Source organism: Haliotis rufescens, unplaced genomic scaffold, assembly GCF_023055435.1.
Source record: "Haliotis rufescens isolate VD_foot unplaced genomic scaffold, xgHalRufe1.0.p SCAF_10, whole genome shotgun sequence".
Lineage (NCBI taxonomy): Eukaryota > Metazoa > Mollusca > Gastropoda > Lepetellida > Haliotidae > Haliotis > Haliotis rufescens.
Window position 1 is genome coordinate 965,602 of NW_025963780.1, and position 72,089 is coordinate 1,037,690.

The window sequence follows — 72,089 nt, forward strand, 5'->3', positions numbered from 1 at the left end:
AGATGAGACACTGGAGATCACTACCTGGATATGTTGATGAGACTCCGGAGATCACTACCTGGATATGTTGATGAGACACCAGAGGTCACTACCAGGGTATGTTGATGAGACACCGGAGATCACTACCAGATAAACTGATGAGACACCAGTGATCACTATCAGGATATGTTAATGAGACACCAGAGATCACTACCAGGATATGTAGATGAGACACTGGAGATCACTACCTGGATATGTTGATGAGACTCCGGAGATCACTACCTGGATATGTTGATGAGACACCAGAGGTCACTACCAGGGTATGTTGATGAGACACCAGAGATCACTACCAGATAAATTGATGAGACACCAGTGATCACTATCAGGATATGTTAATGAGACACCAGAGATCACTACCAGGATATGTTGATGAGACACCAGATATCACTATCAGGATATGTTGATGAGACACCAGAGATCACTATCAGGATATGTTGATTAGACACCGGAGATGACTACCTGGATATGTTGATTAGACACCGGAGATCACTTCCAGGTATATTGAAGAGACACCATCGATCATTACTAGGTATGTTGATGGGACACCAGAGATCATTACCAGTTAATTGATGAGACACCATCGATTAGTCACAGGGTATGTTGAGAAGATACCGTAGATCATTACCATGGTGGAAAGAAATTCTTGAGCGTATCTACCCGAGATGTTTCGGTTGATGGCACGGACATCTAAGCAGGTTTTTGTAGTCGAGCATAACAGATTCAACCAAGCATCACGCGAGGTCGACGTCACCCCTCAATACCTACCTGTCATAAAGAGAAACTCACTGAAATAGGTTCTTTTATGTTCACCATATCAAATGTATTCAGGTATGTTTTCATGTCTTCATATGTAGTGAAATGCCATCATGAAAAAAGCCCTATCTTTTGTGATCCATGCGCATTTTACTTGGTGCAGAAGAACTTAATTCAATTACCGTCAGTGAAGTAAGGTTGAAGTCTGTGCTTGCATCACGAGTTTTCATTTTTTTAATTTAATATATTTAAATACATGACATTGTGTGTTTTCTCAGATATCACGTTCTGATAAAAAAAACGATTGAGAGTGCATGCTTCATTGCCGTTGTTTTTTATTCAGTTTTTACTTTGTATGAATACTTTCCATAATTAATATTACTTTCTCAAGAAAGAATAACAAACAAACAACCAAGGCATTCGACTTATGGTATCATTATTTACCGGAACAGCTTCGATTAAGATGAATCCTTTTGAATATTCTGCTCACAATGCGGGTCAGCTCTTATGTAACGTGATCCTATGTGTCATGACATCATATTTTTATAGAGTGGCGCCATGTCGAAAAAAGGAAACTAGACTTGGTTTAATTTGATCTAGACTTGCCAAGGCTTTTACTATGTATACTGTGGAACGTGTATGCAGCGGATCACGTTCCACAGTCATGGCGCAGGTCTACAGCAGCTCAAGCGGTTTGCGGGTGGTCAGGCTCAACAATCGTATCGTGACGGCAACGGGTCGTCGCCAGTTGATCACATTCCTCCATGATATGGCTAGAATATTGCTCATTGTAGCGTAAAGCAACCAACAAACACAACTAAGTACCTTTGAAACCATCTTGTCTGGTGTGGAAAGTTGTAGGTCTGTAACTTGATTAGGACCATATAATGATCTTTTCTCAAAAAAACCAAAGGAGTCCGACGACACAGTGTCTTGTGTGTCATGGTCATTCTATTCAAAGATACCTTTCCTTAGTCACACACGTACATTGACCTGTATATCATGGATGTCTGAACACAAGTATAGCTCACGAACACATCTTGGGAATTATATTCCTAAGTTTACGTTTTTACGCCCTTTTATGTGCGCGGAGCCGCTGATCGTAGTTCAAGATTTGCTCCGAATATAATTCTTATTTTTTCAGCAAGTCTTTTCGTAAAGAGTTATGCATTGACCCTACTTACTGCATGTTGTTATACAAAGACTGGTCAAAAAGTTCTGAGCCTAACAATCAATAACAATAATTGAGAATGTGTTTGTAAATGTATGTTTCAACATAATCCTCTGCCTTTCAATGCACTTCTCAAATCTATAGTGAAGCTTCCAGTCAGGAAGTGTTCTGAAGTCACCCTGAAAAACCCATTCACGGCAGCTTTAAGGTCATCGTTGCCGATGTCCATAGCGCTTTCCATGAAGGTGTTCTGTCAGTTTAGGAAACTGATGGAAATCACTGGCGAGTATGGTGGGTGAGGAAGCTCTTCGAACTAACACTGTCGCACAGCAGCCTTTGCACTGAGGTGTCAAAGAGACATTGTCGTGAAGTAGTAGAACTCCAGCAGTAAACAATCCTCTCCACATTTCTTTGATAGAATCTATCAGGCGATGAAGTAAATCAGCATAGTTGGCACCGGTAATCGTGTTTAGACTTTCTAAGTCATAAATCAGTGACACTTTTTGCATCCCAGAATAAAGTGGGCAAAACTTCCTTCACTGATCTTGAAGACTTGAATTCCTAAAGTGTCGGAGAAGCGGAATGGTGCCATTTCATGGATTGACGTTTTGAGTCATAGTAGTAGAACCATGTTTCATTACCCGTTATTAATCTCTTTTTGAATTTGACGAAATACTCCTCAATTACCTCCTAATGTTCTCTGGCAATTTCAGTTCATTTTCCCTTAAGATCGGAATTTAGAAAATTTGGCACCCAACGAGCAAATATCTTATTCATCTGTAAATGTACATGAATAACAGTTTCAATGGATCCATAGCTTAGACCTGTGTCTCAAGTTCAGCAATGGTAATACATCAGACAGTATAAGTTTTTTCTATCTCCTTGATTGAATCTTCACTTATGGAAGTTGAAGGACTTCCAGACCTAGGGTTATCATCAAGACTTTTTGTCCCAGCCTTAAACATAGCTGACAAACGTTTAACAGTGGAATAGCTGGGGTACTTATCCCCATACACTGCTGACACGCGGTCATGAATTTTTTGGGGGGTACTTTTCTCTAAAGTAATAAACTTTATGACTGCTCAGTACTCGTTCTTTTCCATTCTGTGTCGATTTTGACCCCTTTCACGTTCAACTGGCGGTCCCTATTATACAGACGGCCTCAACAGACAAAATACACTTGTAGTGAACTACCTAAACAATGTACTATATTGACTAGTTCACTTTGTCATGGCCCATAGTTGAAAGTTAGTCAGGCTTGGAACTTTTTGACCAGCCCTCGTATGCAATATTCCAACTATATGACGATGGCCAGCAAATACCCAAGATTGGACAAGACAAACCAGTGTATGCTATTATAGATATAGAATACTGTAACACTCATCGGTGTAAAAACGGATAGAATGAAGGTTCATCTCACGAACGTACGAAAACAAGCGCCAAAACGTAACCAGTGAGTTCATACTTACATAAAACCACTGACCCAGTGAAGCACACCATCCCAGAGAGACTGATAACACGTAAATATGTCCTCCGACAAGGAGTACGAATTTCGTGAAGAAAACACAGACAAATACCAAGTAAGTTGCCGAAGAAACCAAATGCTTATTTTGCAATATTATTCATAAAATAGAGAGACATGTATTGTAAACACAGAGTGGCTGATCTTTCACTGGGGACTTGTTGACTTACACTTTTTTTATGAGTGGATTTATCTGTGGATATTGACCACTATATTGAAAGTTTAGTTTTTTTTGTCGAATCATCTGTTAATCTATTTAGTGGAAGTCAGGTGAAATGGTGTTGAACGTCGCGTTCAAGATTATTGCACTTACATAGCGACGTGCATGTACCTGTGTGTATATATGTGTGTGTGTGGCTACTTGTACTTGTCCGGACTAATGCCGATCATAAGTGATACCCCACAGAGATACCATGCCGCAGTTTAACATAAATACATCACTCACAGTATACTGACTCTTAGCCGACCAGTCCTTGTTTCAGCCCCTTAATACCGAGCGCCTGGCAGGGTAACAAAAAGTACTTTTTTTAAACATCCTTTGGCATGTCGCGGGTGCTCTATTCACTAAACCACGGAGGCGGTCTCAATTGAGTGTACATCTTGAATGAATGAATTGAGTAATTCATGTTATGATGATACCTTTGCAATACAACTAAAATGATTATAATAGTTATTGTAATAACTGTTTTGTTATGAGGACGAAAAGAAGAGGGGACGTTTGAGGTCACTTAGATTGAGTGACTTTATTGGGTTTAACGCTGTTCACATAGGATGCCATGACTACTTGAATACATCATCTTCTCTAAAGTTTCTCATCAAATAATTATTGATGACTCCATATGCTTTCCTGACATCGACAGAGGGCAGAATCCACCTTCATTTGCTGTTATTTATATGCAATAAATTCGATAATCATGTTGCCATGCCGAATATATTCACCTTTTTAGTTCCAAGTGGGATTTTCGTAAAAGGGGAATGCATACAAAAGACCCACAAAAGTCCCAAATAATCTTAGAAATCTGTGATCTCAGCTACATTTGCCACCAAGATGACCGATGTAAGCTGGGGTAATTCCCAACTACTACCTCAGAAAACACGATAATGTTGGTACTTGAACCAACCTGATAAAATGCCGTTCAAGAGAGAGTAACCTCGTTAACAAGAAAAAAACAACAACTCGAAGTTGCTTAATGTTGAAATATTGACATTTCTCTTCTTAAACAAACTGTGAAGCCTGTCGAACACGAAGAGCACATAAACGTCTACAAGTCAACGATACCGTTAATCTGGGCTAATACGCCCACACTTGTGTCGTTCACGTAGCTGTTATATAACACCACCTGGAGGTATTCGACACAACCTGGAGGTATTCGACACAACCCGGGGGTATTTGTGGCTCAGTTCTAACATTTGACCTTATATATTTTCTCTAAATGTAATGGCATACCCAATTTCTGATCTGACTACAGAAAAGTAAAATCGTTCATCCTTCAATTTAGTTTGTGCGATGGGATCTGGCGGTACATGATGTGCCGTGAAATAATCCACTGATGCTTGGGGCATAATGTGGATGGGGGTAAAAGCCGACATGCTCCGAGTGTCTTCGTGCACTTAAACCACCGCGGGGGCGGGGGCACGGGTGGCCCTGTCGTCTTAGGCGCCACGATTCGCTGTGCTACAGACCCTTGAAGATTCCGGGGTAGAATAGGTCCTCAGCAACCCATGCTTGCCGTAAAAGGTGACTATGCTTGTCGTAAAAGGCGACTAACGGGATCGGGTGGTCAGACTCGCTGACTTGGTTGATACATGTCATCGATCCCAATTGCGTGGATCGATGCTCATGATATCAATCACTGGATTGTCTGGTCCAGACTCGATTATTTACAGACCGCCGTCATATAGCTGGAATATTGCTGAGTGCGGCGTTAAACAACAATCCAACCAACCAACCAACGCTGTGCTACAGTTGCGTCCCTGGGGCACACCAGAAACCTATGATTGTGGTTACGAATCCCGGTTCGCTCCGATTATGTTTCTAGGTTTGTCAGCACCATACCCGAGCTCGTTGGTTTCACCGAAGTGGTAAACGTCTGAGACCTGCATCACTTCGGGCTTTCCTCCCACATTAAGCTGACACGCCGTGATATAACTGGAATACTTTTAAAAGCGGCGTTAAACCCAGCTCACTCACTCACTCACTCACTTAAACCTCCGTGGTGTAATGGTTGGACAGACTGCCCGTAGAGAGGAAGGTAATTGATTCAATCAACTGGCCGCGTCATACCACACCTCGCTAAAAATTGTATCGCAGTCGGGTAGGAATACGAAGGGCATAAATCCAAACAAATGCACCCCCACACACATGCACTCATGCACGACTTTATGTAAGTGAAATAATCGTGAACGCGACGACCCCATTTTACCGCTCCTCATTCCCAGTACAGCATTCCAACGACAGTTATGAATTTACTTTCACTTTGTGTGTGTTTAATGAAGTGTGAACCTCGGAGCTTCCTTATGTTGGAAAATATATACTTTTAGGAATCAATGGTCCACGACAGGGTACTTTAGGTGTTTAGTCTTTTGTGTACTTCAATGTTATCATTTTCAGATGCCATGGTCATGTTTCTTACCAAATCATCCTGTCTGTGAAACTCGTCAGCAACAATGTGAACTTAGTGTAGGCAAGACTATGTACCTTACCATCAGAACAAATAATTTAAGCAAGACTCTTTACTGGAAAGAAATAAAAATAAATATCGGACGCCCTAATATAAAATGACATGATATGTGTGAAGGACTCGTCAGCACATATGTGACCTTAGTGTAGGCAAGACTCTTTACTTTCCCATCTAAACAAATAATTTAAGCAAGACTCTTTACTGGAAAGAAATAAAAATAAATATCGGACGCCCTAATAAAAAATGACATGATATGTGTGAAGGACTCGTCAGCAACAATGTGAACTTAGTGTAGGCAAGACTCTTTACCTTACCATCCGAACAAATAATTTAAGCAAGACTCTTTACTGGAAAGAAATAAAAATAAATATCGGACGCCCTAATATAAAATGACATGATATGTGTGAAGGACTCGTCAGCAAAAATGTGAACTTAGTGTAGGCAAGACTCTTTACTTTCCATCCGAACAAATAATTTAAGCAAGACTCTTTACTGGAAAGAAATAAAAATAAATATCGGACGCCCTAATATAAAATGACATGATATGTGTGAAGGACTCGTCAGCAACAATGTGAACTTAGTGTAGGCAAGACTCTGTACCTTACCATCCGAACAAATAATTTAAGCAAGACTCTTTACTGGAAATAAATAAAAATAAATATCGGACGCCCTAATATAAAATGACATGATATGTGTGAAGGACTCGTCAGCAAATATGTGACCTTAGTGTAGGCAAGACTCTTTACTTTCCCATCTAAACAAATAATTTAAGCAAGACTCTTTACTGGATAGAAATAACAATAGATTTTGGCCGCCCTGATATTAAATGATATGATATGTTTAAAGGACAATGAGGGAAAATATTAGTGTAAATTCCAAGGCTCAATAACAGTATCTAACACGTATAAGATCGGGGACCATAAGAAACTCCGAAACTGGTTCTATGTTAGCTGCTGAAACATTGCACACTGAATCAAAATATTAGCTCAATAACATACTCTGTACCCCTGAAACATATGTTTCATTGCAGGACAGCGAAAAGGGCAAATTTGTTGAAACAACGCTGTCTACATCCCTGACTAACGTCAACAATAACGTCATCCATGACATCAACAATGACGTCATCAATGACGTCAACGACGACGAAGACTATAGAGAATATTATCTAGAATGCGGAGGAGTGATACGTCGGAGCAGGGTGTCCCTATGGGCTGGGATAGTAAGGAACAAAACGCTGCTGAAAGCTATACTATATGCGGTATTATTGACGGCATACCTCGTCTATTTCGGCTTCAGCATGTACCATTCCTTCGGCGACGAAGGATCAGTGAGGTTGCTGTTAGCATCAATATTCGTTCTTCTCGTCATCGTTAAGGTGAACTTCTGGACACGGATACGTGAGTGTCTCAATGTGGTCCCCTCGAAACAACGCAAGGGCCTTCAGGCGTACCCTCGCTTGGCACGAGGAATAAGATGGTAAGATTTTAACCTTCTGTACACAGGGCTTGAACAGGGGGACAAGATAGAAAGTTTCAAACCTTTTATACATAAGGCATGGCAACAGGAATATGCTTTTCACCTTTTGTACATAGAGCTTGGCGAGATGAATACGATGGTAAGCTTCTCACATTTCGTACATTGGGTGTGACAATATGACGAAAAACGTAAGCTTCTGGCATTCTGTACATAGAGTGTGGCGAGTGGAATGGTATGGTAAGCTTGTCACATTCTGTACATAGGGCTTGGCGAGAGGAATACAATGGTAAGCTTGTCACATTCTGTACATAGGGCTTGGCGAGAGAAAACGACGGCAAGCTTGTCACATTCTGTACATAGGGCTTGGCGAGAGGAATACGACGGCAAGCTTGTCACATTCTGTACATAGGGCTTGGCGAGAGGAATACAATGGTAAGCTTGTCCCATTCTGTACATAGGACTTGGCGAGAGGAATACGATGGTAAGCTTGTCACATTCTGTACATAGGGTTTGGCGAGCGGAATACAATGGTAAGCTTGTCACATTCTGTACATAGGGCTTGGCGAGAGAATACAATGGTAAGCTTGTCACATTCTGTACATAGGGTTTGGCGAGAGGAATACAATGGTAAGCTTGTCACATTCTGTACATAGAGCTTGGCGAGAGGAATACAATAGTAAGCTTCTCACATCGGAATCACGCAGATCGGAGAGTTATAGATACATCTGAACATCGTAATGTCGAACTCTAATGTAAATATATTCTCAGTTGTGTCGAACTGAATGAGCACGTCACGTCTTATTGGTGTTGCGAAGAAGTCAACATTTCATTTCTTTATGTGTCGAACACTTGGAAGAGTCGAACGCTTTCTCAGGTGCCTTCCAGTTCGATCCAAAAGTGCTCAACTATATATTATTCTTTGTTCAATACATGTTTATTGCTTTATGTTTGTTGGGCATATGTTAATTCATTGAATGCCACGAGCCTTTTGTGTATTTATGTTCGTACGAAACATAACATGTTCTGTATATTTGTCATCACTTGCTCTTTCTCTCCTTTTCTCAAGGTCACTGTATGTTGCCATGGTGATATTTGTAGTCACCTACTTGGGGATAAATGCCGCCAATTCCGGTTCACACAACCTAATTCCCCTCGGCGGTCTCACCTTCTTCATCATTGTCGGCTTCTTGATGTCCAAACATCCAGATAGAGTAAGTATTTTGCTGTCCCATCCTCGATTATCCAGGGTATTATATTCTAGCTTGATAAATACCCTTGGCCCAGTTCCACAAACGTTATTGTATCTCACATACGTAGTTAAAGGTACGGATACTTTGTACCATCGATCCGAGAATGACATCACTGTATTTATATTGGTCAGAACTCTGTAGTTGGTCAGAATCTCAGGCTAAACATTTACTGTTTTCCATTTAGAAATTACTTATATAAGCCTATTCCTTATATACAATTTTTTAAGACCTTTGATGCAAAAGTTGTCCCCATTTTCCTGTTTGTTGTTGAAATGTGGGGTATAGATATATCAACGAAATTGAAGCTGTACACACTCTTGCTTGAAAACATTTTACCAATCAGTCCGTTTACCGAAACGTACGTAGTTAGAGGGGAATGAAGTAGATACTATTTCCTTCCTCTCGCCAAGCCATATGTACATAGCCTGAAAAACGGGAACATATGGTACAAGTCAAAATAGGGAATCGCGTCGTACATCTAATGTGTCAAATTTGGAAGACCATGTTAAACCATTGCTTTTATGTAGGAAAGGTGTTAGGTACTATACTTTATCATGGGCCTATATCCCACATCGGTACTAAACATAGAAATACAAATACAAGAAAAACTTGGAATGAGATATTGTATACATCAGCATGGACGAAAAATGGCGAGAATCTGCACGAGAAATATGTATTCACATAATAAATTAAGATAGATGATGATCATCATCATCATCATCATCGTCGTCGTCGTCGTTGTCGTCATGGTCTTTACCATCATCATGGTACTTGTTGTTTCCGTGGCAGAAGCTCGGCGTTATGGGGATGAGATGAAACAAGGACTGGTCGGCTCGGAGTCAGTGTCTAAATATAACTGGAATACTGTTAAGGGCGGCGTTAAAACCCAACTCACTCACTAAACAAAACAGCATTGGTCCGGACTAGTTCAAGCACACACGCGCCCACACACAGACACAGAATAACTGTTATAATCTTGACGGCCATGTTAAGCCTGATTTAACCTCATCTCACCTCACCCGATATATATTATTGTGTTAATGTCGATTTCGAAACCATTAGTGGCAGGAAAGGGCCGTTCCACCTCATCTGCTCACAAAGGAGACACTGAATATTAAGTGAACCATACCTTCATAGTGATTTCAACATGGGAAGGTTGTAAGGGAAGATCAAATTTAAGTTTGCAATCGATAATTGGGTTGAAGTTTAAATTTAGAGACGTTGGAAAATACAAACAATGTTTATTCCCCAGTAGGCTCCAATCTCCGATGACAGGTGGCCTTTCTAATGTTCAGTACGCAATAAAAACACTGTGTTCTTAGAGTGTCACTGAAATCCTATGCACGACGTACTGTAGAGCGGATTGTAGTTAAATTATATCATGACGGATCAGCTGAGTACAGTACGTTTTTGTCAGAAAAACACTCAGATATTGGTATGTATTTATTTCGGGCTATTTTGCCGAATTCGATATCATTTGTCCAGAGAGTGATGATCCACCTCATATTGCCATAATATGACTGAATATTAAGAAAGTATGATCTCATAGGAATATCTTTTCCCGAAAACAACAGGTTGTCAAAACAATCTTTTTAATGTTCAATTCGACAGGTGACGAGTACGTTGGATTAACACCCCACCGTGAATAGTAGTATTACATCAGGGAGGGTCAGCTGAATGTGGGACATAATTAGCAGATTAACTCTGCATTTGAACGACTACACATAAACATAATTGTTTCAAACGTAATATTACAGTGAAAGTCTTAAACAACAAATTTCATTTTATTAACATGGATAGAAATGACCCTAAAACGGAACCTTGTGGTACCCCAGGCAGGGCTCATATTAGTTACACTTTACATCCATTTAACTCATAAATCACGTCTGAGGAAACCCGAGATTGTCTTCACGCATTTCATTCATTGAATCTGGGCCGTGACCAGAGAACGCTTTCTCCTATTGGCTACCCCTCGACGAATCATTGTGTACATTGCACTCGTGTGCACTCGTGTCCTCCAATGAACCTGTGGCATGTATGGTCCTGTTGTCTAAGGCGCCGCAATGCACTGTTCAGAGTCGCGCACCTTGTGCACGACAGAAACCTACGATTTTTGGTTCGAATCCCGGTTCGCCCCGATAGTGTTTCTAGGTTTGTCAGCACAATACCAGTGTTCGCGTGTTTCAAGTGAGAACTAAAAATTGAAAAATACTTAACTCGTATGAGATTCAGTAGCTATAGAGACATCAATCAAAAGCAATGCATCGTCTATCATTCATCATCATTATCTATCTGATGACCTACATACTTTAAATCTAAATAACAGACCTCAGATAATCCTCCTCACAATACAAGTTGATCAGTATCTTAATACTCATGTATAGCCCCCCGATTTAATCGATCCTCCTTATCTGCACCCTGTACAAATCGTGTACAAACCTGAACCTCGTAAAATAATTATTAAAGGTAAACGACTGGTATATATTCCTATTCATCGTTATCAGTGATCCAAATAACTTTTGTACACACAGCTCTTTATGCAGATGATATCTTAAGGGTAGCCCAGGACAGGGAGTCTGGGGCATAATTGGCTTCGCTATCCCATGATTGCCGTGAGAGCCTACGAGAGAGGAAGGAGTGCGTTTCATTAAGCCCTGAGGGGGTGCGTCGTTTGCTCTTGATATCGCATTCCTTGGTGTGTCTGGCCGCAACACGACTCTGCATAAACCGCAGTCATACAGATGGAACTGCGGTCTAAATCAGCTTTCACCCCTTATTTCGTCCCCCTGTGAGCGTTCTATTTGTTGCTAGTTGCTGCCCATCTACTAGTCGACAGGCATCATGATATGGCATATACCTTCCCTCGTAGATCGTTCTGATTTTATGTATATCTGTTGTGTTCAACCTCCCTAATCACGTTCGTTCGGAATGCTAATTAATTTTTTTGGTGCCTTCCCTCCAGCATCTATCGCTCTGAATGATGTTTTTTGTGCTTTATCTGCCCCCTCTATCGCCATCTAAGGAATGTACAAATGTTGATGATATGTGTGAAGTGTTGTATGAAAGATTGAATAATTTTGTAACCCTAATGACAAATGGTTTGATTCACAAGAAAGTAGTGCAGGATACGTAATAGGTTACGAAAGAAATCAAAAAGGAGAGTTTAGGAGACAGATATTATAGCCTACAAAAATACAACGCAATAAAGTCAACAACATGTAAAGTCATGCGAAAGAAAAGTTCTATTCTAACATAGATGATAGAACTATATATAGTAAATAAACAATCATATTAGAAATTATTAAGATAGGTTGTCAAAAACTCTGGAACATCTTCCAACATTCCCCCGTTAAGGAAACAAGATGTCTGTCCCACTATATTTTCAGATTTAGAAAAATCAGAGAAATTAAATGAATATTTCCAATCCATATCTACCCTAACTGAAGAATTAACATATTTCAAGCAACGCACTAAGAGTATGTTTGATAAATTATTTGTCTCAGAAAACGAAATATTTGACGGTATAAAATGTCTTCAAATTAATATGCTTTGTTTGTTGTTTAACGCCGCACTCTGCAATATTCCAGCTATATGACAGCGGTCCGTAAATAATCGAACATGGACCAGACAATCCTGTGATTGATATCGTGAGCATAGATCCACGCAATTGAGATACGATGACACGCATCAACCGAGTCAGCGAGCCTGACCACCCGATCCCGTTAGTCGCCTCTTACTCAAATTAATAAGACATCTGGTTCAGACAAATTAAGTTATAACCTATTAAAGAAAACAGTAAACAGCATCAGTATTGTTTTATGTTTGTTGTTCAATCATTCATTGGCTTTAAATGCATATCAATCAGAATGGAAAAGAGCGCATGTTATGCCTTTGTATAAGAAAGGTGATCATACAGTTGTGACAAATTACAGACCAATTTCACCCATTAGTTGTATTGGTAAAGTGTTTGAGAGAATTGTATTTCAGCCTCTTTATAACTATAACTATTTGCATGACAATAAATTGTGATATCAATACCAGTCAGGCATTCCACTGTCCACCAATTAATTGAAATGTATAATTAAATTTGTATATCTTTAGACAATAGAGAAAAATATTGCCGTTAAGGAAACAAGATGTCTGTCCCACTATTTTTTCAGATTTAGAAAAATCAGAGAGATTAAATGAATATTTCCAATCTATAACTACCCTAACTGAAGAATTAACATATTTCAAGCAACGCACTAAGAGTATGTTTGATAAATTAACTGTCTCAGAAAACGAAATATTTGACGGTATAAAATGTCTACAAATTAATATGGTTTGTTTGTTGTTTAACGCCACACTCTGCAATATTCCAGCTATATGACAGCGGTCCGTAAATAATCGAGCATGGACCAGACAATCCTGTGATTGATATCGTGAGCATAGATCCACGCGATTGAGATACGATGACACACATCAAACAAGTCATCGAGCCTGACCACCCGATCCCGTTAGTCGCCTCTTACTCAAATTAATGACATCTGGTTCAGACAAATTAAGTCATAACCTATTAAAGAAAACAGTAAACAGCATCAGTATTGTTTTATGTTTGTTGTTCAATCATTCATTGGCTTTAAATGCATGTCAATCAGAATGGAAAAGAGCGCATGTTATGCCTTTGTATAAGAAAGGTGATCATACAGTTGTGACAAATTACAGACCAGTTTCACCCTTTAGTTGTATTGGTAAAGTGTTTGAGAGAATTGTATTTCAGCCTCTTTATAACTATAACTATTTGCATGACAATAAATTGTTATATTAATACCAGTCAGGCATTCCACTGTCCACCAATTAATTGAATTGTATAATTAAATTTGTATATCTTTAGACAATAGAGAAAAATATTGCATTTTTTGGGGTGATGTGTCAAAAGCATTTGATTGTGTCTGGCATAGAGGGCTTATGTACAAATTAGAAATGTATTCAATTTGTATAAAAGGGAAGTTACACGAATGGCTGTCTAGTTACATAAGAAATCGTACTCAATAAGAGTTTGCAAGCGAAGCGCTATCCAAGCCAAGGATTTTGAAGGCTGGCGTTCCACAGGGGTCGGTGTTAGGTCCCTTTTTATTTATTGTATTTGTTAACGACATTGATGATGAATTAGATTGCACAACAAGACTCTTTGCTGACGATACAGCACTCGGCTTTTCTTCACCACATAATCAACTAGTTGAATCAACTTTAAATTCAAATCTAAGCAATGTTTAGTTTGATTTAAATTTGATGTTAAACGGAAATGAAGGTTTGTCCATTATCGAAAATCAACTTATCTTTAAGGCAGTGCAAATGTGTATAAGTCATAAAAAGAATTTTGGGTAACACCTTAATGTAAATATACTAGTCTCACTTTTTCACATTTCTTTTATATCTATACACTTCTTTTCTGTTTTACTTGAATATGATTTACTGTACATGCTCTTGTAAATACCATGGAGAGGGTGTCCTAAGTTGGATAACTTGTTCCCAATCCATTTCAACCTGAATGAAATATGTTTAAACTAATCTATCGCCTTACGCTTGAAAAGAAACGAACGAATTTTATGGCCCATAGCGTCCGCCTATGTCACTGAACTGACAAACACGTATGGAATATGTGAATCCAATTTGTTGAATCCACTTACAATATTATTCAGTGGAAATCTTTTCATAACGCTATACATAAAGAACGCGCCAACTGACACCAAATTGCCCCAGGGAACTCGAGGAGACCCGATTCATCCATTTCATGACCATGTTAATGTTAGAAAGGAAACTTTTGAATTGAAAACTTTCAAATATTTTATGAAGGCTATAATTTATATAGCTCTTAGGCTCTTCGCCATTACCCGTACAAGTATAGGTTACAAGTGACCTATTGCGACAAGACAAAAATAGGTTACTGAGGACTTATTTCTCTCCGGACAAATATAGGTTACTGGGGACCTATTGCTATCAGGACGGGTATAGGTTACTGGGGACCTATTGTTTTCCGGACAATTATAGGTTACTTGGGACCTATTGTTTTCCGGACAAGTATAGGTTACTGGGGACCTATTGCTATCCGAACAAGTATAGGTTACTTGGGACCTATTGCTATCCGGACAAGTATAGGTTCCTGGGGACGGATTGCTATCCGGACAAGTATAGGTTCCTGGGGACGTTTTGCTATCTGGGCAAGTATAGGCTACTGGGCACCTATCGCTATCCGGACAAATATAGGCTACTGGGGACCTATTTCTATCCGGACAAGTATAGGTTCCTGGGGACTTATTGCTATCAGGACAAGTATAGGTTACTGGGGACCTATTGCTATCCAGACAAGTATTGGTTACTAGGGACCTATTGCTATCCGGACAAGTATAGGTTACTGGGGACCTATTGCTATCAAGACAAGTATAGGTTACTGAGAACCTATTGCTATCCAGACAAGCATAGGTTCCAGGGGACCTATTGCTATGAAGACAAGTATAGGTTACTGAGGACCTATTGCTACCCGGCAAGTATAGGTTACTGAGGACCTATTGCTATCCAGACAAGCATAGGTTCCAGGGGACCTATTGCTATGCAGACAAGTATAGGTTACTGAGGACCTATTGCTATCCGGACAAGCATAGGTTCCAGGGGACTTATTGCTATGCAGACAAGTATAGGTTACTTGGGACCTATTGCTATCCGGACAATTATAGGTTACTGGGGACATATTGCTATCCGGACAAGTATAGGTTACTGGGGACCTATTGCTATCCAGACAAGTATAGGTTACTGAGAACCTATTGCTATCCAGACAAGCATAGGTTCCAGGGGACCTATTGCTATGAAGACAAGTATAGGTTACTGAGGACCTATTGCTACCCGGACAAGTATAGGTTACTGAGGACCTATTGCTATCCAGACAAGCATAGGTTCCAGGGGACCTATTGCTATGCAGACAAGTATAGGTTACTGAGGACCTATTGCTATCCGGACAAGCATAGGTTCCAGGGGACTTATTGCTATGCAGACAAGTATAGGTTACTTGGGACCTATTGCTATCCGGACAATTATAGGTTACTGGGGACATATTGCTATCCGGACAAGTATAGGTTACTGGGGACCTATTGCTTTCCGGGCAAGTATAGGTTACTTGGGACCTATTGCTATCCGGATAATTACAGATTACAGCTAGGGAACCTATTGATATTCGGACTGGGGACCTATATGTTACTGGGGACCTATTGTAGACCAGATAGCTACATGTTACTGGGCACCTACTCTAGCCATGGTGATCCTCCTGTGACTATATATAGTCATATTCAGCAGTAATGTCACTGTGACCATATATAGACGTGCCCATCAGAAGTGTCCCAAAGACTATAAACAGGATACGAAAGTACATACAAGAATATTAGCCGTATTTTCGTATCGTTAATATGAAATATTAGAACATAATATTGTATTATGCGTGTGTATACAACACCCGAGTGAACCGCCCAATGTATTCTATAGTACATTGACACATTGGAACACATCTATTACAATTAAGTAAGGATAAGATATATGGATGAACAACTTCTTTATTACAAAAAGGAGTGACGCTTCGGTGCAAGTTCTGACAACTATATCAAGCACCTACACCGAACGTCGCTCCTGATCGTAATAAAGAAGGCATTCATCCATATATCTTATCCTTACTAAGTGCTCCAAACTCTAAATACCTTTGAAAGAAGTTACTCTATCAAAATTGATGGGAACGTTAAGCTACAGTTCTTCGGGCATGTAGGCAGCGCATGAGTGTGTGAGTGAGTGAGTTGGGTTTAACGCCGCTTTTAACAGTATTCCAGTTATATCACGGCGTGTCAGCTTGATGTGGGAGGAAAGCCCGAAGTGATGCAGGTCTCAGACGTTTAACACTTCGGTGAAACCCACGAGCTCGGGTATGGTGCTGACAAACCTAGAAACATAATCGGGGCGAACCGGGATTCGAAACCACAATCATACGTTTCTGGCGTGCCCAAGGGACGCAACTCTGCACAGCGAATCGCGGCGCCTTAGACGACTGGGCCACCCGTGCCCCCTGGCAGCGCATGAACGTATGAAGCTTTTCAAAGTAAGATTCTGTAAGGTAATCTTATTTGCATATTTATCGAATCGTGATGCACGTTCTTCTTGTTAGTTTATTGCATTGATGGCACTAATATTATTTATATGATATAAATGACTATGTATCCAAAACCACCCCCCCCCCCCCCCCTCTAATTCAAAATAATATAAATAAATGGGGCTAAAAAACAAAGGTAGCTCGACTATCTTGAATATTGTTAACAGCAACGTGAAACATGTTTACTATATTATGCTAAAGGAGAAACAGTGGCCATGTGGTATAAGCTTCTGCAATTCGTTTTGCGCGGGTTCAAATCTCAAAGACGACCTGATTATCATCGTTTGTCTCTCTGCATTCAGTTGTCGTAAGTATTAAATGGCAAAGGTCTAATATCTGCATCATCTTGAGACTTCCTCCCACATCAACGTCATACGCTTGATAAAAAGGATCAACCATTTGATATTGTGGGGCATGGGGTTAGGGGGCTTGTATGAAGATCAGATATTTTGTTTAAATAAATCTATGAAACTGAATATCCTTTCAAGGAAAGCGCCTTGCAACGATGTATATTATCAATCAATATCAAATGGTCGGTCTCTAAATGAAATGTTGCTTAATTTTCACTCATTCACGCTTCGTTCGTGTATTTGCTCTTCAGGTAAACTGGCATGCTGTATTCTGGGGTATTGGAACGCAGTTCCTCTGTGCTCTCTTGATCCTAAGAACCACCGCAGGCTACAACCTATTCTTTTGGCTTGGAGAAAGAGTTGAAGAATTTCTGAAACATACGGACAAGGGGTCTGTGTTTGTGTTTGGTCAATCCTACAGAGACCATAAGTTTGTGTTTGCCGTGAGTATCAACAGCTCATCTACGCTTAATGTTAGTGTTCTTGAATAAATTATTTTAAAATCATTATTTTGTCCAAATTAAGTTCACTTTTTGAAGCATTCTGTCACTAAACATTATTTCGTCTACTTTATTTGCTTCAATTCCTGTAATGTTCAACCTGAGACAATTATTTCAAGACAGTTATTTCCGGTTTTCCGAGGCAGATTATGCTGGGGTTTTAAACTATCAGATATAAAGCCACATTAAAAAATTGTTTCCTCGAAATTGTAAAAGTAATATCCAACAACAATAATATTAAAAAGGTCAAGAACAGTTATGCCAATTAACCATGTTACTTTATACATAAAAACAGTGTTTTCAAAATAGTGACCGCAATTGCATAAAAAAACAGTGTTTTCAAAATAGTGACCGCCATTGCTTTAATGAAGTGTATCTTATTCAGGTTATGCCGCTGGTGATCACAATGAGCGCCACAGTGAATGTGTTGTACCACTACGGGATTCTCCAGGCGTTTGTAGCCAACTTTGGATGGTTCCTGACCTTCTGTCTTGGCACAAGTCCTATAGCATCCGTGAACGCTGCACTTAACATGTTCCTTGGTCCCGTGAGTTGCGATCACCTTTGTGTACTACTAAATAACAGTTAAGGCTCATCATTGCATGACAGATTAACTATAGTAACATGAAAGAATCGGGTGATCCTGAACTGTTGTTTGGTACTGTAGTTAATAATATTATGAATTACAATCAAATGTAAACTGTGGAAGATGTGTATCTAATACGTTCAACCATCGGTAATTAAAATAAGTTTTGGGAATAAGATGATGATTACTTTTTTCTACGAAAGCCTAATTTTGCCACGTCATTAGCATTCATTATTTTATTAAATCGAAATTTCTCGTTATTTACATTATTTTCTTGAAACTTAGAGTACTTTCTCGTTACACCGATTTTTTTCTCGATATTTCGAAAATATTCTCGCTGCTTCCAGTTTTTTTCTGGCTGCTTCGATCATTTTCTCGTACTTTCGATTCTTTTATCGTTATTCAAAATGTATTTCAAAAACTCGAATATTCGAGTTTTTGAAAAAAAAACTTGATATGACGAGAAAATAATCGAAGCAAGGACAAACACTTCGTAATTTCGAGAAGATAATTGAGCTATTGAGAAAATAATACAAATTGTTGATGCAGGGCTGAGACTTGTCCAACTTTGAAAACCTTAAACTGTGAAACCTAAAAACGTTATCACGTCGAACCGGGATTCGAACCCATGATCATAGGTTTCTGGCACACCTAAGGGACGCAACTCTGCACAGCGAAATGAAAGTGTTTTTCACGGTTTCCCAGTGACATTCTGTAACTCCTTGTTTTGCAGGCAGAGGCTCCCATATCTGTGAAGCCGTACCTCAACCTCGTTACACCGTCCGAGATGCACGCCATCATGGCGGCGGGGTTTGCTAGTATATCTGGAAGTGTGTTTGGGATGCTTACAAGCTTTGGGGTAAGTGAGTGAGTGAGTGAGTGAGTTCGGTTTAACGCCGCTTTTAACAGTATTCCAGTTATATCGCGGCGTGTCAGCTTAATGTGGGAGGAAAGCTCGAAGTGATGCAGGTCTAAGACGTTTACCACTTCGGTGAAACCCACGAGCACGGGTATGGTGCTGACAAACCTAGAAACATAATCGGGGCGAACCGGGATTCGAACCCACAATCATAGGTTTCTGGCGTGCCCAAGGGACGCAACTCTGCACAGCGAATCGCGGCGCCTTAGACGACTGGGCCACCCGTGCCCCCCTTTGGGGTAGGTATAACTGGTGTCCATGTAGCCTCAGACAGTTTAAAACAACATGTCCGTAATAGTGAGTGTTCGGAATGCAGCGTATGGAGTGGGTTATCTCTTTACTTTCAATGATGATGGAAACGGTGTCCATATTATAGAGGTTTCGGAAAAGTCGATGACCTGTTTTGCATATACATGTAGGTCTCAAGAAATAGTTTGCATTAACATTCATTTAGCCGACGGCAGACAGTTTTTTGAATGCAATATTTATTGACATATTGGATATAAGATAAGGCATAGGGCATATCTCAACCTCGCCACTATTTAATATTTTTGTATGTCATTACATACTAATATTGACAGTAGAGGTTGACCTCGCCTAGGTGAACACTACCAAGCTGACTGTCGTTCATTTCCCGATGAACGTCAGAATGTCACGTGACTACGTTGTCAATCGCTTCGCGCATCATGGAATTTGCTCACGTGAGGCACTGTTTTTTATCAGCTGATGAACGTCAACGAATACAACTTCAATCCTTAAGTACATCTGATTCCCATGTACTGCAGTACATTTTTGTGGTAAAATTAAGACAGCTTCTCGGTGTATTTTCGGAAATCACAACTACAACAACAATAATGATATTAACACTATGTCGGTGAGGTGAAATGGGGTTTAACGTCGCTTCCAAGATTATTGCACTTATATAGCGACGTACATGCACGTGTATGTGTGTGTGTGTGTGTGTGTGTGTGGCTGCTTGTTCCAGTCCGGACTGATGCCGATTTATAGTGCTAGCTCACTGAGATTCCATGCCGCAGTTTAACATAAATACCCTACTCAGACACATGATACGGACTCCGAGCCGACCAGTCCTCGCTTTAGCCCTTTAATGCCGAGCACCAGACAGGGTAACAACAAGTACCATCTTTTAACGTCTTTTGGTATGACGCGGCCGGGGATCGCACCCCGGACCTTCCGCTCTCCGGGCGGACGCTCTACCATTAGACCACGGAGGTGGTCTTAACACTATGTAGAGGGCGTCATGCACAAAATTCTTAGGAATAGGTCCGTATACAGCCTCAGACAACCCAGGGCAACAAACCTGATCTTGTCATTTTTGATAAAGCCAATTTTCTAAATTTTCTGTCCCTTTTGATACTTATGTGATTGACAAGATTCAGGAAAAACATTGAAAATTTGCAGACTTTGGAAATGTCACGCTTGCATACCAAGTACCAAGTTGTCCGATTGCCCATTTTTCTCAGTGCCTCAGGCAATCAATCTGTTGACTGACATTGGGAGAGTACCCAGGTTTGCTGCCAGGAATACAGCCCTTCTGACAATCTGGGTAATGCAGAAAGTGTTGGGGAGTCGTCACATTCTCCGAAACATTCTGGGTGGGTTCGACTTGGCATTGCTTCCTCGGAGAAGCCCCATTCGCTGTCGGGGCTGCGTGTAGAGGGGGCAAGGGCCCTGAGCTGATGAAGAGCCTAACCAGCCTGACTGTGCCAGGATCACCCAAACCCTCTTTGCTGCATTTATACATTTTATTCTGTAAATATATATAAAACCCCGGCAATAGTCAATGAGGATTAACTGGATAAACTAGACTCTAAATCACCTTGATCAATGTCCAACATGGACACTATTACGTTGAGTATGAGGATACACATATAAAGTGTAGCATCAGAATGCGGACAATCAGGACATGTGTTCCAATGGAAGGTTTCTGAAGATCGAGGTACTGCTGTAGTCAGGATTGACCTGCGAGAATGACCTTGGCTCCCTTCCTTGTCGAACTGGAAACGGTTACCTACATACAAACATATGAAATAGCCAATGCACAGGTTTCTCTTTTTGTTAACATATGAAATTTGCATGCCATATCCCACAAATAATCATTCGCGTTTACAACTACGTCAAGGTCATTCTTGACCACTCGTATCTTTCCCGGACAGAGATTCTCCTTTGGTCATTTTATCAACTCGGTTCCGTCTTCGCGAAAACTTGCATAGCGAAAAACATGTCAACTTGTCCTACACATTCCTGTATGTACATGAGTATTTTCTAAATTCAACACCATTTGTATTTCAGTAGGGTCAAACAACTACAGTAGGGTCAAACAACTACAGTAGGGTCAAACAACTACAGTAGCGTCAAACAACTACAGTAGCGTCAAACAACTACAGTAGGGTCAAACAACTACAGTAGCGTCAAACAACTACAGTAGCGTCAAACAACTACAGTAGCGTCAAACAACTACAGTAGGGTCAAACAACTACAGTAGGGTCAAACAACTACAGTAGAGTCAAACAACTACAGTAGGGTCAAACAACTACAGTAGGGTCAAACAACTACAGTAGGGTCAAACAACTACAGTAGCGTCAAACAACTACATAATGTATGTCATAAAACAAAATGCGGAGGGATTAATTGAAGAACGTACTGCTAGTCATACGTGCATGGACTTGTGTTGTCGCAAGTGACATTGATCGATAAAAAACCTTCTTGTAGGTTACGGACGAGGCCTCGCAATCTGGAACATGTATAATTTATTTGCGATTTATAGAAAACCCATGGCGTTTACAAAAGCTTAATATCCAAAGAATTGTTCACTAATGAATGTCAGCAAATGGCCTTACGTTGTTCCATGGTGTCCATGTTGTTCTGTGTCTCCAGGCTCCGGCAAATCACCTTCTTGCTGCCTCCATCATGTCTGCTCCTGCTGCTCTGGCCATAGCCAAACTCATGGTACCTGAGACGCGCTGGACCAAGATTAAGCCCAAGGATGCCTACACTATCAAGACAAGGTAGATGAATCCCCTGCTTTGTGATGCGTGAGAGCAAGTTGTGATGTGTGCTGCTGCTCTGACGTCCGCATTGAGTTTTCATGCATTTCTCTAACGTCGTGTGACGGGAATATTGTTGGGTACGACGTTACGCTACACAAACAAACACACACGTACTTCTTATGAAGATTATGTGAGTGGTGGCTGTTACCGATAGAGCAAGACGTGCTTACGCGTTTCGCGAACACTTTGTGTCCTCAATGATTTTCAGCGATCCATTCGTATAATGTTCATCACTATTTCGTCTTTAAAGCACAATGGAATCTGTTTCGGCAGATACTCGAGACTGATTATTGACTGCGTTGACGTTTATATATTTTCCGAGATATACAATGTAACTTTAGACACACAGTCATCTAAGTTTTATATTTATACATAATTATGTATTTATACCAATGCCCGTAAATGATCAAGTAAATTTATCTCACCCGTACCGATAATAGGTTACTGGTCTAAACGTGCCCATGTTTGCAACCACTCTCGTACACTTTAGCGTTTTGCTAAATGGTACAACATCAATAAGCTTTTATGGTTAAACAAGCATGGCCCATATCTATTCACGCTATATCAAGAAACAATTATCATCGACAGTCCTTTCAATATTCCGTTGTGTAGGGATTACTTCATTGTTGAGATGGATCATAACACCCTGCTGGGCACGAGTGACCCAGTCGTCTGAGGCGCCGTAATCCTTCCGCGGAACTACGTCCCTTCTCGAACGAGATATCTCTGATCCTGATACGCCCTAGTTATGTTTCTAGGTTTGGAGACAATACAGTTTCCTCAAAGCACTAAATGTACCAAAAGACCTGCATCGCTTTGTACTGACCGGCTCCGTCGTCTCGTGGTAGAGCGTCTGCCCGGAGAGCGAAAGGTCTGGGGTTTCGATCCCCGGCCGCGGCACACCTAAAGATGGTACTTGTTGATACCCTGCCTGGCACTCGGCATCAAGGGGCTAAAACAAGGACTGGTCGGCTCGGAGTCCGTATACTGTGTCTTAATGGGGTACTCATGTTACGTTGGCGGCATGGTATCTCGTTGGGATAGCTCTATAAAATCGCCATTAGTCCGGACGAGTACAAGCAGCCATACATACACGCACGCACGCATGCACGCACGCACGCACGCAAGCAAGCAAGCAAGCAAGCACGCGCGCATGCACATCGCTACATAAGTGCAATAATCTTGAACGCGACGTAAAACCCCATTTCACCTCAACTCACTTACTTCGTGCTTTTTCCACCCACATCAAGTTGACACGTTGTGATATAACTGATATTCTGTTCAGAGAGACCAACTCGCTGCTAATTCTCAGTCTCTGTGGCTGACAGTACCTGTGCAATTATCAGAACAATGTATGTGAGCTACATCTTCTTGACAGTCTTGACATATTCTTGTTAGTCAGTACTATGTAATATTATAATCCAAACACGTTTGGTAGATTTGGTTGAATTCAGTTTGAATTGAAACATGCCCACACTCCCCACATAGCTGCTACATATATCCATGTCTAAGTTAATCTTGACTGCGCATTTCCTTCAGAATTAATTCATACATGCATAACATGGTATGAAACTGACAAATGGGAGTAAAACTGTTCCTGAAGATGGTTAAAATAAATAGTTGTACATCAAACTGTTGAACAAAACTGAAGGCCACAAAACTATTTTGTTGCAAGAGGGTTTGTTTTGAAAAAAATAATTAGACTTATATATAGTTTTAATAAAAAGATATTTGTTTTTTTCAGCTGTAACTGACACACATATGCACTCTCAATACAAAATCCGAGCCTAGTATACAAGTATATCTTATGAAGCCTACAATGAGTGAGTGAGTTTGGTTTTACGCCGCTTTTTAGCAATATTCCAGCAATTGGTTCCACACATTGTATCCATGTCGGGAATCGAACCGGGTCTTCTGCGTGACGAGCGAACGCTTTAACCACTAGGCTACCCGACCGCACCAGCCTACAATGAAGCATATTCAGTGTCAAGTGAAACATCGCATCTTGACCTCACCAGAAATCCCTGTTTGTCGAAAAAAGAGGCTTTATAGATCGGGTGGTCAAGCTCGGTGACCTGGTTGAATGCAAGTGATCGTATCCAGGCGTGGGACGTTGCATCATTTGACATCCCACATCACTGACAAAAAAATCCCTATTTTGAATTTCACGTTTCTGAGTTTGAGTTTGTTCAGGTGTACGATTAGACCTGCGTTTGACCGTGGTTGTGACGAGTGCCACCTGTGACTCAGGATACTCTCACTTTTTGCGAACACCTGGTGTCATCACAAGTTGATGGTGATAGCAAACAAATTCGTTTTATGTAGACAGTATGGTACAAAGGATGAGCAGAGATTTCTTATGATTACGTAAAGGGGTTTGTTGTTTGTATATGCTCACTGTATCAACCACTAGATTTTCTCGCTCAAAGTTACAGGCCGCCGTCATCTGGTTTGACTAATGCAAACTGTGGCTTGAAGAAATTAATTAACCTAGTTTGTCCAGCTCAAAGTTACAGGCTGCCGGCATCTAGTTTGACTAATGCAAACTGTGGCTCGAAGAAATGAATTAACTTAGTTTGTCCAGCTCAAAGCTACAGGCTGCCGTCATCTGGTTTGACTAATGCAAACTGTGGCTTGAAGAAATGAATTAACTTAGTTTGTCCAGCTCAAAGTTACAGGCCGCCGTCATCTGGTTTGACTAATACAAACTGTGGCTCGAAGAAATTAATTAACTTAGTTTGTCCAGCTCAAAGTTATGGGCCGCCGTCATCTAGTTTGACTAATACAAACTGTGGCTCGAAGAAATTAATTAACTTAGTTTGTCCAGCTCAAAGTTACAGGCCGCCGTCATCTAGTTTGACTAATGCAAACTGTGGCTCGAAGAAATGAATTAACTTAGTTTGTCCAGCTCAAAGTTACAGGCCGCCGTCATCTAGTTTGACTAATGCAAACTGTGGCTTGAAGAAATGAATTAACTTAGTTTGTCCAGCTCAAAGTTACAGGCTGCCGTCATCTAGTTTGACTAATGCAAACTGTGGCTCGAAGAAATGAATTAACTTAGTTTGTCCAGCTCAAAGCTACAGGCCGCCGTCATCTAGTTTGACTAATGCAAACTGTGGCTTAAGAAATGTATTAACTTAGTTTGTCCAGCTCAAAGTTACAGGCCACCGTCATCTGGTTTGACTAATGCAGACTGTGGCTTGAAGAAATTAATTAACTTAGTTTGTCCAGCTCAAAGTAACAGGCCGCCGTCATCTTGTTTGACTAATGCAAACTGTGGCTTGAAGAAATGAATTAACTTAGTTTGTCCAGCTTCAAGTTACAGGCTGCCGTCATCTAGTTTGACTAATGCAAACTGTGGCTTGAAGAAATGAATTAACTTAGTTTGTCCAGCTCAAAGTTACAGGCCGCCGTCATCTAGTTTGACTAATGCAAACTGTGGCTTGAAGAAATGAATTAACTTAGTTTGTCCAGCTCAAAGTTACAGGCTGCCGTCATCTGGTTTGACTAATGCAAACTGTGGCTTGAAGAAATGAATTAACTTATATTAGTTTGTCCAGCTCAAAGTTACAGGCCGCCGTCATCTAGTTTGACTAATGCAAACTGTGGCTCGAAGAAATGAATTAACTTAGTTTGTCCAGCTCAAAGTTACAGGCCGCCGTCATCTAGTTTGACTAATGCAAACTGTGGCTTGAAGAAATGAATTAACTTAGTTTGTCCAGCTCAAAGTTACAGGCTGCCGTCATCTGGTTTGACTAATGCAGACTGTGGCTTGAAGAAATGAATTAACTTAGTTTGTCCAGCTCAAAGTTACAGGCCGCCGTCATCTAGTTTGACTAATGCAAACTGTGGCTTGAAGAAATTAATTAACTTATTTTGTCCAGCTCAAAGTTACAGGCCGCCGTCATCTAGTTTGACTAATGCAGACTGTGGCTTTTTTCAGCAAGTTCCGGAACGTGCTGGAGGCTTTATCAGTGGGAGCAGTTGATGGCATCAAGCTTGTCGCCACCATCGTGGTCAACCAGATCGTCTTCATCGCCGTCATACAGTTCATTGACACGGCCTTGATGTGGCTCGGAGATAGGGCCGGTTTCCATGGCGTCTCATTTACGGTAGGCCTTTGTTGTTTAAGGCCACACGCATCAATATTCCAGCTATGTGGCGGTAACCTGTATATAATCGGGTCTGGAACAGCAATCCAGTGATTGATATTATGAGCAACGGTCTAAGCCGTCGAGGTAAGATGAGAGGTCATCAACAAAGTCACCGAGCCTGATCAAGGCCACCCGAACCATTTAGTAACCTAATATGACCAGCATAAGTTGCAAGGGGTTATTGTTATACTTTTGATATATCGATACACGATGCATACAGTCGGTAGTTTTACCATGTAAATTGGTGTAGGTATCTGTTAATGGCAACCGGTGATCCTTGTCAAACTGAGTTACATGCTAAGAGATACTTTTCATCTAACCGATCATTGTCTACCACGAGTAAATACGTACAGCCAACAAGGGAATCAGGATGTATTCAGAGATATATGCAGTCGGGAGAAAACCTTGAATGTACAGATGACACCTTGTGTTCTAAATGCCCGCGACATTATCGGGAATGTTGTGTGACGCCGCACTAAACAACGTCCCAGCTACACCACGTCAGCCTCTAAATGATCGAGTCTGGACATAGCGCATAAGCAAAGATCCACGTATGGGGCGTATGATGGCACACAGAGTCGCAATGCCAGACCATCTGTTCATACTATTCGCCTTCTACGACCGTATTCTGTACTACGGATCTATCCTAAACCAAATCATGTTGAGTGAATATAAAACTATCTATCTTATATTTCAGTTACTCTGTTCCTTCATGTACGAATATACAGCTGTTATATCTGTACTATATTTCACTCTATTGTTCCTATTCACGAAAACACACAAGTTTATTTTCTAACTCCTATATTTCAGCTACACTGTTCCTACATGTACGAATACACAGCTGTTATCTCTCCTATATTTCAGCCACACTGTTCCTACATGTATGAATACACAGCTGTTATCTCTCCTATGTTTCATCTACATTGTTCCTACATGTACGAATATACAGCTGTTATATCTCCTATGTTTCAGCTACACTGTTCCTACATGTACGAATATACAGCTGCTATATCTCCTATGTTTCAGCTACGCTGTTCCTACATGTACGAATATACAGCTGTTATATCTCCGATATTTCAGCTACACTGTTCCTACATGTACGAATACACAGCTGTTATATCTCCTATATTTCAGCTACACTGTTCCTACATGTACGAATATACAGCTGCTATATCTCCTATGTTTCAGCTACGCTGTTCCTACATGTACGAATATACAGCTGTTATATCTCCGATATTTCAGCTACACTGTTCCTACATGTACGAATACACAGCTGTTATATCTCCTATATTTCAGCTACACTGTTCCTACATGTACGAATATACAGCTGCTACATCTCTTACTTTTTAGCTACCTTGATTTCTGTACGAATATACAGCTGTTTTATCTCCTATATTTCAGCTACAATGTTTCTACATGTACGAATATATAGCTGTTATATCTTCTATGTTTCAGCTACACTGTTCCTACATGTACGAATATATAACGGTTATATCTCTTATGTTTCAGCTACACTGTTCCCACATGGACGAATATACAGCTGTTATATCTCCTATCTTTCAGCTGCACTGTTCCTACATGTACGAGTATACAGCTGTTATATCTCCTATATTTCAGCTACAATGTTCCTACATGTACGAATATACACCTGTTATATCTCTTATGTTTCAGGTACACTGTTCCTACATGTACGAAAATACAGCTGTTATATCTCTTATGTTTTAGCTACCTTGATTTCTGTACGAATATACAGCTGTTTTATCTCCTATATTTCAGCTACAATGTTCCTACATGTACGAATATATAGCTGTTATATCTTCTATGTTTCAGCTACACTGTTCCTACATGTACGAATATATAACGGTTATATCTCTTATGTTTCAGCTACACTAGTACTGTTCCCACATGTACGAATATACAGCTGTTATATCTCCTATCTTTCAGCTGCACTGTTCCTACATGTACGAGTATACAGCTGTTATATCTCCTATATTTCAGCTACACTGTTCCTACATGTACGAATATACACCTGTTATATCTCTTATGTTTCAGCTACACTGTTTCTACATGTATGAATATACAGGTGTTATATCTCCTATGTTTCAGCTACACTGTTCCCACATGGACGAATATACAGCTGTTATATTTCCTATGTTTCAGCTACACTGTTCCCACATGGACGAATATACAGCTGTTATATCTCCTATCTTTCAGCTACACTGTTCCTACATGTACGTGTATACAGCTGTTATATGTCCTATATTTCAGCTACACTGTTCCTACATGTACGAATATACAGCTGTTATATCTCCTATATTTCAGCTACACTGTTCCTACATGTACGAATATACAGCTGCTATATCTCCTATGTTTCAGCTTCACTGTTCCTACATGTACGAATATACAGCTGTTATATCTCTTATGTGTCAGCTACACTGTTCCTACATGTACGAATATACAGCTGTTATTATATCTCCTATGTTTCAGCAACCTTGCTTTCTGTACGAATATACAGCTGTTAATTCTCTTATGTTTCAGCTACCTTGCTTTCTGTACGAACATCTCTTTTCCTACATTGTTAGTTATGGTGTCTTTAGTTGCCGTATACGGTATCATATTAGGTTAGCAGAGAAGTAGTTTTCTGCTAACCTAATATGACACTGTATTCATTATGCCGAAAAGTTTACACTATTTGGTATCTTTGTCGCACATGTCTATCAAAACTTAAAACACAAAACTTAACATTTACAACCTGAGACGTTAAAGGTCAAAGGGAGACTACTCTTCAAACCTCAGAGACTAAACCTTGTTGATAATTTTAACTTTATATAATCTTTCTTAAAGTCACGAACGTGATAAAAATACCCATTAACGTCCTTGCACATCAAAATTTTTGATATTGAAACACAAAACAGTGTCGATTAAAGAATTTCTGTACCAGAATTTTTTGTGTGAAATATGTGAGATGGGTGACGGTATTCGGTCTCATATTAGGTCAATAACACCCATCTTGGATTTTTAATGACGGTATACGGGCTCATGTGGGGTCAGTAGCTCTGCTTTCTGATTGGTCAATCTCACTTTTAGGCATACTAAGTGCGGATATACAGCTGTTATATCTTGCTCCTATATTTCACATTGTGTGGTTCCTGTATCTACCTATGATTCAACTCTACGTATACACAGCTGTTATATGTATCTATGTTTCAGCTTTTCGATTACACTGCTGTTATATGCATCTATGTTTCCCCTATACGTATACACAGCTGTTATATCTGTCTGTGTTTCCCCTATACGTATACACAGCTGTTATATATGTCTGTGTTTCCCCTATACCTATACACAGCTGTTATATCTGTCTGTGTTTCAGCTTTACGTATACACAGCTGTTATATCTGTCTGTGTTTCAGCTGATTTGTTCCTACCTCTTCTACCCACTCACCTACCTCATGGGGTTCTCGAGTTCGGATCTCTTCAAGATGGGCGAACTGCTGGGAATCAAGATATTCGCAAATTCATTTGTGGGATTTCGTGAGTTTGGTAAACTGGTGCTGAACCGTGTCGATCTGGAGGAATACGTGACAGCAACAAACGGAAGCTGGCATTGGGAGGGAGGCAACGTCATCCTGGATTCGACCAACAGAACCCTGATTGGAGGAATACTCACAGTGAGTATATCTTGACCAAAAGAGCCCTGCATTAAAGGATACTCACAGTGAGTAATCACACAACAAAAATGGCGATAACTGATCGGTGGCCAGTTTGCGTCTGTGGTATGAACCTCCAATTTGCAAGTCTGCCACAAAGTAGTTATGTCATCTGCGGGTACGGCAGATTCGTACTGACAGATGAAATATCTAAATCATGATGTATATTGGATTCAAACCCCGGGATCTGGCAGCCACGGTGCACAGTTAGTTGTATACACAGAGCCCATCACCTGTCCAGATAATCAAGGGTAGACAGCTATTCACCTGTTATCCCGTATCTAGTTAGGTAACATGCGGTCCAAGGATACTAAGCACTTCTGTCCCCTGACCAAAAGGGCATTTGGACTTAATATCACATGGTTACTGAAATAATTATTTGTGAGCCTATATCTGAATGACAAAGTGATATTTTACAGCCGCTACTTCGGAAGGAATGTTAGTGTGGTGTTAGAATGGCTACAAATCTAAAGCAATGTGAACAGCATCTCCTGCCTTTGCATACATACAACTATAATGTTGGCGGTACAGGTAGAGCTCCTTCCAGTGTTAGCTGGGTTCGAATCCATGCTCCTGTGTTTGTCAGCACATACCGGGGGTTTCATTAAAATGGTAAATGTCAACAGTATGCATCTCGCTAGGCTTTCGGAAGTCATATAGCAGTGATAGCTCTGAAATATTGATGAAAGGGGCGTTAATGCCAAATCACTGAGTTGTTGGGATATTTTACGTGTCTACTGGGCATCCATCCCTTTTTGGTACAGTAGAGACGTCACGTAGCTGTGCTCCAATGATCATGGCTGTCATAAAAAAAGTAAAAAAAATAATAATGAAGAACATGGTTATAGGTTCACATGTTTATTGCAAACAGAAAAGTAGATCAATAGGCGACAACATAATGGATTCAAAAATCTAATCTATACTGACAATGATCACTGATCACTGATTGAGTAAGTTAGAGTAAATACACAGGGGGCATAGCTAAGCAACTATATTTCTGTCATACATTGAAAGTAGCTAAAACAACACTTTGACATGATGCAAACAAGATACACAGAAGCCGATTACGTCAGCTGCGACCAACTAACACCTGAGTGAATTAACTCAACACTCTAATAAGTGAATAACCTTGGCTGGGTTAAATAACGGGAAACAAACACAGGGTCTATCCCTAAAAGTGAGTGAGTGAGTGAGTTGGGTTTAACGCCGCTTTTAACAGTATTTCAGTTATATCACGACGTGTCAGCTTAATGTGGGAGGAAAGCACGAAGTGATGCAGATCTTAGACGTTTACCTCTACGGTGAAACCCACGAGCAAGGGTATGGTGACGTAACTCTGCTCAGCGAATCGCGGCGCCTTAGACGACTGGGCCACCCGTGCCCCCCTATCCCTAAAATATGTCACATAGACCATAAAGTAGACGAGAACGTCTGAATATCAAATATCAGCCACTTGGACTGAGCAAGGAAATACTAAAATTCCCCAAAAGCTAGTCTAAGAAAATCACGGGAAGGTTGCTCAGTCAGTACTAGATGAATAGTGCCTGTAATCACTTGCCTTCAAAACCTGAGTTTCGAGCGACCACCTAGTAACACATCGACCCGTAAATGGCCTAACGAATCCTGGGGGGTAAAGCCACATGATCTTAACAAAGGTACATGTATATATTCTTGCGCGCGGACCTCGGAGAGGCCTTTCTCTCCTGGTCAACCGGGAAATTGAGATAGTCAGTCAGGGACGATTAGCCAAAGTGCGTTTCTTAACATGGGAAAAACACGAATAGCGAATAGGAAGATCAAAGTATCTAAATAAAGCGCTGAACAGCCAACTATTACAACAAACTGTGTTCAATTTTTTAGGTGGCAAAAATGATCATAAATACATTAACAAAATATCTTCCAGTACTAGATAATCCCTCTTATGATTGAAAATCATAGTCACAATCATAGGCGGAGATCTCTGTCGTTTACTATTTTGGTGAAACCGACGCGCACGAGTATGGTGCTGACAAACCTAGAGTGAGTGAATGAGTGAGTACGGGTTTACGCCGCTTTTAGCAATATTCCAGCAATATCACGGCGGGGGACACCAGAAATGGGCTTCACACATTGTACCCATGTCGGGAATCGAACCCGGGTCTTCGGCGTGACGAGCGAACGCTTTAACCACTAGGCTACCCGACCGCCCCGACAAACCTAGAACCATAATCAGAGCTAAACGGTATTCTAAGTTATATTCAGCCGCGAAAGACTGCAATACTGTTGATATGGCCTAAAGGAATATTCAATCACTGAAAGGATTTTGGACTGACTACGGGACCCAACTCTGCATAGACAATTGCGGCGTCTTAGACGATTGTTCCCCTGTGCCATCTGAGTGTAGATGCTAGTTTAAATTCATACAAGATGTAGTTGATTATCTCACTCCTACACTGTGACTCAAACAATTAAAACGATGACACCATGTACATTTCACCCAGTAGTGTACAGTGGAGAGATGAAAGTGGAGTACATTCACTTATAACGTCCTTCCTCTTCAGAGGCGGTCTGAGGTTATAGGCACGTATGCCATGTGTGGTCTGAACCATCTGGGTGCTGTGGGCGTCACTATGGGCGTCCTCACTGCCCTGGCACCCAGCAGGAAGGATGTCATCAGCAAGTATGTCGTCAGAGCTAACATCACTGGACAGATAGCCTGCTTCATGACGGCGTGCATTGCAGGTAAGATGGGGTGGTTTGTGTCCAGATGTATCTAGACCTTAACAACTTACAGTACTGGACAGAGAGGCCGTTTCATTAAATGATGCATAGTAGGTAGAACAAGGTGGTTTGTTTCATACGTGTCCTTGTCGACTTACATCACTGGATACATTGTCTGGAGGATGTCGACGCCACAGTGTGCACGTTAATATGTCCGTGAATTGAAATGTGACAGCATGTATCATGAGTAGGTTAAGGTGGTCTACAGTAAATGTGTATCACTGGAAATATGTCACCCTTCATCACAGCACAGACACGAGTCTGTGAATTGGTTACCGGGTTTAGCGTAGTGGGGAGCAAATAGGACACTAATAAAGATTTTGGTGACTGACAACTGTACACATCGTTTCTGTCTTTTTCAGGAATGCTGTACAGTCCCGATAAAGAATAACTTGTAAATCATGTGACGGACACATGTTAACCAGGACGTCTCACCCTTCACTGTAAATATGCCAGATTCAAAGAGTGTACAACCGGATAATGGATTAGTTCTTCTTGTATACATCATCTGTACAACCATATACAACATATGTACTACTGTATACAACATATGTAAGACTGTATAATAATAAATTCTATTGTATGGAACATGTGAGCAACCGTATACAAGAGATGTGCTACCTGATACAGCAAATGTAATACTATGTACAACATATGTACTACTACATACAACATATATACTATTGTATACAACATATGTACTACCGTATAGAACATAAATACTACTTCAACAAACAAACAATACTAGCTTGAATATGGCTGAGTGCGGTGTTAAACAAACATACAAACAAACATACAAACATACAAACATACAACCGTATATATATACACACCTGCTGAAGATGTCCATTATTTAATAAAAATACATATTACACCTTGTAACAAAGACTGGCACCTTCTGACGGAACTATTCATCTGGGGGTTTAACTGGGGGTGTCGTTAGCAATGTGTACACTACGTCTACATTGCTCCCAGTCGGATAATCTACTCCCGGGGGCGGTCGGGTAGCCTAGTGGTTAAAGCCTTCCCTCGTCACGCCGAAGACCCGGGTTCGATTGACGACATGGGTACAATGTGTGAAGTCCATTTCTGGTGTCCCCCGCTGTGATATTGCTGGAATATTGCTAAAAGCGGCGTAAAATCATATTCACTCACTTTCTACTCCCGGTAGATCCGCCTAATTGTCACGAAACACCAATAATACATGGACACAATTTGCGTACATTTCATAACCCTCCGATAAAACCATTATACTTGATTTGGGCATAGATTGTTTATGTTTGCAGATGCCTTTGATTTAGCGCTGGTACAATGGGGGTGTTTCCGTATACGGGTTTTTATCCTTTATGCCTTGTAGGTAATACAAGAATCATGGCAATATTAGGCTTCAAAGGATCAATAATAAACAGAACGGTGTGCCTCAGCGTCAATTAATTGATCGCCACTGTCCTGAACAAATGAGAATAGCCTCTCCTGAACCAAGTGGACGGTCGTTGGACATGACGTCCTCAGGAATGTCCATCGGTGAAGTCTTGTGTCGTGAATATCAGGTGTAACTTTATTGGTGTGTACGCAACGGTCATTATGAAAGTACCATCCACCCGCTGACTCGTGTTAAATAAAAACACCCAGTTCAACGTCATCTCTTGGCATCTTTCTACCTCCAGTGTCACAGTCTAGCGTTGAAGAAATAAAACTAGATACAGATTCTTCCTAATAATGCAGATGTTTTATCTTGATGTTATTTGTGGTTCGTATATTACGAGGGCTGGTCAAAGAGTTCTAAGTTCCAACAATTATGAAAGTTTTAAAATTTTATTTTTCAACATAATCTCCCTGCTTTTCAATACATTTCTAATATCGAAAGTGAAACTTTTCAATTCCTGTCAGGAAGACGTTTTCTGAAGACACCCTGTTGAAGTCATTCACGGCAGCTTTGAGGTCATCGTCGTTGTCCGCAAAGGTGTTCTTTTCAGTTTAGGAAACAGGTGGAAATCACTTGATGCCAAGTCTGGCGAGTATGGAGAGTGAGGAAACTCTACGACCCACAATGTCGACAAGCAGCCTTTGCAAGTCGAAATGTGTGAGAAGAGGAAATGTCATGAAGTTGTAGAACTCCATTCCTCGCCGCTTTTCTTTGATAAAATCTCTCAGGCGATGAAGCAAATGAGCATAGTAGGCACTGGTAATCGTCCTTTTACTAAATCACTTTCTAAGTAATCAACAAGGATCACACCCTTTGCATCCCAGAATACAGTGGCCGTATCTTTCTTCACTGATCTTGAAGACTTATTTTCTTTGGTGCCGGGGAAGTGGAATTGTGCTCTTCCATTGATTGACGTTTTGTCTCGGGATCATAGTGGTAGACCCATGTTTCATCACCCGTTAATAATCTCTTTTTGAACTTGTCGAACTCCTCCTCAGTTTGCTTTAAGTTTTCTTTGGCAATGTCAGTTCATTTGTCTTTAAGATCAGCATTTAGAAACCTTGCAATTGGCACCCTACGAGGAGATACCTTATTCATCTGTAAATGTTCATGAATAATAGTTTCAATGGATCCATGGCTTAGACCTGTGTCTTCCTCAAGTTCAGCAATGGTAATATGTCTATCTGACAGTATAAGTTTGTCTATCTCCTTGATTGAATATCCATTGATGGAAGTTGAGGGACGTCCAGACCTTGGGTCATCGTCAAGGCTTGTTCTCCCAGCCGTACACCATAGCTGCACAACATTAAACAGTGGACTAGCTAGGGCACTTCTCCCAATACACTTGTGACATGTGGTCATGAATTTCTTGGGGTAAAAAACTTGATGACTGCGTTTCCATTTATGTGTCCATTTGGACCCCTATCACGTTCACCTGGCTGTCACTAATACACAAACAGCCTCAACAGACCACATACACTTGCAATGAACATAAACAATGTATTACACTGACTAGTTCACGTTGTTATGGCAAATAGTTGAATGTTAGTCAGGTTTAGAAGCTTTTGACCAGCCCTCTAATAAGCATGTCTCATGTATCAGCATCGTATCTTTCCTCATTTCAGTCTATTGTCGACACTTTTTGTTGTATTGATACGTTCACCATGTTCCAGTGATGTCTCATTTAATAACTTAAATGTATAACTTATAACACTCGTCAGTGTACGATAATATTCCGATTGCAAGTGTTATTATGGAAAACGCATCTAACGCACTTCGCTTGAAAGATACGTTGAGTAATCTGTATCTGTAACATATGTACTACTGTATGTAACATTATGTACAAATGTATGCAACAAGTGTAGTATTGTATTCGACATATGCATTCCCGTAGACAACATATCTACTATTGTATGCAAAATATGTGTTCCCGTATACAACATATGTACAACTGTATACGGCATATGTACAACCATTTGCAAGATATGTACTACTGTACACAACAACCAAAAACTAATTGCGCTGTATGATCCACATGCGCTTCCACCTGGCATGATAATCATCATCACTATTAAAATTATGTTTAGACACGATAATTGATGGTTACCCGTAGGCAGAAATATGTACTCGTAAATCATCTAAGCATTGTACTCGTGGTTGGTTTCAACAATCAACCACATCCCTTTCACAGTTCGGGGGGGGGGGGGGGGGGGGGGGCAAGGGTGGCCCAGTCGTCTAAGGCGCCGCGATTCGCTCTGCAGAGTTGCGTACCTTGGGCACGCCAGAAACCTATGATTGTGGGTTCGAATCCCGGTTCGCCCCAATTATGTTTCTAGGTTTGTCAGCACCATACCCGTGCTCGTGAGTTTCACCGAAGTGGTAAACGCCTGAGACCTGCATCACTTCGGGCTTTCCTCCCACATTAAGCTGACACGCCGCGATATAACTGGAATACTGTTAAAAGCGGCGTTAAACCCAACTCACTCATTCACTCACTTTCACAGTTCGATCGAAATTACAGAAGGTGAGCTTCGGAACATTCAGATATCTTTAGGGAGCTCACGAAAGTGGTAAGAAGACGCAATCAATCACACAAATTCTGTTACTATGTTATTGATGATATCATTTGCATTTCTTGGCGTGATCAATGAAGCCTATATACATGACTAGAAACAATTAACCGCCAACATATTGTTTGGATGGAGGCGTTGCGATCGAAAGTGCAGCCCCTGTGCGAGGACCAGATCCACCAGGGGTAAAGTGGTGATGAAAGTCACCACGACGCTGATACCTCCTGTCACTGGGCTCAGCATTATGGATGCGTTATTGACATGACTGATCCCCATCAGAGACGCGTGGTGCCACATCGATAACTCACCACCTTCAACGATTGCGTCAGCAGAACAAAACATGATACGCCAAAAAGACAGGTTTCGTTTATTTGTTGAAATGGTCTTGTCTTGGGGATTTTGTCATATAGCATTTTCGCACTGTTTGGCTAGAGAACACGTGATGATGATCATGACTATAACATGTTGAAAACAGCGATAATTATTATATTTATTAATGTCATCGTTATGTTCTTCATATTATTATATTACAATGACAATCATACTGATAATAATGATAATAATAACGAGACTACCTCTGAGTAATGCTTATAATAGTATTGATGATGATACTGCTACTTGTGCTCTGCTATTACTACTATGACACTACTGCGGCTACTACTACTACTACTACTGCTACTACTACTAACTTCTGCTGCTACTACTACTGGTACTACTACTGGTACTGCTACTACTGCCACTACTGCTCTACTACTACTTCTTCTACTACTACTGCTACTATTGTTGCTTCTACTATTAATGCTACTCCTGTCACTACTGATCTACTACTGCTTCTTCTACATCTACTGCTACTATTGTTGCTTCTACTATTGATGCTACTACGGCCACTACTGCCTTTGATGCTACTTCTACTGCTACTATCAATGTTCCTGCTGTTTCTACTGCTACAAACTGCTACTGCTGATACTTCTATTATTCCTTCCTGCTACTATCAATGCTACTGCTGCTACTGCTACTATTACCAATGAAGAAGATTATATCTTTACAGAATGACTTACTGCTAATGTTAGTGATAATAATTATGGTGACACTACTATTGATACTATACTGCTGCTGCTGCTACTACAATTGCTGCTGCTTCTCTTCCTCCTCCTTCTACTACTTCTATTCCGCTGCTACTACTACTACCATATATTTACAGAATGAATTGAAATAATTCAATAAATTGATGACACGCGAGCTACTGTTTAATAAATGGTATTGTCACATTCTTTTCTCTCAAGAGTGAGTGAGTGAGTATGGTTGTACGCCGCTTTTAGCAATATTCCAGCAATATCACGGCGGGGGACACCAGAAATGGGCTTCACACATTGTACCCATGTCGGGATTCGAACCCGGGTCTTCGGCGTGACGAGCGAACGCTTTAACCACCAGGCTATCCGACCGCCCCACTTTCTCTTAAGAAACCATTCCAATGATGCATTGTGAGTATCATATTCCTGATTGGTGCTAAAGGTAGCGAATCAATGTGACCTGAACATTTTCAAAGAAAAAGAGGATAATCTACTCCCGGGGGCGGTCGGGTAGCCTGGTGGTTAAAGCGTTCGCTCGTCACGCCGAAGACCCGGGATCGATTCCAGACATGGGTACAATGTGTGAAGCCCATTTCTGATGTCCCCCGCCTTGATATTGCTGGAATATTGCTAAAAGCGGCGTAAAACCATACTCACTCACTCACTCACTCACTCAAAGAAAAAGCATATTACACTGTTTGAACAAAGTGTTTGTTGTCGTGCGGCGTTCACAATAACGTGATTGTATCAACACCAACAGTGTCCTTACTGTCACAGCCGTTGTGGCCGATGCCGTAACCGTCCTCTTATTTGAAAGTCTTGGAGTGAATGACAAGAATGTTGATGTGTTATCCATATTCTTACAGCCAAGCGAGGTGCGACCTTTGTCATCAAGCCTACACAATGAACTGGTTCCAGCGAAGATGACGTTGTTATATTAATTTGATGAGGTTATACTCCTGTTATGAATCAGATATTTGATGAACTTGTAATTATCGCTAACGTTTGGTTGTAGTTTTCAGAATTCGTCTATTGATTTTAAGGTTGTGGCACGTGGTCTTGTGCACAGCGCACAGATCACAAATCAGGTGAAGTTAAGCAACGTCGGTCTCGGGGAGTAGTTGGATGGGTGACCGCACTAAGCAGCTTGACTCCTGAGAGTTTCTAGGGCTTCGGTCCTGCCCCACACTGAAGCACATGTACCACATGTGGTGTCATCTTAGGCAAGTGACTTTGTTCGAAATGTGCCTCTGTTCACCCAGCAGTGAGTGGGTACCCGGTAGGATGAGATGGGAATGTGGCTGTTAACCTTCTAGCGCCTCACAGGCAGCTAGGGCTGTATACTCCCCAGGGAGCTGAGAATGAAAATCGAGGGCTCACTGATCCATTGATCGGGTAAATAATAGTGTAGCGCTATGAGCATCCACTTGGTGAATGGAATCTGGCGCATCATACATGCACTTATTATTATTATTATTATTATTTATTTATTTTAACACTCCTACACATCAGTCTGATTAGTCATAGTTACACAGGCATAGCCTTGTACGATATTGTGAGTATGTTCATCACTCCGGTGTATGCGAGAGGAGAGGTTGATGGTCGTAAAGAAAGGAGTTACTGAGTAAGGTTTAACGCGACTTAAAACATTATTTCATTACAATCATGGCATGTCAATTTGATTTGGGACAAAAAACAGCCAGGTCATACAGGTCTTAACAACGTTGGTGAAACCGACGCGCACATGAGCGCATCCTGACACATCTAGGGGAGACAACTCTGAAATCGAAACGAGGCACCTCTGTCCACTTGGTGACTCTTGCCCCTTCAAACATCGAGGTCATTAAGAAGCGCTCACATAAGACCAAACACATCCCTTATGTGTTGATTGTCTGGTGACAATTAAATGCGATCACAGTAGCCACCACATTTGATAAGTGGGGTACAATTTAACTGTGCCACAACACATTTACACCTTGCTCTGCGCTGTAGTCTTATAGCCATGTGTAGCCTCATAGCCATGTGTAGTCTCATAGCTATGTGTAGTCTCATAGCCATGTGTAGTCTTATAGCCATGTGTAGTCTCATAGCCATGTGTAGCCTCATAGCCATGTGTAGTCTCATAGCCACGTGTAGCCTCATAGCCATGTGTAGCCTCATAGCCATGTGTAGTCTCATAGCCATGTGTAGTCTCATAGCCATGTGTAGCCTCATAGCCATGTGTAGTCTCATAGCCATGTGTAGTCTCATAGCCATGTGTAGCCTCACAGCCATGTGTAGTCTCATAGCTATGTGTAGTCTCATAGCCACGTGTAGTCTCATAGCCATGTGTAGCCTCATAGCCATGTGTAGTCTCATAGCCATGTGTAGTCTCATAGCCATGTGTAGTCTTATAGCCATGTGTAGTCTCATAGCCATGTGTAGACTAATAGCCATGTGTAGCCTCATAGCCATGTGTAGCCTCACAGCCATGTGTAGTCTCATAGCCATGTGTAGTCTCATAGCCATGTGTAGTCTCATAGCCATGTGTAGTCTCATAGCCATGTGTAGTCTCATAGCCATGTGTAGTCTCATAGCCATGTGTAGACTAATAACCATGTGTAGCCTCATAGCCATGTGTAGCCTCACAGCCATGTGTAGTCTCATAGCCATGTGTAGCCTCATAGCCATGTGTAGTCTCATAGCCATGTGTAGCCTCATAGCCATGTGTAGTCTCATAGCCATGTGTAGTCTCATAGCCATGTGTAGTCTCATAGCCATGTGTAGCCTCATAACCATGTGTAGCCTCATAGCCATGTGTAGCCTCATAGCCATGTGTAGTCTCATAGCCATGTGTAGCCTCATAGCCATGTGTAGCCTCATAGCCATGTGTAGACTAATAACCATGTGTAGTCTCATAGCCATGTGTAGTCTCATAACCATGTGTAGCCTCACAGCCATGTGTAGTCTCATAGCCATGTGTAGCCTCATAGCCATGTGTAGCCTCATAGCCATGTGTAGCCTCATAGCCATGTGTAGTCTCAAAGCCACGTGTAACCTCATAGCCACCTGTACCCTCATAGCCATGTGTAGCCTCATAGCCATGTGTGGTCTCATAGCCATGTGTAGTCTCATAGCCATGTGTAGTCTCATAGCCATGTGTAGTCTCATAGCCATGTGTGGTCTCATAGCCACCTGTACCCTCATAGCCATGTGTAGCCTCATAGCCATGTGTGGTCTCATAGCCATGTGTAGTCTCATAGCCATGTGTAGTCTCATAGCCATGTGTAGCCTCATAGCCATGTGTAGCCTCATAGCCATGTGTAGTCTCATAGCCATGTGTAGTCTCATAGCCATGTGTAGCCTCATAGCCATGTGTAGTCTTATAGCCATGTGTAGCCTCATAGCCATGTGTAGTCTCATAGCCATGTGTAGTCTCATAGCCATGTGTAGCCTCATAGCCATGTGTAGTCTCATAGCCATGTGTAGCCTCATAGCCATGTGTAGTCTCATAGCCATGTGTAGCCTCATAGCCATGTGTAGCCTCATAGCCATGTGTAGACTAATAACCATGTGTAGCCTCATAGCCATGTGTAGCCTCATAGCCATGTGTAGTCTCATAGCCATGTGTAGTCTCATAGCTGTGTGTAGTCTCATAGCCATGTGTAGTCTCATAGCCATGTGTAGCCTCATAGCCATGTGTAGTCTCATAGCCATGTGTAGTCTCATAGCCATGTGTAGTCTCATAGCTGTGTGTAGCCTCATAGCCATGTGTAGACTAATAACCATGTGTAGTCTCATAGCCACGTGTAGTCTCATAGCCACTTGTAGCCTCATAGCCATGTGTAGTCTTATAGCCATGTGTAGTCTTATAGCCATGTGTAGCCTCATTAGCCATGTGTAGCCTCATAGCCATGTGTAGCCTCATTAGCCATGTGTAGCCTCATAGCCATGTGTAGCCTCATAGCCATGTGTAGTCTCATAGCCATGTGTAGTCTCATAGCCATGTGTAGTCTCATAGCCACTTGTAGCCTCATAGCCACGTGTAGCCTCATAGCCACGTGTAACCTCATAGCCATGTGTAGTCTCATAGCCATGTGTAGTCTCATAGCCATGTGTAGTCTCATAGCCATGTGTAGTCTCATAGCCATGTGTAGCCTCATAGCCATGTGTAGCCTCATAGCCACGTGTAGCCTCATAGCCATGTGTAGTCTCATAGCCATGTGTAGTCTCATAGCCATGTGTAGTCTCATAGCCATGTGTAGTCTCATAGCCATGTGTAGTCTTATAGCCATGTGTAGTCTCATAGCCATGTGTAGTCTTATAGCCATGTGTAGTCTTATAGCCATGTGTAGCCTCATAGCCATGTGTAGTCTCATAGCCATGTGTAGTCTTATAGCCATGTGTAGTCTCATAGCCATGTGTAGTCTTATAGCCATGTGTAGTCTTATAGCCATGTGTAGTCTTATAGCCATGTGTAGTCTCATAGCCATGTGTAGTCTTATAGCCATGTGTGGTCTCATAGCTATATGTAGCCTCATAGCCACGTGTAGCCTCATAGCCATGTGTAGCCTCATAGCCATGTGTAGTCTTATAGCCATGTGTAGTCTCATAGCTATATGTAGTCTCATAGCCATGTGTAGTCTCATAGCTATATGTAGCCTCATAGCCATGTGTAGCCTCATTAGCCACGTGTAGTCTCATAGCCATGTGTAGCCTCATAGCTATGTGTAGTCTCATAGCCATGTGTAGTCTTATAGCCATGTGTAGTCTCATAGCCATGTGTAGTCTTATAGCCATGTGTAGTCTTATAGCCATGTGTAGCCTCATAGCTATGTGTAGTCTCATAGCCATGTGTAGTCTTATAGCCATGTGTAGTCTCATAGCCATGTGTAGTCTTATAGCCATGTGTAGTCTTATAGCCATGTGTAGCCTCATAGCCACGTGAAGCCTCATAGCCATGTGTAGTCTCATAGCCATGTGTAGTCTCATAGCCATGTGTAACCTCATAGCCATGTGTAGTCTCATAGCCATGTGTAGTCTCATAGCCATGTGTAGCCTCATAGCCATGTGTAACCTCATAGCCATGTGTAGTCTCATAGCCATGTGTAGTCTCATAGCCATGTGCTACTGATCATACCCATCCCAACTACGGATCTGTTTCGGTCTCCAGACCTCAGTGGCCAGAAATGCAGACATGTTGGTACAAAGCTACTGATGGAGGAGGAATGGAATAAATTGGTCATAGTGAATAATTCTGTGAGTGCCACTCCTCCACAGATACTGGCCGGATCATATATTAAGATCACAAAGCGCCTATTGACTGACATCATGTTCTTAACATCAAGTTCGGTAGGTACATCCCCAATGCGATTGAAAGCCTCTGTAACATCCTGTCCAGTTGGTTTTGTTTTTGTTTGTTGTTTTACGCCGCATTCAGCAATATTCCAGCTATATGACGGCGGTCTGTAAAAAATCGAGTCTGGACCAGACAATCCAGTATATATCATAAGCATCGATCCATGCAATTGGGTTCGATGACATGCATCAACCAAGTCAGCGAGCCTGACCACCCGATCCCTTTGTCCTCTCACGGCAAGCATGGGTTGCTCAAGACGTATTCTACCCCGTATCTTCACGGGTCTGTTTGGTTGGTACATGACCATTGATTGAGAGTCACGGTTGCTTCATCACGCACAGCTGTCTTTATCTTTTCCTTTTCCCGCAAGGAGAGGGTGTCTGGTCACATTTATCCTGTCTAACAATGCAATGGCCACAACGATGACTTCACAATCAACTGATCAACGGAAAATCCAATCATGTCAGCATTTGACATGTGCAAAAAGAACTTGCGTCAGCTTTTTGATGTGAACATGGATGCAGATCAATAACAACACCTCACTCTGTGTTGCAGAGCCTGTTTGCCGTAAGTGATTATTACTTGTTTTTCCCACATTCTAATGAAATGACTTGGTCAGACAAGATCTTAAACAGTTCTGTCTTGTTCTCGTCAAATATGACATGCCTCCCATTTGTGAGGAATTGTGCTGTTTGGTTAAACGCTGCCTATAACTCCTTTTCCTCGTTTTGCTTCTTGCTGTCGATTTGAAACTGTCAGAGGATCCATCCTCCCAAACAATGTCAAAACTGGACACCGTCTGTAGCTGTCCTTGTGAAACATCTTTTGAACACTCTTCAAAAGCCACGTCTGTCCTAATTGGTCTCAGCACGTTCACTGTTGACGCCCTATGTTAGAGTTGTGCATAACCTCTGGGTCAGTATTCGTTCTTGAAGAGAATGTTTCTAGACACGTGAGACCATGTTTATTATCGGAACGTACTAGCTTGCCAAACTTTGAGATTGATGGTGGACATGTTTGGTTCTCATGACAAAAAAAGGTCTTCGGACTTGCCATTGCGTGCTTGATAGTCAATGTATAGCTGTGGAAGAAAGCTTTTTCAGATGAGATAACATTATTTATATTTTTTCACCACACATCACCCTTCTTCAATTCCTTTTCCACAATGGGATGATTCAACGCTAGTGCAGTCATGTTATGCAAATGCTCTGAAAGCTAGTTTGCATAAGGGATATGGTCCAACGTAAAAAAACCATGGAATTAGCTTTGTATAAAACGTACAACATCCTAATAGTCCTCAGTTGACCAGAATTTGAACTGAAGACTTCTTTCTGTTTTGGGGTGCAAGGGTAGCCCAGTCGTCTAAGGCGCCGCAATTTGCTGTGCAGAGTTGCGTCCCTTGGGCACACCAGAAACCTATGATTGTGGGTTCGAATCCCGGTTCGCCCTGATCATGTTTCTAGGTTTGTCACCACAATACCCATGCTCGTGGGTTTAACCAAAGTGGTAAACGTCTGAAACCTGCATCACTTCGGGCTTTCCTCTCTCATAAAGCTGACACGCCGTGATATAACTGGAAGGCCACGAAACATCATCACAAAGATTAAATACATCTTAGGTATGTCTCATCATAGCCACTGGTCTTAAACCTTCCACAGAAAGAGTGAACAAAGCACAAATATCTATTGGTTTCAGCTTTTGAAAGGTCTAAATTTTTAAAAATCCTTTTAATGATATTTCAGGATTCCCATCAACCAATGTATGTAAATGAAGAAGCCATCGGTAAGCAGAAAATGGAATACATGTGTGTATATGCTAATCATTAAAGTGTGATCATGTATTTGCAATGAATTATCTCACATATAAGACGGAAATCACTTATCTAAGATGATCGAGATTCTTACCTGAAATCGTTATCAAGAGCGTCTGGACCACACAGAGGGTTCATCATATCCAAGGCTTCAGCAGAGGGCAAAGCGTCTTGCTTTTTCAAAAGTGCACAGTTGACTCAATACTTGGAAACTAGAAACGTGGGCTGTTGGAATGTATGCCGAAGATGAAAGAAATGCAGTCATTTGTCAGGATGTATTTACACATTGGATTACTTGAATCAAGATAAATAGTATATTATGGTATAGGGATATATTTTACAGATGTATTGTTGGATAAGTGGATTCCAAAATGTACGTTTTCCATAATATAATAAGGTTTTGTGTCTTACGAGAAATACTAGAATTCCATTCTTCCATGGCGGACATATTGGATTTGATGGCCTTATTGGATTTTCTTGGGTGGCCCCATATCTCAAAATATTTTGAATGTCCTAACCTACAATTGTGACAACATTCATGCTTTTAACTCAGAGAAAACATATTTTCACGAATACATTTAATGTTTTGTCTTAAACTTTTTGTAAATTAAACTAACCCAATTAAAACCAAAGCTTCGATACAAATATTGAATCTGTCAACAAATATACATGGTACTTGCTAACGAATTCTACTTTAAATGTAATTTATTTAGTCAATAACTTTGAAAGCGATACATGTTTTAAGAAAAGTGGTGTGTGGCGGCCATCTTGGAAATGGCGACCATATTGGATTTTTCTAATTCTCCCCATATCCTTTGTCTACAATCATGACATGCATTTGTCACGAAACGACTGCACTAAAACGGGATCAGGTGGTCAGGCTCGACGACTCGGTTGATCCATGTTGTCGTATCCCAAATGCATAGATTGATGCTCATGATGTCAATCACTGGACTTGATTATAAACAATCCTCCATCTTATACATGTAGCTAGTGCTAAGCGCGGCAAACAATCAAATCGAAATGTATGGAGCACCACTGGTGTACAAACGGAATTCCGGCACAAATGCTAGCTCCCAAGCATGTCCTGCTTACCGTGAGCGCCAACTGAAGGAAATCGGGTGGTCAGGTGAGGTGAGGTGAAATGGGGTTTAACGTCGCGTCCAAGATTATTGCACTTATATAGCGACGTGCATGTACGTGTGTGTGTTTGTGTGGCTGCTTGTACTAGTCCGGACTGATGCCGATTTATAGTGCTAGCATGCCGCAGTTTAACATGAATACCCCACTCAGACACAGTATACTGACTCCGAGCCGACCAGTCCTTGTTTTAGCCCCTTCATGCCGAGCGCCAGACAGGGTAACAACAAGTACAAGCTTTTAATGTCTTTTGGTATGACGCGGTCGGGGATCGAACCCCGGACCTTCCGCTCTCCGGGCGGACGCTCTACCACAAGACCACGGAGGCTGTCCGGATGGTCAGATTCGACTTGTGTGTCATCGTACCCCGATGGCGTGGATCGTTACTCTTGCTTCCAATCACTGGTTTGTCTGGTTTAGACACCATCAATTCCCTAAAATATTTGTGACTGCGTTGTAAAACACAGTCATCACACATGAGAGGAAAGTGACGTCATGCACTACGTCATTCCAATCAGAAAAAAGAGTTTGTTTTTTTGTTGTTTAACGCCGCATTCAGCAATATTCCAGCTATGTGAAAAATGGATTTAACAGACTTCATGTACAACTATGACACTCTCACTCCAACTGTGAGTGAGGGAAGGAGTGAGTTTAACGCCACTTTCAACATGATTTCAGTTAAATCGGGAGGCAAGCCACAGTGTACAGGTCTTAGACGTTTACCACATTGGTGTAACATTAACGTGATGAAAGTCTTAGACCACTTGGGTGAAAACCACAAACAAAGGTATAGTGCTGACAAACCCGGAAACATAATTAGAGCGAATCTTCAAATCGAACCCAAGATCACAGATTGCTGGCATCGCAAGGGCCGCAACTCTGCACAGAGATTTGCGGCGCTTGTATTAGAACCAGGATGCCGTCCTGATTTCCTTGGCGCGGTGATTTAGCCCCATCGTTAAGTGTTCCATACAATAGGGACAGAATCGGAAGTCTGTTTCAGAATCTTACCCCGTAGTCTGGTTACACAAGAATTGTTAGATCAAGGAATGTATTGAACGTATAAGTATGTAAATATTCATCAAAGCATGTTCATGTGATATTATATCATGAATCCATTGAACTCACATTCAATATTGGTTTGTGAGTCGAAAAGCGCCATCAGAACATATATTTTTTATATTTAAAAAAAAAAAAACTCGGGAAATTGTATATCACCTTTGCTGACATGTTTTCGTATCATTTCCACTTACAATTGGAAGATGGGTGGAACCTTTGTAGTGAGATTCAATTTTCTGCTCTAAATTGTATTATTCGGCTTGTGAACCATCTATCAATGCCATTTGATTTGAGAGGGAGTATCACTCTTCTAAATTGGTTTTAAACAAACCAAAGAGTTGGCTTTTGAAAAAAATACTATCTGAAGAAGATGAACACTTTTAAGCCCCGTGGGAAAAACAGGGAACCTGAATAATGCCATTAAATGTTTAGACCTTAGACTGTGCATAGCCTTGCGTTCTCTTTAGTGCGTTTTATTGTAACAATAAGAACTCATGAATATAGGTTATTCAGTTACTTTGAAGTACGTGTCTAGAGTTAATGCGATGTTTTTTATTCATTATCGTTATCGTCTCGAGGCCCGCATCCTTAACATCAACTAACTCGGTAGTGCTGTTTTTATGACAAATACTATTTTACGATAAATATGAACCGTGTTAAAATTGTAATCTGGGGAATATTTCTTAAGACTACAAATTCATAATGGGCTCTTTGGAGACGTTATCCACAGCCTAACAACATTCATGATTTGCCACATGCCGGTGTCCCGGTATAAACTCTCCCCCGTACAAATTCTCCCCCCCCGGAGATTTTATACCGGTACAGATTCTCCCCCGGCGAATCTGTTCTGAAATAAAATCTCCCCCGGGCGGATATATTTCGCGCCCCCCTCAGTATAAAGTCTCCCCCCTGATTATTCGGTTTGTTGCAATGTCTTTAAGTACTATATTCTTTAAATAGTTATCTTTAATGTAAGGAGGGTTACTTTAAAAAATAGATTATGAAATATGGTCATAATGAATTGATATTTCAGAATATTTTATTTGGTAACTGTACCTTCAATCCTAAAATAATTATAAGACATAATCATACCAAACAAAGGATGGGAGACATGAGTCTCTACAGAACTTGTTGTTTCTAATACAGTTGTTGTTGTCTGTATACATTTTTTTAATATACCAGTTTGAGTCTACATGTGAACACAATCGATGGTTGAAATGTTAGTCTCACCCGATTGACTGACATACAACATTCACATGGTTTAGAATGGTACAGTGAATGGTAAAGCATGCAAATTACTCTAATACGCGATATTTCATAAGAAAATATCATATCTCCGTTAAAACATACAAAGACATACACATATTGTTTTGTGTCATGTGACACCAGATGTTGTTATGAACCAATACTCATGTCGTAAACAACCATAGAAATGTGAAACATCATTGCTAGAGAATAACCAAGTTCGATTTTCCAACGAAAAAATTCCTTTTGCCGTGAACGTTGACAATAGCGGTACAAATATATTAATGGATCACTTAAAATATGTTGCCTCCGATAAATAGATGAAGTTATGCCGCAACAGTAAGCTCTTAGAAATCTTGTTTGCCAGCTGGGTCAGTATATCAGGTATGAAATGCATTTACACGTTGAACGCATTTGACAGAGAGTATTAGTTACCTTGAACGGTTGGTGAAACCGCGCAAATCGAGTATTCTGGGGGCGAATATATTTCGTGACACCGGAACTACTGATGTAACTGATTTCAGAGATCTTATTAATCCTCGCAAACATTCGGTTTTAACACTAACTACGTAAAAACTGTCAACATATCCACGCCGTTATACTCTGATTAAAACCAAAATATATTCCTTAATACAGGCTACCATTTGAAAATGGTATCAGTGTAATACCAGGGGCTAGAATATCATGGTGCAACCAGGTTTCTGTTAAACATACAACATCATAACTATCTAATTCAGCACTGATTAAATCTACTTTAAAATCTACTAAGACTGCGTACGTTTACATGTATAATCTTTATAAGCAAAGTAACCCAAAGTATAGATAATGTGTATCATCTTCCCGAAATGATTAGCATGTAGAATAGATTCAAAAACACCTGTATTGAACAACATCAACCGGCATCGTCAAAGCAAAGTGTACATGAAATTGTTACAATGGGGCTGGCGGTGAATATTAATGAAGAACATCTTGTTAAAAAGACACACCGAAACTGATTTGCATAACTGATGACCACAACATATTGCAAAATATCAAAATAGTAAAAATGATACAGTTTAACCTCACACTGAAGAGAAAACAAGAACGACACAGAAAAGTAAAATAGTACGTCATATAGAACTGAGATAAAGTAATCTGAGAAGGGATTCATACGTTATATACAACTTAAAAGTATAATATTATGAAAAACGAAAGGAAAGGTGGGACACCCCCCACCCCCCACTAACACCCCACACCCCACACAAGTAACTAAATGTATAATTCAGAAAAAATAAAGGAGATAAAAAAAAAATGAATAAAAAAACACATAAACGAATTAACATTAAAACTATTGGCAACTGCATGGCAAGTATTTATAAAACGACCGGGGGAGGAAATATTCTGGGGGGAGATTTTATTTCGTAGGGAGGGGGAGAGTTTATTTCGAGAGGGGCGGAACTGTACCGGTATAAATTCGCCGGGGGGAGATTTTATTCTGGGGGCGAATATATTTCGTGACACGTGTGATGTCAACACGAAAGGGGCGGTGGGGTAGCCTAGTGGTTAAAGCGTACGCTCGTCACCCGGGTTCGATTCCCGACATGGGTACAATGTGTGAAGCCCATTTCTGGTGGCCCCCGCCGTGATGTTGCTGGAATATTGCTAAAAGCGGCGTGAAACCATACTCACTCACTCAACAAGAAAACCATATTCTGTTGCTGCATCTACGGAATTGGTACAGAACTGCCCCATTAACAGCTCTGCCAGTTCTTGGGTTGAGACAGGCTAGTGGCAGAACCATACGCAACCGGTTAAGGGAGCCCCGACGTTCAGCGATACGCCAAATTTTGCTTCCACGTCACCGTCAGGCACCCCTAGCTAGGTGCAGACAGCATCTGATTTCAGAAGATATTGGCATTGGGTTGTCACACCACTCCTGTTTAGGCCGTGTCGCTCTGTCTCCTTTGCCATAAACGGGTTTTGTCAATCAGTGTGTCATGATAAAACATTGATCAGACGTATGACCAAATATAATGTTGTTAGTTTCAATCACATAACATTTACACCACTTTTATATGAAGCGGCAATCCATGCTTGTAACAGGCGACTATGCTTGTCGTAGAAGGCGACTAACGGGATCAGGTCCGCTGACTTGGTTGATGCATGTCATCGATACCGATCGCGTGGATCGATGCTCATGATATTAATCAGTGGATTGTCTGGTCCAGACGCGATTATTTACAGACCGCCGTCATATAGCTGAAATATTGGTGAGTGCGGCGTTAAACAACAAACAAACAACAACAATATATGAAGCAGAGGTACTTTTTTCCCCAAGTATAACATGAGATGTAATTATGAATCCAGATCGACCTCATCCAACGTGGGATTTTCCTTCGTTGCTGTGTTGCCACATAAAATAATTGAAATAGTTTTCAAAGCCGCGTTAAACAAAACTCATTTACTCACTCCGTGAACATCAGAACCAACCGGATGTTTTCTTAAACGTAATAGGCTTTGATTCGGAAAAAAGTAGCATCTGCAAATTAGACTTTGATGTAAACAGCTAAATTATAACCCAATCATAGTTCCATCCCAGGAACAAAGATTTATCTCATACACAAAGAAAACAACGAAATTAATAAACATTTTGTTTAATTAAATTAAATCTTTGAAACACATCGTTCCGTGTTCAAAGAACATCGATTAGGAAGTGACACGATGACCTTTGGAAATCAATGTTTGTAAAATACAATTTTCTTCAAAGGGACCGTGAAATTGGTTCTTAAGGACTTGCTCTTAAAGACTAAATAGGGTTAACACCCGATATAAATTGGTTATTCTTCGTCGTGAAAGGCATATTATGCCCAATGAATGATCTCGCCGATCCATAACATTGTTTACCAGGACACTGAGGTTAGCTTTATCATCTAATGGAAGAAACAGTTATTGATTTTCCAAAGTTTAAAGGCTATTTTATTTTGACATATCCTTGGTATCAAATTCAAAGCAGAAATAATATTTTTACTCTTTGCCTCGCTGCTTCATACGTGTCAAGTTTGTTTCCCAACATGGCCACGTTCTTTAACTGTATCGGCTCCTTATTTGCCTTTTACGCCCCGTGAAATCTGTTTCGACAGATAAGCGAAACTGGTTGTTCTCTGGCGTTTATGTTATGTTTTTGCAGAGGCCTCAAGGTGCTACAACAGAATCAAAGTTAGTTGTGCGGCGAGATTGAACATGAAGGAGATATACTAGCTGCACTGATTGCTTGATACTGAGTTTGTTCCTTTCTCTAAATCTGCACCCAGTTTGGAATTAAAGATGATCGTCGGTTTCAGTAATTAGTCCCGTTTTTGTGAAGACCATCAGTTTAATTGAATATTTAAATAATTGAAGTTTATATTTCATTTTGTACAGAATTCTGGATGGTTTGTTCAGTGACCTTACTCGGATTTGGGGGAGCGAGCAATGTTTGCGGTGATATAGCAGTTATAAGACGATGCACGTGTGGCTTCTTTGGGTTAATTTATAAAGAGAAGAAGACTGAGTGAGTGAATGAATGTGACGCCCATGTGAACAGTATGGCTGTTATATCGCGGCGTGTCAACTTAATGTGGGAGGAACGCCCGAAGTGATGCAGGTCTCAGACGTTTACCACTTCGGTGAAACCCACGAGCACGGGTATGGTGCTGACAAACCTAGAAACAACCGGGATTCGAACCCACACTCATAGGTTTAATTCTAACCATTCCTGCACGGCGAATTGCGAATTGACTTGGCCCCCCAGGTAAGATGTTACTATTTTGAACTTTAGAATTACATAGTGCTCATTCTTTCCACATGCAAAGAACTTCCCATAATGGCAAACACAATTAAGTTTGTTTATTTATTCTGGGGGTTGCAATTTATGTGGTATCAACATAGTTAACGATCGAAAGTCGGGGGATAAGGAGGAATCTAATGAATGAAAAATGTTACCTGAGAAGATTACTGAGAAAACAACATACGAAATGCTTGACCCGTCATACACAACATCTCTGTGATACTTGAGGCTATGACATTTGGGCAGGAAGTAGTCATCAGCTTCGGCACAGAGTGTGATCCCCTCCTTGCTGGTCGGTTTCTTTATGCTTGTGAATCGAAATATCTGCTCTGATTGGCAAAGTCAAAAATGGGAATTTAGCCAAGAAGTTTACTTAAGCTTCAGGTATGTCGATGATCGGTTATGGTTCATAAAGAGTCAAATTGTCATTTCCCTGTCACTGATTTACCCACCTGAACTAGAAAATAATAAAATAAAAGAAACCAGTGAAAATTTGTTTCATATTTCTGTATTTCACACATATTTCTGTATTATAAACATCCAGAGTGAAACAAAGTACCCCCATGACAAGATGGATGACTTCAACTTTCCAACAGTCAACTTCCCCTTCATGTCGAGCAATATTCCAGCAGCTGTGGCCTTTGTTGACCACATTTTACAACGCTTTAGATACAATCGAGCATGCTCACTCAACGAATACTTCAAAGAACGCCATACGACTCTGCCTGCTCAAAAGTTGTTCGATCAGGGTTACAAGATACAAGACCACAAAGTGTTTTATGGAAGACATGTGGAGGGTATTTTCAAACTTGACGCATCCAGTTTAGGCTTGTACCACATGTTCCCGTATTTGTGTATGTAAACAATGTGACTTGGTGTTCTATATCGCGAGCACTTGGTATGATCACTACTTAATAGTGATTCATAAACACATGCTTGGAATGTCGGAATCCTTCAATGGGCTCTGTTTTCAGTACAATTTTGTTGTGATTTAGAAAGGTTTTTTGGCGCATATGTTGGTGCCAAGGGAGCAACTCTGACAACAATGTTATAACCATGTGTTCTGGCTTCAGCAAATACCTCTATAACTACCTATACACCTCTATGTATGTAGACGATATAGAAAAATGACCATCTTCTAATTTTTCTGTCATATTGTCTCACTCCAAGCCTTAACACTCTCGGCAGTACACCTGACTAACACCCATGACGTACATATTCCTGCATTTGTGTGGAAGGACCTGGATACATACATAACGTCCATGACAGAGAATAACCAGTCTCGATTATCCGACGAACCTGATTCAATTGGACGTAATGCAAAATAGCGGTGAAAATTAGATGACTGGGTCACTGGGTCACTGGAAATCAATGGTGACAACAGGTGTTGGCGAAAAGTATTCATGTAATTGGAATTAAAGGAACCAAACCGAAATTAGATATACTTTTAAAAGTACTTTAAAACATTATATTATATTCAAACCAGAAATTTATTGCTATAAAAAGGATGAAAAAAATAACTTTAACAAAAAATGGTCACCTATATTCTCAGCATTTGATTTTTAGCTCCGTGTTGATACATGCCATGTGTTTCAAACGTTTTGGTTTGAAATAGGACAATTTTTTAATGTTTGTTTCCAACCCTTTAATTTTTTAAAGAGTGTATTGTGCCATTGTATGCAATTTGAAATGTGTTTTTGACGGAATACTGTATTAAACATCAACCCTGGGAACAATAAAAAAAAGTTTTAAAAAAGGTGTTCGCGAAAAGGGTAATCATGTCCTTCCTATAAGTAAGCAATGGTTAATTTTGGCTCTGAACAACCCATATGGCTCGGTTCAAATACAGAATGTAATAATTTCAAAATGATAAAATACAGCTACTTGCATCTTCTCAAGTCCATATTATCTTGAGTGTTACCTGGTATTAAAGCGAAAGTTTTGACAGAAGAGTCCAGAAACACATACACTAACCAAACAAAAACCTATTGAAAATGTGAATCCTATTATATCCGCGAAGAATTGGGTGTTATAAATATATACTGCAGTGTAGTAATTACAAATGTCCCACAACATAGATTTGAAAACATGTTAAAAATGTATTAAACCCCTGAAAGGAAAAAATTTAATTAATCTTCGTCTCGGTCCATATCTTAAATCATGATTGTTACAATTGTGATCATGTAACAATACTGAAACTAACCAGCTCGCTTGTTTGTTTAGAAATAATAAATTCGTGTGTAATTTTTGTTATTCACAGATGCCTAGTCTGTCATACAGACCTTGAAACAAATATATCCAATACAGCCCATGCAAGTCTATATAATGTTTGGCAAGTCTAGATTACTGAAGTATCAAGAAAGCATCTGGGCTCATTTATATTATATTTTATTACTATAATTTAACAAAAGTTTTTTTCTGTAAAATATGTTCTTTTCAGAGACTAGATGTTAGTCTAACAGATGCCGCGTAGCTTCTTTATTGTTTATATTTAATGAAATCTCATTGTACTGGTTATACTGTTTCATATGAGAGCTTTCATTTAAATGAAATTGGTAGAAGCTGCTGTTGGAAAGTAGATTGCGATGTCAGGAAGCATTAGTTTCATTCTGGCTTTTTTAAATTTAAATAAAAGTCTTAATACGTCTTGTTTTAATGGTTAAAGTCACCGGGAGAAAAGGACATATTTGATTAAGCTCCCCTGAGGTTTATATCAAGGTGACAGAGTTATTGAAGCATGGTGCCGTCATTCAGAATAATTCAATTTGCAGAGAGACTCCTAAATTGGAATGTACATTAACCAAATTCAAACGTTTCATTTGAGTACAACGTTGTTTTTACACAGTCTTAAATAACGTCCAAGTTAAACCTGTTGTAAATACCTTGTCCGTATACAATGATGCAATCAGACGTTATAATGTAAATTATTGTTGTTTGATGTCTATTAGTTGGTTGGTATCCAGACACAATAAGGGACACCACAGACACAGTGTTTGAGAGAGTGGTTTAGCACAGCTTTGAACAGTATTTTAGTTATACCACAGCGTGTCGGCTTGATGTGGGAGGAAATCACGAATAGACGTAAATCTCAGACATTTATCCTTTTGGTGAAATCCTCTAGCAGGGGTATGGTCATGACAAAACCTAAAAACATCATCGGGCGATTTGAACCCACAATCATAAGCTTCTGGCTCGCCTGAGGGCGCTGGACGACCTGGCCACCTAATGCCCCGACACTGTTAGAGTTGTCAAAGTCTTTTTGTTTAATACAATATGCAAAGTTAGAAAAATGAAGTATTAAGGTTTAATACATTGAACAAAGTTCGAGAAATCAAGTCTTATTGTTTAATACATAATTATATTTTAATGTGAAGTTTACACGATATACGGCTTTTTCAAAGGAAGAGAAGTCGGTCCGCGACACTGAAGTTCATGAGTGTATGAAGAACGCGTTTTGATGTTTATACGTTTTTCACGAGACTGTATTCTTGAGATGACGTTAAAACGAACGGACTACTTTCACATTCCTGGGGAAAACCCCGGGGATTCCCCAACACTAAGAAACACAGAAGCGACTTTGATCATTCAGACCCTTTAATCTTCAACTTTGCGGTTTAGCATACATTAGGATAAGTCAGAGAATTGTCCATTCAAGAATATCCTCGTGAACAAAAGGAAAAGATCTACATCCAAACTATCGTAGTATCGACTCTATCCGTGCCTAGACTGACAGTGAGAGTCTAAAGCAACCGCCACAGGTTCATTAACTCAGGACATCTCTCTCATGTCAGCCATTTGACGGTTGTACTTTATGTAACGCACAGTCATTGTGACTGACTTACTGAGGTAGTTCTTAACAGACCTTTCTAATTAAACTAATGATAATATTATTTGAATATTTTTGGTGTACACAAGCTACTATAGATGTTACTGTAGAACAATGTGAGCATGCATTCGCTCGTGTCACCTCTGCTTCATCCCGCGTTAAAGCTAATTGTTGTATTGCTGTCAGTGTAAACATGAAATACGAAATAAAATTGTGTATAGATCTACATCCTTCGAGGTAAAAGATGGTGATATAACAAAAACTCTAAGATTTTAATTTCACTCTGTGCGAGTTCATTGGAGCATGAACCTTCCTAGAAGGAGGGACAGACATTGAATGAACGTCGGAGCTTCACTCATATTCCAATGAACTGATACAAAGTGATAATCAATTCTTAAAACAATGCTCGAGGAATCAAGTTTTATAGTTGAATACATTATAAAATTTCCGAGAAATAAATTATGATAGTTTAATACATTAGACACAATTCGAGTAGTAAAGTCTTATATAGTCGTACCTTGTTGTATCGAACTTGTGGGGACCTGGAAAAAATGAATTGTCCGGCGTCTGAGACAAGCAATAGGGAGAATTTTCCAAAACAACCCATCATACAGTCTAGTCATTTCCCAGGCCAAACCACGTCCACGGCTAGATTGCACAACCATGTTACTATTCCTACTGAATATTCACTAATTAAGAATTGACCTTCACTTTGTGTGAGTTCATTGGAGTATGAACCTTCATAGAGTGAGGGCCAAACTGTATGCACGTCGGAGCTTGCGAGTTTTCGTGCTAGGGAATTCCCAGGGTTTCCCCAGGAATGTGGAAGTAGTCCGTCAGTGTTTACGTCATTTCAAGAACCCGATCTCGTGAAAAACGTATGAACGTCAAATTATATCGTTCATACAATTATGAACGTCAATTTGGCGGTCATATGACCGACCCCTCGTCCAATGGAAAAGCCGTATATCGTGTAAACTTCAAATTAAAAAATTAATCTAAGATGAATCTTATAATCCATATCTCGAATAATAGATTCACTAACATAATCTGAATCCGCTTTACTCATTTTTCACACAGATGTCAATGCCAGACACATCATTAGAACACTCACATCCACTCCAAAAAGAAATTGCCCTGATAAGCTAATGTCCGTATTAACGAGTGTCGGGAAGGGCGTCATGTGTATGCAAAGGTTAAATGAACGTCGCGGTATCTGGATTAACATGGTGTCACATAGAAATGCTGTATCCCTCTTTTATGTAATATTCACGTGCAAACAGGTCCATGCAATCAAGATATAACTTAAACAAATGAAACAATACCGCAAAGGGTATAACATGAAATTGATATGATCATAAGTCAATCCCCCTCCTCAAGTTGTGTGGATGTGTGAGAGAGAGAACAGATGAGTGAGTGATTGAGTGAGTGTGTGAGTGTGGTTTTACGCCGATTATAGCAAAATGCCAGCAATATCACGGCGGGGGACACCAGAAATGGGCGTCACACATTGTACCCATGTGGGGATTCGAACCCGGGTCTTCGGTGTGACGAGCGAACACTTTAACCACTAGGCTATCCCACCGCCCCTTAACGAGGTCAAGGGGACTATGTGATAATGGCACGGTGATGAAACAATGATGAAATGGGTTACAGTGACAATAAGATGACAATGATCATAATTATCATGTATTTGTGACGGGTGCCACCGGCGGGGCAGGATACACTCACCTTTTCGCGAACACCTGGTATCATTACCATTTAAAAATGATTCATAAACACATGCTCGTGATATAGTCGGAGTCGAACAATCGACTCTGCTTTATGCTGATTTTTCTCATGGACATGGAAAGTTTAAAATTGTCGCTTTATTAACACAATGATAACAACGGCAGAATATTGATACAGGGTTGGCGATGACATTATGACAGAATGATGACATCGTGATGACATTGATGACAGTGGTGACATTGGTACACTGCAACAAACTCCTACCACCAGTGAGACCAGTAGTGAGACTGTAAAGATGATGGCACAATGATGAATAAGTAGGTATATTGATGACGGTAACGAAAGTGAAAGAGTGATCACAATGACAATATGATGATGCTGTGATTAGTGATGACAACGACAGTTGTGATACAGGGATGACGCATGATGGCTCAATGGTTACGTACAAAATGTAGTGCTTACAAATGGTGACACTAAAATAACACAATGAGTGAGTGAGTGAGTGAGTTGGGTTTAACGCCGCTTTTAACAGTATTCCAGTTATATCGCAGCATGTCAGCTTAATGTGGGAGGAAAGCCCGAAGTGTTGCAGGTCTCAGACGTTTACCACTTCGGTGAAACCCACGAGGATGGGTATGATGCTGACAAACCTAGAAACATAATCGGGGAGAACCACAATAATAGGTTTCTGGCTTGCCCAAGGGACGCAACTCTGCACAGCGAATCGCGGCGCCTTAGACGACTGGGCCACACATGCCCCGCATGACACAATGATGATATAGTGATTATACATTGTGATTATGACACATTGACGACAACATAGTGATAATGGTGACAAAGTGATGACAATGGATACTGATGACACGGATTATATATCTACAGATAACACACACGCTTTGTTTGTTTGTTGCTTAACGCCGCACTCAGCAATAATTCGGCTATATGACGGCGGTCTGTAAATAATCGAGTCTGGACCAGTCAATCCAGTGATTAATATCATGAGCATCGAGCAATTGGTATAGATGACTTGCATTAACCAAGTCAGCGAGCCTGACTACCCGATCCCGTTAGTCGCGTTTTACGACAAGCATAGTCTTTTACGGCAAGCATGGGTTGCTGAAGACCTATTCTACCCCGGATCTTAACCGGTCGAAGACACATTGACGACAACGGCACATCGACAACATAGTGGAAACACAATAGTGACAACGTGATGACAATAACAACAGTGTCCACAGTATGGATTAGGGATATGGATATTGATAATACGGATAATATATCTACAGATCACACACACACACACACACACACACACACACACACACACACACACACACACACACACACACACACACACACACACACACACACACACACACACACACACATACACACACACACACACACACACACCTGGCTGAATCTTAGGATCTTGCATCTTACAAGAACGATAACAGATAATAACACATACTGTGTTTGATTTAGGGCTGATACGAGTCCAAATTTACTATCCATGCACCCGAACCCCCATAACCCGACCCTACCCGAGTACCCACTGTACATGTAGATCTGAAGAGATGGGCCCAAAATGTGCAATTGGAACAGAGGTGTGGCAATAAGTATTTTGATACACGTATAAAACGATCTGGTCATGTATACACTGCAATTGACTGAATCTTTATCTTTATTCAAACATATAACAATCATAACGAAGAGAATGTTTTGGAGTATATGCTTACTCCTTCATCAGGGGAATAATAAAGAAGGTGACATCCATATTTTCTCTTCCTTATGTGTATCAGTTCAAAATGCCTTTCAAAGACCTGATAGAAAAATCAGAAGCAATGCGTGATTGCCAGAAAGAGATGCAAATATGAGAGACTTGTAGCATAAGCATGGAGGTTTTTTTGGCATTAAACAGTATATCACTTGACTTACCACGGCTCCAGGTACATTTGGTCATGTAGGTACCCGGATCCTCAGTACCCTACCGGCCCGAGTACCCGAGTTACCCATCCCAACCCTAGTTTGATGGAATCAAATGGAATCTCTCTCTTAAGGCAAAATCAGGACTGGTTATTATCTAGTGTTGGCATAAGATATATACTCACACGCAAAAGAACCGCAAGTCGAGTATGCATGTGATTTATTTTCAACAGTAACGACAAGAAATAGTAAGATTGACAAAAAATTGACTGAAGACAGTTTAATGGATTAAAAGGCAGATGACATAATTGTTGTTTTTTCAAATGTTAAGGGCTTACACAGTTTTGGGTCCATACCCAAAATGTCAGTCAATACCTGATGTGACCACCATTAGCATTGATCACTGCCACACATCTCCTGTACATTGAGTGGATCAGACGTTTTGTGAAGGCCCTAGGGATCCTCCTGCATACATCCAGAGCAGCTGTGCGTAGTTCTTCGGCAGTTGTAGGGACTGGGCGCACATTGTGCAGACGCCTTTGAACCTCATCCCTCAAGTGTTCGATGGGGTTCAGATCAGGGCTGAGGGCTTGCCACGGTAGAACACGGATGTTGTGTTGTTGCAGAAAGGCCATGGTAGCTCTGGCAACATGGGGACGAGCGTTGTCCTGCTGGAAAATGTGTTGTTGATGTTGTGCAAAAAATGGAACAACGTGGGGTCTGATCACTTGTTCGATATACCGCTGAGCAGTGTCGCCGTGTCCCCGACCTTGACCAACATTCAGAAAGCAGATGGGTCCAAGTCTCGCATTTAGTCCAATCCCTGCCCAAATCATGACGCTAAGTCCACCCCATGGATCCCTTTCCACAACGTTTCTGTCAGCGAAACGATCACCTCGACGCCGCCAAATTCTGACTCTTCCGTCTGCATGGGAGACACAAAAGCGACTTTCATCAGAGAAGATGACACGCCTCTACTCACGATGACGCCAATTGTGATGACCCTGTGCCCACTGAAGTCGTGCTTGTCGATGCCGTGGTTGGAGAACAGGACGACGTGCTGGTCGGCGACATCTGAGGTTGTTGGAAGAGAGACGTCGGATCACAGTGTCCCGGCTAATGTGTGGATTATGTGTTCCTATGGTCTGTCGAGCAGTTTCACTTGCATTTAGGAACGGATGTCGCTGGTGTCGACGGGTAATCGGCCGATCTTGTCGAGGTGTGGTGACCCTAGGACGACCGCTCCGAGGAAGGTTATCTGTGGTCTGTGTAGCATTGTATCGATGCAGGAGACGGTAAATTGTGGCTATGTTAACTCTCCAGCTTCCAAACGTCAGATAGCCTGGTTTCTCTGAATTTGAGTTAGGCGTGGCATTGTTGACCAAGGAGTGGTAGGTCCAAGAATCGGCCACAGATTTATTCCCACTACAGTTCGTGACAGTTCGTGCATTTTCGATTTCGCGAGAAATGGGTGCATGATACCCACATATTCATTGAAATGGTGTGTTTTGGCGATTCGTTTTTTATGTTACGTTTTTACTCGGGGCTTCCAAAATGCAACCAAAAATATTGATAACTCCACCAGGCTTCACTGCATGCTAAAACTCGTATCAATTTATGGTCCCGTGTTTGTTACCTATCTGCTTAAAACCACTTGCGTTTCTTTTGCGTGTGAGTATATATAGTGAGTATTTAGTATACAATTCAATGGTACATGTTACGAAGTTTGTTAGACTTGTTCCTCGTCGTCAAGAAAAGAACACAATAATGGATAAATTTAACAAAACATTTAATTATTCAATATGATCTATGGTAATACACAAAAATAAAATAATCAAATGGCTAAGGTACAATAAGTTGTATCTGACAGTATAGATATACTAAGTATATAAGTATATAAGTGTCATTGGTACCACAAGTATCCTTTCCAGTTGCTATGGTGTTCATTGTCAATACGCCATAACTGTTAGCATGTCAAGATTTATACCAACATGGGTAAAAAATGTAAATGTTACCACAAATGTTTAGGTTGACGACTGTATAAGGTTCCTTTACCGAAACGTGGCTGTTACAGTACAATTTAGAGTGAGTATGGTTTTACGCCGCTTTTAGCAATATTCCAGCAATATCACGGCGGGGGACACCAGAAATGGACTTCACACATTGTACCCATGTCGGGAATCGAACCCGGGTCTTCGGCGTGACAAGCGAACGCTTTAACCACTAGGCTACCCGACCGCCCTACAATTTATAAGTTGTTATCTATAAACTGTGTTTACTTTGTGATCCGTCAGCGTCTAAGAAATGCAACAATTCAGAGTCTACACGCTTCACAAATCCAAATGCTATATGGTTACTCATAACGCAAGGTTAATTCATCTCCCAGAAAAGTAAAACTGCGTTATTAACCCTTGGCTTTGCAACCTCCAATGCCTATAACACGATATCCAACGAAATGTTATAACATGTTATTACTCTATGATCAACAAGACTGACTGGGCATCTTCTGTTCAGCATCAACTTTATTCATGTTATGGTAATATATGGACAGAACAGGGTACGTATATACCGTATCATTTAATTGATGCTTTTACTCAGACCCTGAAAGATATGTTCATTCAAAATTGTCATTTTTTCCTTATCAGTATCCAAGAAACTATCAAGTTATTCCCTCTTTAAAAACAGATTCTGCGGAGTGCAATACTTATTAGATGTGACATTAAAATTGCGAATTGCGCTTGCAAGATTCAGATGTGGTTCACACGAAGGTATGATAAATGGGGTTCGTGAGAGAACACAGAATTTGTCAGTTTTGTGATTTAAACACTGTAGAAAATGAATACCTTTTGTTACTATTTTGTCCGTTGTATGCTGAACTCAGAAAACAGTTCATTGATAAATATTATATCCGTTATCCAAGTTTACAGAAATTTGTAACATTAATGTCAAGTAAGAATGTAATAATAACGAAATAACTATCAATGTACATATTGCATGCTACGATGCTCGTATGAAGCTAAGAAGTTTCAAATGTGTTACCTTATAAAATTAATGTATATACACTCATTACTATATAACATGTACTATAGGCCAATGGCCTCACGGTATTATGAATATACACACACACATACACACACACACACATATATATATATATATATATATATATATATATATACATACATATGTATATATATATATTTGTATATATATATTTGTTTGTTCCATAAATACGTACACAAAAGTCATCGTGATAGAGCTTTCCTATTAGAGAGGAACTGTCGTAATTGCCCTGGAGCGACTCAAATACAGAGAAACCAGGCTGTCGGACGTTTGGAAGCTGGAGAGTCTTCCAAGATGTTGCCCGTCATTTCAACGTTAACATAACCAAAATTTACCGTCTCCTGCATCGATACAATGCTACACAGACCACAGATGACCTTCCTCGGAGCGGTCGTCCTAGGGTCACCACTCCTCGACAAGATCGGCAGATTACCCATCAACACCAGCGACATCCGTTCCTAACTGCAAGTGAAAGTGTTCGACAGACCATAGGAACACATAATCAACACATTAGCCGGGACACTGTGATTCGACGTCTCCGTTCCAACAACCTTCAGTGGGCACAGGGTCATCACATTTGGCGTCATTGTGAGTGGAGTCGTGTCATCTTCTCTGATGAAAGTCGCTTTTGTGTCTCCCATGCAGACGGAAGAGTCAGAATTTGGCGGCGTCGAGGTGATCGTTTCGCTGACAGAAACGTTGTGGAAAGGGATCCATGGGGTGGACCTAGCGTCATGATATGGGCAGGGATTGGACTTAATGCGAGACTTGGACCCATGTGCTTTCTGAATGTTGGTCGGGTCGGGACACGGCGTCACTGCTCAGCGGTATATCGACCAAGTGATCAGACCCCAGGTTGTTCCATTTTTTGCACAACATCAACAACACATTTTCCAGCAGGCCAACGCTCGTCCCCATGTTGCCAGAGCTGCCATGGCCTTTCGGCAACAACACAACATCCGTGTTCTACCGTGGCCAGTCCTCAGCCCTGATCTGAACCCCATCGAACACTTGAGATATGAGGTTCAAAGGCGTCTGCACAATGTGCGCCCAGTCCCTACAACTGCCGATGAACTACGCACAGCTGCTCTGGATGTGTGCAGGGGGGTCCCTAGGGCCTTCACAAATCGTCTAATCCACTCAATGTATGGGAGATGTGTGGCAGTGATCAATGCTAATGGTGGTCACACCAGGTATTGACTGACATTTTGGGTATTGACCCGAAACTGTGTAACCTCTTAACATTTGAAAAAAACAACAATTATGTCATCTGCCATTTAATCCATTAAACTGTCTTCAGTCAAATTTTTGTCAATCTTGCCCTATTAGTATTTCTTGTCTTTACTGTTGAAAATAAATAACTTGTATACTGCATACTCGACTTGCGTTTCTTTTGCGTGTGAGTATATTATAAATTCGATCAATGACCATTAGTCCGGACCAGTACACACAGCCACACACACACACATACATTCACACACATGCGCACGCACACACATACTCACACATGCACACGCACACACAATGACGCCAGGGGTATTTTGGACGGTACACATCAAATACTTGTAACATCACAACTTGTGTCAATCATGAAACAAGACTAGCCATCTGCTGTTGATATCGTTATTTGTGTCATTCGTGAAACACATCTTCCCTGCTACCAGTGATATCGCAAACTGGTTCAATCATGCCATGCCGAGTTCTAGGGAAATCGCAGACTAGCCATCCGCTAATAATTTCGGGGGATTTCGAAAAGCCATCTACTAGTAATACCATAGCTTGTGCCATTCTTAAAACAAGTCAAGCCATCTGCTGGTGTTGTCACAACTTGTTTCAATCATTATATCACTCGTTATATCCCAGCTTTGATATTTTGTCATAATCTTGGACACCAAATGAAGCTATGCTACCGAAAGGATCTGCAGAACTTATCATAAGATTGTTTCTTTGTTTGTTGTTTAACGCCGCACTCAGCAATATTCAATTGTCTGCAAAGAATCGAGTCTTGACCAGATAATCCAGTGATTGACGTCATGAGCATCGACCCACGCTATTGGGATACGATGATATGCATGAACCAAGTCAGCGGTCCTTATCATTAGAATAGAGATCTAACAACACACTGGACAAACGAAGATGATATTATAAGTGCTCTGTTTGAAAGCCATTACTGTTACCATTCATGGACTATTCATTAGCTGCTATACACCATAACATGTGCGTCAGCAGACAAAGGGATCAAAAACTGTTTGCCAATTGACCCAAGCCTTGTATCCCGTCTGATATCCCAAATACACGCCTGACAGTGCATTTGAACTGGGACTACTTGTACCTGGACTGCATCATGATTGACTCATTGCCCCCCTTCATCTGCACGCACGCCTTACACGTGAGACTGCCAGCATTCAGTGATGACTCCCCTGTGCCGTTGTGGGTCATCTGGACCCGTGAATGATTGAACGCGACACTCGAGTTTCTGGACCTCCCGAAAGCAATCCCAAGAAAGCTCTGCCGAAACTTTTGTCCTGTAATGAAATACAAGTAGAAATTGACAGCATGCGTGGCATCACACAAGAAAAACGTCAACTGATCAAGAAGAAGCTTCCTGGCATAGTTCAGGGACAGTCGGCCGGGGGTCCACGAGGAATCTACCAATACGAAGACGGTTCTTGGTAAAGTCAGAACAAGAAATACCACAGCGACCGTCAACAGCATGATGGTGATTTGTCGTTCGTATCGATTTAAATGAGTCCCCCTTTCAAGTTCAGTTTCAGAATAAAGCCGACTTCTTCTTTGTCCCGATTTCCTAACGCGTAACGTGATTAACAGGTTACACACTATAAGAATGGCCGATGGAATGAATGAATACAAAGAGGCGTTAATCCAGTACCAAATCCTTCTGTAAAAGAAATCATATTCTTCCGCAATGCCACACTGTATGCCGTCATGGGAGAGAGTTGTCCAAAAGGTATGGGAATATATTGCTGTTATAACCACTCCAAGAATAATCATGCTCAATCTGGCACGGTTAAGGTTCCAGATCACAGAAACTCTTAATGGAAACGTCACTGCCATAAAACGTTCGATAGCCATAAACACAAGTATCCAATTGGAATACGTCACCAGGCAAAGATAAAGAAAATTCATTATCCTACAACCAATACTTCCGATTTCCACTTCGTGATAGGTTAACTGATGAAAGAGCAGCTTCTGAAATATTGCCATGTTGTCAATGATGGCTAGAAGAGCAACATAAAATTTCGACGTCGTCATCGGTTTCATTCTACTGAGGGTGACAGTACTGGCAATATTTCCTGAAAATCCGAATCCGAAAATGACCCATAGATAATAGTTATTGATATATAAACCGGCTGCAAACAGCCTCTCGTACTCATCCGCATCGTCGGCGTTGTAATCATAGTTGTCCAGAAAACCTGATATGTTGTAGCGAAGAAACGTCCAGTTGATTGCTTCCATGTCATAGAGGAGATCCATTGTCGCTCAAGTGGTCTTACACAACAATGGTTCAAAATCTTACTTGATCAGTGTCCAAATTAAAATGTCCATAGAAATGAAGATGATTGACGTAAACTTGTTGTGATGGATGGACATGCGCAATAGGGACGTCAATTTGTAATGGTGTATAGACATGCGCAAAAGTGTTTAAATCCCGAATGAAAACGTTGAACCTTTATTTCACGGATTTACTGTGTTGGTTATTCAAAGCGTGCTTGTACATGTACATATTCACATACATCGCAGTGGAACTCTTGACTGAACCAGGATAAATTATGTAACCACAGTTGTTTCCTAAACGAAACATGGACAAACCTCCAGGTGTTCTTGCAATGAAGCTCACAATGGGTTAGGGATCTTGTTCAAAGTCTATATGATTTCTGCTATAAATAACGGTGGACAGATTTTTACAAGGCGAAATTCAACATCAACTGTCAAGTTTTTTTGCTTGGTTGGTCCTTTCAACCCGTATTATGTTTTGTTGCTTGGTTGGGTCAGGAACTGCATATTTTTTTGCAAACACCGGTTGAGCACGACGCTTGACGTATTTCACACAATATGCACAGAAGGTATTTTCGACTTTTCCTGAAAGTGAAGCTTCCAAATATAAACGATCGTTGGTTAGAAAGAATTCGGAATCACATTTCTGTTTTCCTTTGGACATTAACTCCTGAGAGATTCGCAAGCTTAATTAAACTAGGGCAGGTCCTCAGTGGATGATAGGTTTCACGTCCAATCCTTCCAATCGAATTGTATCTCTTGTACATGACACAGTAGTTTTCTGTTGCCGTGTGGATGAAGTGTGTTGTTGGTCTGCAAGACAAAAATAATGTTACTATATCATATATATGAATATCACTCAGTTGGATAAGATGCCGCCGTCAGCATTGTTAAAATATGGCGGCCAATAATTATCAGATTCGAAGTCAGACAAACCAGTGTTGACGTTAGGAGCAGCGCCAACGCCGTTACGTTACGAAGACCGGACGACAAGCTAGTTTACACGGGGCGGTCGGGGAGCCTAGTGGTTAAAGCGTTCGCTCGTCACGCCGAAGACCCGGGTTCGATTCCCGACACGGGTACAATGTGTGAAGCCCATTTCTGGTGTCCTTCGCCGTGATATTGCTGGAATATTGCCAAAAGCGGCGTAAAACCATACTCACTCACTCACTCACGCTAGTTTACACAATGCGCAACTGGGCTGATTCCATATAACATTTTCACACTCACTCTGCAATTTGCAGGTCCTCAATGAATATAATGTCGTACATTTTAAATTGAAAATAAAGTCTAACAAAATGAACATATCCGAATATCATAACGATAGTTTGATTTGTACTGGTAGGCTTTGTGTTCGAAATTTTGCGAACACCTTGTGTCATCATTCATTCTGAGCTATCCCTTCATATAAGTTTCATCACTATTTTCCCTTTTACGCCAAATGCAAATATTCGAGATGGCATGGCAACCTATTGCATATATGTTCCACGCAGTCGGGAATGACAGCATGAATTATCAGTAACGTGGCAAAGAATAAACGTTGATTATAAAACAAGTAAATTTAACTGTCATTTAATGACATGTCATGTTCAAGTATTGCGTACGAGAAACGCAAAATTCGAGTTTTCAGGCGTTTCTTAACCATGATACAATTACTGTTAAATCCCGAGATGTGAAGACTCTTAAAGTGACGACAGTTGAATGTCAAGCTATCAAAAACTGCAGTAATTGTGTCACTTAAGAGCTGTAATTTCCAGCACATTTGACAAATGGTACTATCAGAATGATGCTACTCGATGGAAACAATTTCAGTTTTTAAGTCCGTATATAACCGTTTCACAATTGGCAGTTAATGGCAAAAGGCAACTGTTACGGAATAGGAGATAAGCCGTTTAAGGTGCAACTATTACACTATTACAATGTTATGACCTTTTAATCCTTTCGTCCTGGAGGAGAGATATTAGTAATAAAAACTAATAATTCCAATATACACAAAGCACGCACATAAATCTTGACTGTAATGTTTTCCAGGAAATTGTGCCTTTTATCTCCTATGTTGCAAGTGTGATATTAAACGAATCTCCAGCAATAACTCAGCAATAACTCCTTACTGCCTTGGCCTTGAAATATTACGTAGTGATATGTATTTCCAGTCGTGTGCTGTTGTAGAAGACATTTGTAAAGTCACTCCTGGAGATTCGGGTTTAGAACAGGTTTTCAGGAACCCATGTTTGCCGTAAAAGGCGAATATGCTTGTCGTGAGAGGCGATCGGGTGGTCAAGTTCGCTGACTTGGTTAATGCATGCCATCGTATCCCATCGTATCGTGTTCCAGTTATATCACGGCGTGTCAGTTTAATGTGGGAGGAAAGCCCGAAGTGATGCAGGTCCCAGACGTTTACCGCTTCAATGAAACCCACGAGCACGGGTATGGTGCTGACAAACCTAGAAACATAATCCGGGCGAACTTGGATTCGAACCCACAATCATAGGTTTCTGGCGTGCCCAAGGGACGCAACTCTGCATGGCGAAACGCGGCGCCTTAGACGACCGGGCCACCCGTGCCCCCTTCTTTGTACGCCTATCCAGGGCTACCTCCTCGCCTTCATCAGTAAGCTTAGTAAGTGCATAGCGTACTACATGTGGCAGTTTTTCGTAACAACAACATACGAAGAAAAAACTTAGACAGGTTACATTCATCATTTTTGGGAGTTGGTGCAGCCTAGTGGTTAAAGCGTTCGCTCGTCACGCCGAAGACTCGGGTTCTATTCCTAACACGGGTACAATGTGTAAAGTCCATTTCCGAGATATTGCTGAAATATTGCTAAAAAAAGGCGTAAAACAATACTTAATCCCGCACATCAGGTAAACCACTCGGCCCTCCTTCCTAATGTACATTATCTGACCGCGAATGCAAAAGGGCCTAAACGAGCAACTACCTCGCATGGACAAAAGTACGTCTTCTATTACGTTAAAAACAGCGGCAACCTTAATAAGTCTGTCACTTGTGGCTTCTATCACAGATTAGGTAATAACACACGATATGTTTGAAAACAAAATCGGAAATGCCCCGGGGAAAATCGTCCTTGTTATGGTTAATCATCACCAAATTGTAACCCAAGGTCAAACATATGAGTTTGTGTTCATTTCGACTAATGTATTTTATGTGGGGATTCACAAATCAATAACCGAAAGGTACAAAACAGCAATATACAAGTTTTAAAGGCACGTGCATGTCGTGTCTCAAGTAGCCGAAATGAATAATTTCATGAAACTACTTTTTTTTGGATGTAGGTGTTTTATTTATTATTTATTAAAAAGATTGTTACCACTTATATGTTGTTTGTTTGTTTGTTGTTTAACGCCGCAGTCACCAGCTATATGGCGGCGGTCTGGACCAGATAATCCAGTGATTGACATCATGAGCATCGATCCACGCAATTTGGAGACGATGACATGCATCAACCAAGTCAGCGGGCCTGACCACCCGATCCCGTAAGTCGCCTCTTACGACAAGCATAGTCGCCTTTTACGGTAAGCATGGGTTGCTGAAGACCTATTCTACCCCGGATCTTCACGGGTCCAACGACTAAAGTCTTGTCCTACATGTACGATATGTATCTTACCAACGTCGTGTATGTCACAGCATCAAGTACTGAACTCAACGTCATGTACGCCAACGATGACATAACCTTCAACAGAGATTCCTTTTACTTCAATGTAGCACTGACGTTCCCAAAGCATCTACAAGGGGCGTTCAATAAGTTTTGCAACTTCAATATAAGACCAAGTCGCAGAATATCTTTTGCACTTTTATTTTTCAATATGATCTCCATTCACCTCAATACACTAATTCCATTTGTCCTTCAAGCTTTTACTACCACTTTTATAGAAATCCGCAGATTGGCCCCCTGACCACGCCTCTGAACAGAAAATAGTCACTGGGGGCTAAGTCTGGGCTGTAGGGTGGGTGATTTAACTGTTCGAATCCACATTCAAATATGGCGGCCTGTGCAATTCTCGACTTGTGAACCGGGGTGTTGTCATGCAAAAGTAGAATACCACGTGTTAACATCCCATGGCGTTCCTGGCGAATAGATTTTCGCAATTCTTTCATTACATTAGCATAATACTGTCCATTGATTGTAGTTTTTGGTGGCATTTAATCAATCAGTAATATGCCTCTTGCATCCCAAAATATGGTGGCCATTACCTTGCCAGCGGATGGTTGAGTGCGAAACTTCCACGGAGGCGGAGAATTTGGGTGCTTCTATTGCATGGATTCCAATTTAGTTTCTGGGTCCCAGTGGTGGATCCATGTTTCATCACCTGTCACTAGACGAGAAAGAAATCTGGCTTCATCAGCAGTACAGAGATCCAGGAGGTCTCGACAACTTTCAGTTCTATGATGGCGGTCTTGAGCTCTGAGGTTTCTAGGTACCCATCTTGCAGATAGCTTGGACATACCAAGATGCTCATGAATAATGGTTACAACAGTTCCAACTGATATTTGGAATTCCCTAGAAAGTACAGATATTTTCACTCGTCGGTCAGATAGAATTCTGCTTTCTATAGCAGCAATTATGGTTTCCGGTTGGGTGGCATCTGAAGGCCGGCCTGACCTTATGTCAACGTCTATGGACTCCCTACCCCTTTTAAGCTGTAGAAACCAACGGCAAACTGTGGAATAGTCAGGAGCATCCTTACCCATCACTTTACACACGCGATCATGGATTTCTTTTGCTTTGCACCCCTCATTGGTAAGGAACTTTATTACAACGCTTTTTCATGTTTGAGAGAATTCATGATTGTGACCAACCTTAGGTGAAAGAAGCCATCACATTGAAGCCAACTTATTGTTGTGTCTGGAACTTGTTATGACACGCGTCAACCTAATGTTATGACAAGTGTCACACCTGCCACAAGTTGACATTGTTTGTGTAAACACAAATGCCCAAGTTGCAAAACTTATTGAACGCCCCTCGTACTATCAACAAGATCGACACGTGGAGATCCGGGATAGAATTCTTCAGCAACCCAAGATGTATTGTCGTAAGAGGCGATTAACTGGATCGGGTGGTCAGGCTCGCTGACTTGCATTGGTTGATGCATGTCATCGTATTCCGGTTGCATGGATTCATGTTCATGATGTCAAACACTGCATGGTCCAACGCGATTATGTACATACCGCCATCATGTAACTGGAATATTGCCGAGTGAGGCGTTAAACAAAAAACAAACAAACAAATAAACCATCAACAACACTAACTTCACCGACCCATTTACTTCAACATCGAAGTGAACAAATACCCTATTGCCCTTAATACTAAATAATTCATAAAACTTTTCCCCAACTTATTTTCAGTATTTTCTGGTTGTTGCTCTCATCAAAACGTAATTAAATGAGCTCCGATCGATGACTGCATTACTCTCCTTAACGACAGCATTGTTTTCTGCCC

General features: G+C 40.9%; 1 protein-coding gene across 1 annotated transcript; it reads left to right on the forward strand.

The window, feature by feature from the left end:
- The first annotated feature begins 3,417 nt into the window (after window positions 1-3,417).
- On the forward strand, window positions 3,418-34,776 carry LOC124145440 (solute carrier family 28 member 3-like). Its single transcript, XM_048391787.1, has 11 exons — window positions 3,418-3,543; window positions 7,197-7,642; window positions 8,709-8,853; window positions 17,658-17,849; window positions 18,292-18,453; window positions 19,226-19,351; window positions 22,310-22,440; window positions 26,426-26,594; window positions 30,047-30,304; window positions 32,884-33,064; window positions 33,466-34,776. Exons 1-11 carry the CDS (start codon window positions 3,490-3,492, stop codon window positions 33,492-33,494), a joined length of 1,893 nt encoding a protein of 630 aa, XP_048247744.1. The 5' UTR covers window positions 3,418-3,489; the 3' UTR covers window positions 33,495-34,776.
- Window positions 34,777-72,089: the final 37,313 nt, after the last annotated feature.

What these genes read in the sequence shown, in the direction of transcription:
- LOC124145440 (XM_048391787.1), top strand. Translation starts at nt 3,490, where the DNA reads ATGTCCTCCGACAAGGAGTACGAATTTCGTGAAGAAAACACAGACAAA. An exon ending in TGTCCAAACATCCAGATAGA is followed by an intron (nt 8,854 to 17,657) that starts GTAAGTATTTTG and finishes TTTGCTCTTCAG; the next exon opens with GTAAACTGGCATGCTGTATT. An exon ending in ACCATAAGTTTGTGTTTGCC is followed by an intron (nt 17,850 to 18,291) that starts GTGAGTATCAAC and finishes TATCTTATTCAG; the next exon opens with GTTATGCCGCTGGTGATCAC.